The 72,089-nt window shown below is 36.8% G+C and overlaps 2 protein-coding genes and 2 pseudogenes across 2 annotated transcripts in view; 2 read left to right on the forward strand and 2 right to left on the reverse strand.

Moving 5' to 3' along the window:
• The first annotated feature begins 26,902 nt into the window (after positions 1-26,902).
• On the forward strand, positions 26,903-28,322 carry LOC115961351. The gene is made up of 4 exons (XM_031080348.1): positions 26,903-27,017; positions 27,075-27,376; positions 27,479-27,979; positions 28,125-28,322. The coding sequence occupies exons 1-4, from the start codon at positions 26,903-26,905 to the stop codon at positions 28,320-28,322; spliced, it is 1,116 nt and encodes a 371-aa protein (XP_030936208.1).
• A 3,278-nt stretch (positions 28,323-31,600) lies between these two features.
• Positions 31,601-53,274, forward strand: LOC115961352 (annotated as a pseudogene).
• Positions 53,275-60,731: 7,457 nt separating this feature from the next.
• LOC115959099 lies at positions 60,732-64,916 on the reverse strand (annotated as a pseudogene).
• Positions 64,917-68,707: 3,791 nt separating this feature from the next.
• The window catches only part of LOC115962253 (benzyl alcohol O-benzoyltransferase-like), a 3,620-nt gene continuing 238 nt past the window's right edge, over positions 68,708-72,089 (reverse strand). The window contains exons 1-2 of the mRNA XM_031081156.1: positions 71,822-72,089; positions 68,708-69,640 (exon numbers count right to left, since the gene is read on the reverse strand). The exon at positions 71,822-72,089 is cut by the window's right edge and continues 238 nt beyond it. Of these exons, the coding sequence (XP_030937016.1) occupies positions 68,708-69,640; positions 71,822-72,089 (1,201 nt within the window). The remainder of the gene's footprint in view (positions 69,641-71,821) is intronic.

The following is a 72,089-nucleotide window of genomic DNA, read 5'->3' on the forward strand; positions in this document are numbered from 1 at the left end:
GCAGATAATACTCCTGACAATACAAAGAAAATGACAAACAAGGATATCGAAGAGTGCCAAAAATTAACAAGGTAAATTCAGAAGGAAAGAAACAGGATTAGCAAAGCAATAAAATTAGTACTGTGGGGATCCTGGGAAATAAGAAGCAATGTTTCCTTAATACATTATCTGTTTGATTACAGAAAGCTCACTAGGACGTGATACAAGGTTCAATCAAGCTCAAAAATTACAGTCTTGAATGGCTATTTCAGCCTTCAAAACTTGCAAAGTTTGATTCTCGTTGAATCCGAGTATGTGCAATAGTGGCTTTTACAGGATACCGAGAAGCAATCTTTGTTTTTCCCTTAGTATTTTCCTTTCTACACAGATTTTCTGATAGTTTTTCCTAGAGAATTTCTTCTTTCTTGTGTTTATTTCTTTTTTTTTTCGCTGCCTTCTTCACAACCCATCCCCTCCTTTTATAATGGAGTTTTCTGGGCTTCCCAGGGAACCATTGGTTCCCCTGTTTTGCTCTTTTGCAAACAGAGCATGTCCTGTTCCCATCGTCTCGGTAAGTCCCTTTTCCGTTTTTTTCTCATTCTTTCCTTCTCTCAGTTCTAATTCTTTTGAAAGTTTCTGGTTGGCCATCTTCTTTGGGACGTGCTGAGGTATGCCCTTCTCGGCATCCCCATTTCTGGCGTCTTCCACTTTTCCCTTTTCTTTCCTATTTGGGCGGAATCCTGTTCTGCCATTTTTGAAAGTCGTTTGTTATCATTCTTCTTCCCTGTCCTGGTTCCCCGAGGCCTTTTCTGTCTGTGCCATGAGAGGTCGCTCGTGTTTTGCTTTTATTTCTTGTTTTCTTCTTCTGTCTTCTTTCTATCGATCTGTCCCAGTCTTCCTTTTTCTTTGTGTCTGAAGGGATCCGTGCTTATTGATGTTTCCTGAGGATCCTTGCTTCTTATACTTTGCCGTGGTCCTCTTTTTTGGATGCTTCTTTTTTTTCTGGGCTTCAGGATCCTCTGAGCCTTTCTTTTATTCTCTCGTGGGTCTCCCGTATCTATTACTTTGGGCTTAGCTTGAATTTTCCTTTTGGGCTTGACTTGTTCTTTTTTTGGGCTTATTTCACTATGACCCTTTTTTAGACCTCAACATTTAGCCCCCCGAGCTCCTAGGTTGCCTGAAGCCCACGCGTGAGTGATTTAGGTTTCCTAAGATTTTCGTGGTATCCCCTTTTTCTCAACTTCTACTGGATTCCCTTCCTTTTTACTTGGGATCCCGGCCCTTTTCTGCTGCTTTTGGTCACCTCCTTTTTGCGTGTCGCATTCCCTTATAATTATTACTTTTTGCAGCTTCCTCTTTACACGGAACGTGGCAGTTGAATATTTGAGGTAAAACTCCTCTACCCACTTTTCTCGTTTCCCGTTACTTCTCATTAATAACCACTGATTAATCCCTTCTTCAAATTAAATTTTTTGGCAACTGGCGCGTCTTTCCATAAACTGTTTTCCCCAACTGCTATTTGCGCCTTTATTGTAGCCGTTTCATCTTATCACTTTGCTTCTCTGAGTCTTTCACTCTTTGAGTTTCTCTTTCTTTTTCTCTTCTTCTCTGTTACTCTGGTCTTCCTCCTTTTTGCATATTCAATCTCCTTTCTTCTCATAGTACGTGTTGTTCCGATAGCTTCTTCTTCTTCTCGAAAGATGAGAGAGCGTACTCCCAGTCCTTCTGAGGGTGAAGGTTCTTCTGGTTCTGCTCCGAGTGATTCTCACGAGGTTACCGAACATCCAGCCTTCCCTTTACGGGATCCTTGGTATTCTCCCAGTTTATTTTTCCCTCATATATCTCATGGTGAGGCTCCTCCATCCCCTCATGTTTGGATGTTTTCTGGCCAAGCGGGTTTCGCTGGTTCCGCCCAGGTTCCTGACCCTAGAGAGATTTTCGATCTCTAGATTAGACAAGGAATCCGAGAGGCGGTTCCTATTTTCTTTGATTTTGTTCCGAGAAAGATTTAGGGCTGGCCTATATAGGTAGACAAGGACTGTCTGATGCTGAGTTTGTGGGTCGCTTGGAGCGCGCCGGTATCCTAAAGGCAGTGGCTATTTCCAGAAGCCTTGAGGGCTTCAGAGACGCCAAAGGGCTCAGGCATCTGGTACGTCGTTGGTGCCCTTCCCTTCATACTTTTTTCTTTTTTGCTGGTGAATTGACGATCACCTTGGAAGATGTGGTTAATAACTTCCTCCTCCCGGTGTTTGGTGAAGAGAGCCCCTTTGATATTAACCTTTCTGATGAGGATCTCGTGGTAGAAGATAAATTGTTTGGTCATTTTGGTGGTCGCGCTGCCTCTTCTGGTGGTAAGCCGGCTAGGATGGGGAGATGGGTGATGACCCTTTCTCGTGAGAAGGATAAGGAAGTGAGGTGGGCCGGTTTTCTGGCTTTTTGGCTTAGTAAGTTTTTGTTTAGTGAGTTCCCTGGGTACGGAGTTAAGTCTTCGTTTTTTTCGTTGGCAATCAAGTTGGCTCGAGGTACCCAGTATCCTCTGGCCCCTCTGTTTTTGGGTCATGTTTATTCTCAATTGGACCAGCTTCATGGAGATGAGACTGAGGGTGATTCTTGTTATGTGATCACTTCATCTCTTCACTGTGCTATTCTTCAGATTTTCATGTGGGACCGTTCTGCAGCTACTTTGGCCAAGTGCAGGAATTTGAAATTTGTGAAGGACAAGTTCCAAGGATCCCCCGACATAGTGAAGGGTCTTTGTGGCAATTCTACCGATACCTTTCCCATCATTTTTCATTGGATTAGCTTGAAAGGTGGTGGCCTCAATCTTGTGGAGTTATTTGACCAAGCAGGGAGCTTACATTGGAGATCCCCTCGTGAGTTTGGTCCTGGCTTTGCGTGTGATTCTGTGTTGTCTTCTTTTTTATCTTCTACAGGTAATACCTTTGACTTGTGCCGTGGTGATGAGGGCAGTCTGGCTTATCTTGCCTGCATTAGCCCCTCCTGGCTTCCTGTGCCTTCTTCAAGTGGCCCAAAATATACTCATTATTCAGCACACCGAGTGCTCCGACAATTTGGTTTTGACCAGGACATTCCTCCAGTCTTTAAGGACGTGGTGCCATCCCTTCCTTCCTTGGATCATTTCCTGAGGCTGCAGGCCTTTTCTTATTGGTCACGGAGGAGCCCCCAATTTGCAGTGCCTAACTCCCAGAGAGGAGTCTTTGCTTCTAGTGGCTATACCAGTTATTGGAGAAGAGTACAAAAGTCTTTTGTTGACTATGTTGGCTCTGGTACAGTTCGGGAAGCCCCGAATCCTAGCATTGTTTCTGCTCCGACATCTAATAGACGTTTATCCCTTCCTACTGCGGGGATTGTTTCTGCTGCTACAAGCAGCAAGACTGGGTTCACAGAGTGGCATGCCTCCAGGGGAGGTTGGGTGGCTTACGGACAGGACTTTCCTGAGACTTGGCTGGGTGATAGACCATCATTGGCGCTTCCTCTGGAGTGCCCATCAAGAAAGATGCAATGGAGACAATAAGTGCTGCCACTGTTCCGAGTAAAGGTAAAGATGTCAAGCCGAAGAAAATAAAAGCTGTTGATGTTAGTGAAAGTACAGGGGGTGTGGAGATAGGTTCTGAGACGAAAAGAAGAAAAACTGTGAAATCTCAAGCACACTTGGCATCTCAGGAAGGCAAGGATGTCAGGGAACCTTTGGTTTCAAGGACCCGGAAGAAGACCAAGGTAGAGTCTTCTTTTTCCCAGGTTCCTGTGACTGCTTCAGTCCATGGTTCTATAGGATCCTCTGGTTTGGTATCCCAGCCTCCTTTAGGACCCTCTGGGTGTACTCGTAGTAAGTAAAAGACTTCCAGAGAATCTGTAGAGAGAGAGAGAAGGGCAAGACTTCTTTCCTTCTTCTCTTTTTTTTTTTTTTTTTGCTTGTTCACCTTGGTGCACTTATTTCTATTTTGCTGACGAGTGGTAATTTCCTTTGCAGTCCAAGCGCAAGTCTGATCACAAGAAGGGTAAAAGCCAATCTTCTGGTGACGACGTGGTATGTGTGTGCCCCCCCTTTTTTTTTTGTTCTCTCCCTTTTGTTCTGACATTGTGTTGTTAGCATTTCCCGTTGTTGTTTTTTTTTTTTACTTGGCGCTGCCTTTTCCTCTTCTTCTTCCTTTAGGTGGAGGTATCCCCTCCTATGACTGGCAAGGCTCTGGGAGAGGAAACTATCACAGCTCTTTCTGTTGTTTTTCCTGCTGTGGGGGAGGAGTCCCCTACTGGTGGTCCAGCTGAGGAAACCGGGCAACCCATGCAAGATTCCCAGGATTCTCAGGATCCCAAAGCCTCTAGGATCCCTTCATCTCAAAGTCCCCATCTTGAACGTACTCCTAGTCCTATCAGGACTGTGTTTCCTCAATCCTTGTCAGATAAAGGCGCTTTAGGAGACACTCCTTTATCCAAACAAACAGGTAAGCCTTGTTTCCTTGAAATAGCGTTATATCTTTATTTTCTTTTCCAGTTTTTTGAGTTCCTCCTTTTCTTTCTCCTTTTAGGTCAAACCAATGAGAAATCCGCTCCCAGTGTTGCCTATTCTTTAGAATCAGAAAGCTCAGAAGGTGAGTGCAAGCTGCTCCCATTGTGTTTCCTTTTCTTTTCTTTTTTCTTTCGCCCTTCTCTTTCCTTTTCTTTTATGGCGAAGCCCCCTGCATCTATTCCTTCCTTTAGCCATTTTGCCGTTGGTCCTTCACCTTTTCTTCAACTTGCCTTATGTTCTTTCCCAGAATCCTCGGGGAAGTCAGGGGATCAGGAAGAAGAGGCTCTGTCCCAAGAAGCCGGAACTGGTTTGTCCTTCTTCTTTTTTTTTTTTTTTTTTTTTTTTTTTTTTTTAAGAATAAATCTGTTCTTCCTTTTCTTTTTTTTTGAATATTGATACAGGCTTTGCAGGTTCTAAGCCTGTTATCCCTGAAGGAATTGTGAGATCTGTTCAAGTTGCTGACCTTCATCCAGAGCGAAAGGCTGCAAGTCCTCCTGTCTCTGCAAGTGGTGACACAGTGATGGGGGATGCCTCGAAAGTGGCTGCCTCAGATCTTGATTCAAGGCTTTCCTCCTTCCTGGCTCGCTTTGATCTCTTGGAATTTAACAGTCTTCTTGCCAGCCACTTCCATGTTTTTGGGTCTTCTTATGGCAACTTCCTGCGCTTCTTGTTCCTATGGAAGGCCTGCCGCTGCTAGAGAGTCTGCTCAAGAGTCACGGGGATTTCACCAGTGGCTTCAGGGGAGGCATTTTTCTAGGCAATATTTTGATGGAGTTGCTATGTGCTGTGCTGTGCTGGTTTCCCTGAGGAATTCCTCTGTAGATTCTTTGTCTGAAAAAAAGCTTCTGGAGTGGAGAGGGGTGGTGCAAGACCTTCTGGAGGCCAAATTCAATTTGTCTTTTCTGCTGGATCACTTGCGTCTGCTGGCTCATATGCTGTTTCAGAGGCAATCATTCAAGAGTATAGACACTGAGATAGCTGCTGCTAAGGAAGCTTTGGCTCATGCTCACAAGGTTTTACAAGACTTGAAGGTCAAGCGGTAGAGGATCCTTTCTACTTTGACCGTGCCTGTTATTTCTCCGGATGCCTCGCTGTTGGCCGGCCTCATTCCTTAGCTTATTTTAGATTTATATAAACAATTTGGGGTTGTATAAGTTTTTTTTTTTTTTTTAACATTGCTTTCCTCTTTGTTTCCTTTTTGTTTTGTTTCAAAACTGCTTCTCATTTCTTAGCATGTGAATCTGCCTTTTTCTTTGATATATTGTCTTTTCTTTCCTATGACTTTTTTTTTTTCTTTCCTGAGTCCTGGACCATGATTTCCACAGGCTTCACTATAAGTTCTGGTCCAAGTACCCGGTAATCTATTATGCAAGTATTGAACTGGGTACACTGGTATCTTTTCCTATACATATTTTTGAGATACGGTCCCAGTTCATGAACTTTGACAGGTTCCCCTCTTGCCAAGTGCTAGGCTAGGTATCCTGAATACTTTACTTTTATCTGTGATCCTAGACCTATGCACTTGGAACTGTCTGTGGGATATCTGAAGTTATCTGTGAGGTGGATCCTGGGCCATATGTAGAAGGGTATTACATACTTTTTTTTTTTGACTCAGGTATCCTTCCTTAAATCTATCCAAACTTGGTCTTTGCAATATTTAAAGAAAGACTTAAATGTTGAAGAAATAGGAACTTCATTAAAACATGGTCATTTTTAAGGAACAAAAAAAAAAATTTAGTGCAGTATTGACCACAAAGTGTCAATCTATCACGTGTTCCTGAACAAAATCATCTTAGACCAGAATTCATGATAAAGGCTGAAAAAATAAAAAGATAAAAATAAAAAAGAACTTAGCAGATAGTGAAGCTGGTAAAAGGACCCTGAGGTACCGGGATCCCCTTGTCCTTATGCATAGTATCGCTTCAGCCATTTCCCGTTTATGGGTTCTATCAGGACTGTCCCGTCTTCTTTGGTAAGGTAATAATACCCACTCTCATAAGCTGCATTGATGATGTAGGGTCCTTCCCATTTTGGGGTGAACTTGGAAGGCCCTGGCAGGTTCCTCCTCACGTGCTCCGCCATCCTTACTACCAATTGCCCTTTAGTGAACACTCTTGGGCGTACTGCTTGTGCATATGCTCTGGTCATTCTTTGTTGGTATCTCTGGCTCCTTTTCTTAGTCAGCTCTCTTTCTTCTTCTACTCCTTCCAGATCTGCTAGCCTCTTTTCATTGCTTGCGTCCTCACTCTCTCCTTGATTTTCCTCCAGAACTACCCTTGGTGTAGGAATGACTAACTCCACAGGGCTGATGGCTTTTGTTCCATAGACCAAGGAGAATGGGGAGAATCCTATGGCTATCTTTACAGAGCTTCTACATGCCCAAAGCACATCTGCCAGATGGTCACTCCATTTCCCTCCATACTCATGCTTCATTTTCTTAAGGATTTTCAATATTACCCTATTAGTAGCTTCAGCTTGGCCGTTTCCTTGTGGGTAGTATGGGGTAGATCTTCCATGCTTGATGTGGTATGCTTCAGTTAATCCCTTCATATCTTTGTTTATGAATGGGGTTCCATTGTCACTGATCAATCTTCTGGGGATCTCGAACCTTGTAATGATGTGGTCTCGAATGAAATTTGCTACAGCTGCTCCAGTAGCTTTTTTCAAAGGGATGGCCTCTACCCATTTTGTAAAGTACTCCGTTGCTGCCAAGATCCATATATAACCGTTGGATGGAGGGTTTATAGGCCCTATGAGATCAAGCCCCCAAGTATGAAAAGGCCATGGCGTCGTCATATCCTGTAGGACATTTGGGTGAGTGTGAATTGCATCTCCCAGGACTTGGCAAGCATGACATGTTTTGACCAGCTCCTCAGAGTCTCTTTTCATCGTTGGCCAGTAATATCCTAACAACAGTAACTGCTTGTACAACCTTCTCTTCCCTGGGTGACTTCCACAATCTCCAGAGTGCACCTCTCTGACTACTTCTCTAGCTTCCTTTGGTCCCAGGCACCTGAGGGGATCCCCATGGTATCCCTTTTTGAATAAAATGTTGTTCAGCAAGAAATACTTGCACGCTAGCTTTTTGAGCTTGTGGGCCAGTTTCCTGTCGGTTGGCAGGATCCCCTGAGCCAGGTATCCTATGAAAGGAACCCGCCAATCTTCTGTAATAAACACCGCGTAGCTTTCTTCTTTATCAATTGCCAAACGACATTCCTGGCATTTCCCCTGTATGATCGCTGCTTCCTTGTCCATATCTGGCCAGTAATACCCCATGCATTGCATCCTTCTGTATAGACTGACCTTTTCTGCAACTCCACATGCTTGGGCGTGTAATTCTTCTAGTTTCGACTTTCCTTCCTTCTTGGCGATACATTTGGACAATATTCCTCCTGGCAGTCTTCTATACAATTCTTCTTCTATCTGAGTGTAATCCATTAGTTCTTTGATGTTCCCTCTAGGGCCTACTTCTTTCATCTTTTCTTTGACTTCATCCCTCCAGTCCCACTGTTTGGACTCTCCAGGGTACATTCCTTGGAGGATCCTTACAATAGAATGTTCCTGCCTTCCTATTTTTTTCAGCGTATCCCTCCCATTAAATGGTATTTGGGATCCTAGGGTGGCGAGCGCATCAGCAAACCTGTTTTCACTTCTTTGAGTGTACTCTATGTTGAAGGTTTGAAATTCCATCTCCAGCCTTTGTGCCCAAGTCCTGTAGGCTGCTAAGCTTTGTTCCCGTAATGCAAAGTCACCTTTCACTTGGGAGACTACAAGATTGGAATCTCACAACACTCTCATATGTTTCACTCCTATGCTGAGTGCTATAGTCAACCCAGTTAAGTATGTCTCATATTCAGCTGCATTATTAGAGCATGAGAAACCAAGCTTGAAAGACAGGGGCATGATATGCCCATTTTCACAGCTTAGTACAATTCCTACCCCATTTGAAGTTGTTGTAGCCGACCCGTCAAACCTCATGGTCCATTTCTTCCCTAGGATCTCCATCATTGCTACCTCGCCAGGGATTTCTTCGCTCAGTGGGCCTTCCTCCTTTTCTGGGAATTGAGCTAGCAAATCTGCTATGGCCTGGCTCTTAACAGCCTTGGGAGTTCTTATACCTATATCATATTGTGAGAGCAACACTAGCCATTGTGCTATCCTTCCTGTGAGAAGGGGCTGGTGCAGGAGTGCTTTTATGGGGTGTGACTTGGTTACCAAGAGGATTTGGTGAGCTGAGAAGTACCTTTTCAACCTTTGGGATGCATAAATGATCACTAGGCAGGCTTTCTCTATTCTAGGGTACCTGGTCTCGGTATCCTTGAGTGTTCTGCTTACATAATATACGGGTTGCTCATTTCCTTGGTCATCTTCTTGTGTCAGCAAAGCTCTTATTGCCTGAGAGTTTGATGCTAAGTATAGTAACAGAGGTCGCCCACGTACTGGTGCCTGGAGGGTGGGCAGATGATTCATGATGCCTTGAATTCTTTGAAAAGCTTCCTGCTGTTCTGTCCCCCAGGTAAATTCATTCCCCTTTTTCAATAGTTTGGATAGGCCTGCTGTAGCTGAGGCTAAACCAGGCACAAATCTCCTAATATAGGAGACCCTTCCTAGGAAGCTTTTGAGTTCCCTAACAGTAGTTGGTCTTCTCATCGTGGCGATAGCTGTGGCCTTGGCTGGATCCACGCTTATGCCTTTGTGATGTACCAAGAACCCAAGGAACTTTCCAGCAGACACTCTAAAGGCGCACTTCATGGGGTTCATACGTAACTTGTACTTCCTGCATCTTTCAAAGACTTGCTCAAGTACTTAGAAATGTCCTGTTCTGGTTTTTGACTTGACCACAATATCATCTACATAATCTTCCATCTCCTCATGCATCATGTCATGGAAAATGGCTGTCATGGTCCGCTGATATGTAGCCCCCGCATTTTTGAGGCCAAAGGGCATTATAGTGTAGTAAAAGTTCCCAATCGGAGTTCTGAATGCCGTCTTCTCTGCATCTTTGGCTGCCATGCGGATTTGGTTGTATCCACTGTACCCATCCATAAATGAGAACATTGAGTTTCCTGCTGCTGAATCTACAAGGAGGTCGATATTAGGCAAGGGGAACTCATCTTTAGGACATGCCTTGTTCAAGTTGCGAAAGTCTACACAGCAACGGATCTGACCATTTTTCTTCTTTACAGGTACAATGTTGGAAAGCCATTTTGGGTGTTGGATGGGTTTGATAAAACCAGCTGTTAGCAATTTCTTGACCTCTTGAACTATTTGAGCTTCTACCTCAGTGTGGAAGACCCTAGCTGGTTGGACTATTGGCCTCATCCCTGGGTCCACATTAAGAGAATGGACTACCAACCCTGGGTCTAGACCAGGCATCTCATCATAGGTCCATGCAAACACATCTCTGTATTTTTGAAACAAGGTTACTAGTTGTTCTCTTTCTTGAGCCACCAATTGACTGCTAATGAAGACAGGTTTTCGGGATCCTGGTTCTGTCCCCAAATCTATTTCCTTTAATTCTTCCTCAGGCTGAATCTGGGCCTCCTTAGCTGGTTCTTCTGGGATTTCTTCTTGGGCCATCATGCAGCTTGGTGGTCCGGGATCTTCCTGCACAATGCATTCGGGTCCCGCGCACCTTCACAAACGATAGATTAGCCTTCCCCCAGGTTCCCGCACCACCACACATTCTCGGGATCCTGAAGAGCTGGGCTCCCTCTTTTGTCTTTTTCTTTCTAGAAGGTTCCTCAGGTCACGGGTGCCCCTCCCTCCTTCTTCTTCTTCTAGGATAGGTGCCCTTGGGGTCCCCGGGGCGGGGTTCTCATCATCTGGCTCCAACTCATCATAAAACATCGTTTCTGCAAAGTTGACTTCTCCCTGGCTGAAAGGATTATGGTTGGCAGGGATCCTTATGGGCCTTCCATTCAGTCTCCCTTTAATGCATTGATGGAATGTGGATGGAATAAGGCGATGTTTATGTAGCCACGGGTGTCCCAGCAACACGTGATAAGAAACTTCTGCATTAATCACATGAAACCTTGTCAGAGCTACTATTGGCCCCACCCTTAAGGCTAGCTGCACGTATCCTTCTGTTGATTCCACCGATCCTCCAAATCCTGTTATTTCCATGGGAGCCCCCAGGATCCTTCTGTCAACTAAGCCAACAGCTTCCAGGGTACTCAAGGCTATGAGATTGAGTGATGCCCCCGTATCCACCAGTGCTCTTCTGACTTGAACTCCGTTTATGGTGGCCATTAGATAAAGGGGTCTACAGTGGTCTGGGTGCTCAATCTCCATGTCTTCATCAGTGAAGGTTATTGCATTGGTTGTCTCCAGGAAAGCTCGACTAGCATGTGACTCAGCTGTAAAGCATTCCATCCTTGAATCTGCTGCTATGCTCATGAGAGACTCTGTGGCCACTCTTCTTGCTTCTGGTCCGAATCCTAATTGATTGAATAGTGACCTACACTTAGGATTCTTCTGGAGGGTCCTGACTGTGCTCGGGTGGAAGGATCCTTCAGATTCTCCTGCTTCTGCCGGGTTCCCATGTATTACTACTGCTACCACCCCTTTTCCTTTGTGGTTAGGCAAAGGGTTCCTCTGCACTTCTGGCTCCTTCTGAGTGAGCTCCAGGGTTCCTTCTCTCAACTTTTTGTGGAAGAGTCTGCGAAGGGTCCAGTAATCCTTGGTGGAGTGCTTGACATAATTATGGATTCTACAAAATAAAGGGTTCTTCCTTTCTTCTTTAGTTGGTGGCCTGGACACAGTGAATGGCCTAACAACCCCATCTCCAATCCATTTGTCTAGGACATGGCTTAACTCCTCAGCTGTACATGGGATCACTGGTGGTTCCTCGAACATCTTCCCATCTGATCTCTTTCTTTTCTCTCCTACTGATGCTGTCATAGTTTGGGATGCGGGCAGCCTTTTTGTCCTCATGGTTTGTGCCGTCCTTCTGGTCCTCTGTAACAGGTCAGCAAACTGCGTGATACATAGATTTTCAAGGTTGAGCCTATAATCAAAAAACATGTTGGCTATATAGGTTTTCACGAGCTCCTTTTCTTCATGGTCCCCATAGCAGTCTAGGGACACATCTTCAAATCTTTTAATGAATTGAACAGAATCTTCTCCAGGTCTCTGCCTCACCATTTGCAGATTCTAGAAAGTAATTTTGTCTTCACTAGGGTAATATTTGGCGCAGAATTTTTCCATCATCTCATCCTAGGTTTTGATGGACCCGGGTCTCAACGTGGTGTACCAAGTGTATGCCCTATCCACTAAGGATTTGGCGAATTCCCTCAGACATAATTCTGTCTCCTGCATAGGGGCCCATAGTGTGGACAAACCTACTCACATGTTCCTCGACACTTCCGTTCCTCTCATCGAAAGGATGGAACTTTGGGGGTTCGTACCCCTTAGGGTATGGTTTGCCAAGAAGTTTTGGAGGGAACGGGGGATCCCGAGAGAATTGCTTGGGGATCCCTGAGAGTTTTTCCCTTTCTTGCTCCAGGAGGGCATTGACGTCTGCCAGTGTCAAGTACTGAGGGTTAGCTCTTCCTCCCACTGCTGACCCTCCTTCTGGCTGCGTCCCATCTTGGTGGCCAGTAGGGGGAACATTGTCTCTGATTTCCTGTGTCCTGCCCTCTTTGAGAAGACGAACTTCTTGCTCCAGATCCTTCAACATTGCTGTCATCCTGGCCATGAGGTCTGGTTCCTGCCTTGCGTGTCTTTGTTCTAACACGACCTCCTGTTCTACCAAGGGTATCCCACCTCCTTGCCTGGAAGCTACCTCGTTTTCTCCTACGGGCTCAGAGGCCGTAGGTGGCACATTAATTCCTTTGCTATTTCTTTGTCTTGGAGGCATTCTCTGTGAAGGGATTGCTTTTTCCTTCTTCTTTGCCCAATCCCCAGCGAAGTCGCCAAAATTTAAGAGTGCCTTTTTCGTGACACTCAGGCCCAAGGATCCCGGGCCTAAATGTAAAGGAGGATTTGGTGGACCGGGCCTTAACTCACCGCAGCTAACGAGCTGTTTAAGAATCAAGTGGATGCAGAGAATACTCCTGACAATATAAAGAAAATGACAAACAAGGATATAGAAGAGTGCCAAAAATTAACAAGGTAAATTTAGAAGGAAAGAAACAGGATTAGCAAAGCAATAAAATTAGTGCTGTGGGGATCCTGGGAAATATGAAGCAATGTTTCCTTAATACATTATCTGTTTGATTATAGAAAGCTCACTAGGACGTGATACAAGGTTCAATCAAGCTCAAAAATTGCAGTCTTGAATGGCTATTTCAGCCTTCAAAACTTGCAAAGTTTGATTCTCGTTGAATCCGAATATGTGCAATAGTGGCTTTTACAGGATACCGGGAAGCAATCTTTGTTTTTCCCTTAGTATTTCCTTTCTGCACAGATTTTCTAATAGTTTTTCCTAGAGAATTTCTTCTTTCTTGTGTTTCTTTCTCTTTTTTTTTCGCTGCCTTCTTCACAACCCATCCCCTCCTTTTATAATGGAGTTTTCTGGGCTTCCCGGGGAACCGTTGGTTCCCCTGTTTTGCTCTTTTGCAAACAGAGCATGTCCTGTCACCATCGTCTCGGTAAATCCCATTTCCGTTTTTTTCTCATTCAAGCTCAAAAATTGCAGTCTTGAATGGTTATTTCAGCCTTCAAAACTTGCAAAGTTTGATTCTCGTTGAATCCGAATATGTGCAATAGTGGCTTTTACAGGATACCGGGAAGCAATCTTTGTTTTTCCCTTAGTATTTTCCTTTCTGCACAGATTTTCTGATAGTTTTTCCTAGAGAATTTCTTCTTTCTTGTGTTTCTTTCTATTTTTTTTTCGCTGCCTTCTTCACAACCCATCCCCTCCTTTTATAATGGAGTTTTCTGGGCTTCCCGGGGAACCGTTGGTTCCCCTGTTTTGCTCTTTTGCAAACAGAGCATGTCCTGTCCCCATCATCTCGGTAAATCCCTTTTCCGTTTTTTTCTCATTCTTTCCTTCTCTCAGTTCTGATTCTTTTGAAAGCTTCTGGTTGGCCATCTTCTTTGGGACGTGCTGAGGTATACCCTTCTCGGCATCCCCATTTCTGGCGTCTTCCACTTTTCCCTTTTCTTTCCTATTTGGGCGGAATCCTGTTCTGCTATTTTTGAAAGTCGTTTGTTATCATTCTTCTTCCCTGTCCTGGTTCCCCGAGGCCTTTTCTATCTGTGCCATGAGAGGTCGCTCGCTTTTTGCTTTTATTTCTTGTTTTCTTCTTTTGTCTTCTTTCTATCGATCTATCCCAGTCTTCCTTTTTCTTTGTGCCTGAAGGGATCCGTGCTTATTAATGTTTCCCGAGGATCCTTACTTCTTATACTTTGCCATGGTCCTCTTTTTTGGATGCTTCTTTTTTTTTCTGGGCTTCAGGATCCTCTGGGCCTTTCTTTTATTCTCTCGTGGGTCTCCCGTATCTATTACTTTAGACTTAGCTTGAATTTTCCTTTTGGGCTTGACTTGTTCTTTTTTTGGACTTATTTCACTATGACCCTTTTTTAGACCTTAACACACTCACCTACCCCTCTCACTTTTCCACTATTATATAATAAGGACGTAATAGTCAATTTATATAAATTACATTTTTCATTCTCCCCTTTTTCTCTCCAATCAAACAAAAAAGTTTTCCACCCTCCCACTTTTCCACCCCTCCAACCAAACACACATAAGGGAAAACCAAAACTTTTTTATCCTCCCACTAATTTTCCATCCTCTCACTTTTCCACTCCAACCAAACGAACCCTAAAAGGTAGATGGTTAGAAAGAGGGAAAAAAAAGGTAGGTGAAATTATATAAATGACTCAAAATTTATACGTGCGTGTTTCACAATATGTCCAAAATTTTTAATTTTTTAATTATTAAAATTCAAAGTCATGAATCAAATTCAATTTGAATCCTCTGTCCATCTCCACCATTGTGGGCAATAACGTAGCAAAGAAAATGAGAAACCTATTGATACAACTTTATATTTCACCCATATAATTAATTTGGACTTTGTAGCAATCATTTTCTCACACTTTCTTTCTCTCTAAAATCTAAATGGAAATTTCTTCATTATCATCTTTGTTCAATAATCCCCCTCAAAAAAAAAAAAAAAAAAAATCTTTGAATAATTACCGAATTGATTTATGTACAAACTCCTTAAAATAAAGAATTTAATTAATGATTTCTTATTTTTCTCTACTACATTATTGTCCATAACTTTGGAAATGAATAAAGACTTCAAATTAAAACAAGTTAGCATTGAATTGAATTAACTGCAAGAGCTTTAAATGATTCAAATCTTTATATGGTTATTATATACTAATAAATTAACTCAGGGGGTTGGCCAAGTTGGTTGGGCTCTTGATCTCAAAGTGCTTGTACTAGGTTCGACTAGGTGTGCTCCCTAGTTCGAGTCTTGCTACCTGTACTTTAAAAAGAATTTCCTGGGCCAATGCTTTACCCCTTCGTGGGCCCACCTGGCACGAACAATATAATGATTAGTCGCCGGTTGAAAGCCTTGAAGAAACACTGTGGGAAACCAAAAAAATATACTAATAAATTAATAACTTTTCAAGAATATAAATTGTATAAGTGATACGGGTCATTTACCAAAAAGAGAAAAAAGTGTATTACCTAGCATGCATTCTAGTTTGGATTTGCACTTGTCCTTTATTAGCACAATGGCAGTCTTGATCAAATGTCTCTCTCTCATAGCTTCTCCTCCTAGATGAAATTTCTTTTCTTCCTATAAAGATTATTGGAACCCGTCGCTCTCATATTGTCTTATAAGAATGCAAACGCACAATGCTTTCACATCTTTTTATTTCTTTTTGCTAGCTCACAGTGGGGCTCTAATTGACAAATTGGTGGGTATAATTCCTTTCGATAAAGGTCATAATGGTGGAGGCATTTTCATGTGTATACATAGACACTTTAATCAATCACTAAGGAATCAAATTTGACATATTCAAAAATTGCTATATTGAGTGTGTTCATAACAATTTTTGTTTTTTTTTTTTTTTTCCCTTCTCAAAAATAATCCTTCTCATTTAGCACATGAAGATGTTATCCTATGATTAAAACCTCTTTTTCTTTTTCTTTCTTTCAAATTTCTATTTTTTAGTCATGCTTTGGTGGTTTATCTTCCTTTGTTTTGGTTTTATTCAATTATAAGCTTTCAATGAAGTGGTGAGGAAGAGAAAAAATTGAAAAATCATGAGCTAGGTTTGAGGCTTACACTGCTTGCACATATAAAGTTTTTCAAAGAAAAAAGAGAGTATTACAGCGACCCATTGATTTATAGGAGGTGATTGATTCAAATTCAAGAATTTGGTGAACCACCAATCTCACCTAAAAAAAATTCATGTTTTTTAGCTACTTCTTTTAGATAATATTTTATTAAATAAACTAATTATTTTATTAAACAATTCAAGAATTCAAAACACATACGAAGGCCTGCAATTATATTGGTATTGGTTAAACTGCGCCACAAGCTTTGTTTATTATTTTCAACCTTGCAAAGGAAATGAGATTTTAACATAAAGGCACACCATATATAAATTTCACTAAAAAATCATAAATCTTAACTTTAAGTTTTAAAATACAGTGCGTACAAATACCTTACCCTTTTTTTAATGAAAAATAGAGAGAATCAAGCTAGAGATTTGATAATCAACAAATTTAAAAGTATATATATCATGTTACAGTCATTTAATTAGTTGTTATTTCTTAAACACAGCGGAATGCAATGTAAATTAATCGTGACATAATTAATGTATATTCTTATATTTTAGAAAATTAAAATTAAATCATAAAATTCATGCTCTCCATTTTAACATAAATTGAGAATCATTTTTTAAATGAAAAAAATTGAGAAGATCTGTGTTGAATCAACAAGAAAAAAGTGTATTATATATTAGAATGCATTTGATGCAACTGGACAAATACGGACAATCATGTGTTTGGAAAGTCCCAAAAAAAAAAAAAAAAAATTGCTCCTTTATTTCTACCATACTCTCAGGAAAGTAAGAAAAATCAATAAAACACATCCAAACACACTTTAATTTCTTGGAAGATGACGATGTCGAAAATCGTCAGTAAGTTACACAGTCCTCACATGCTCGAGACAACACCTGCGAAACAAAAACGAAGAAAACCTTAGGAGAGTACCGGTGTGGTATCGGCCAAAGACCCTCTGAAGGTTAAGTTAGAGAACTTTCACAACTCTAGGATGCCAGAGTCGGGGGAATTATGCGTACTTTGTTTTGTGAGGGTCTTGGGGTTTTTATAGTAGCATGGGGTTGATATTCGTTCCTTGGTTTAGAAGATCTTTCCTTGTGGGAGAGATCCTCTTTAATTCGCGTATCTTACAGGATCTTTTCCTTAGGGTTAAGCGTGGGGCACAAGATAGTTCCTTATATGCTTATGCGTGGAGGCCAAGCCATGTCAGCTTCGTCAAAGGTTCGCTTGTCCTCTTCAACTTCCCTCCGTTAACTCCATATCCCGTCAATATATTCTAGTCGTCTTGTTCAGGTGTTTGTTGTCTTCAAGGTGCAACTGTCAGCTTTGAGGTGGAACCGTTGACTTTTATTCTATCGTTGTTAGGCCGTGAACGTGCAAGCAAGGCTGACGAGTTCATTAGGACTGTCACTTTTGCCTAATATGGATGACTTCATCAAAACCACAAAATTACCCTTATCAGATGACAAAGTGCAGTAATTGTTGCGTGAATCTTCACAGTTACTAAAAAAATATGAATATAAATCCAGATTCAGTGGCTCCTCCGCATATATAGCTAGCTTTGTTTGAAGATAGAAACATTGATTGGTGTTAGAGAATTATAATTCCCAGAAATGAATCCCATTTTCTGTTTCCATCAGAGGGTACCGTTGTTGGTTCAGTGGTATCTGTGGAAACACTTGCTCCTTTCACCAAACAGTCCAAGCCAGCCTATAAAAATTGTATTACATCAGGCACCCAATTTCAATTTTAACATAATATCCCAGGTACCCACTGGTGTAGGTCCAAGAAACTGAGATGAAAAACCACTGGTGTTGATTGTGGGGTTATATTGAAGTACATAATCGTGATAGCACTAAATATTAATTAGTATATATAGCAACCATAAATTGCTGGCCTTGCACAACATTTATATAGGGTGAATAACTTTTTTTTTTCCTCGTACCTTAACGAATGTAACTCTCTTTCGGTAAGCTTTTATAGGATCTTAAGCCCCTTCTTTCTAAAAAAACTTCCCCAGAATCATTTGGCAAAATAATATAGTTTTCATGATAGATGACATGTAAGATTAAGATTAACATTTAATTCCCAATGATAAATTTGTGCTGCTTTCTATGTCATTTTTGCCTTTTCCATCTTGGACATTTCACATTATAAGGATACAAAAACCAATTTATCAGATCGACTAGAGTTATTGTGCCCTACGTGACTATTATAAGACAGTTTTATTTGATCATTGGAATATATTAAAGGTGTAATTTGCAATTAGTCTTTTTTCTTTTTCTTTTTGTGCCTCCTTATCTCACTAATCTGAAAGCTCGTTCACGAGGTATTTATTAATTCACATATATTACACCAAACCAAAAACGAGTGAGTCTACCACCGCGCACCCTTAATGTAGTGGTGATTCCACAAGTATAAGTGCTTGTGGAGTGCGGAGAAAAGGGTCGGGGTTTAAGTCTTCACAAGAGAGTTTTACATACATATACAATTAGATTAGGCTAAAGTAGAAATTCTATCATATATTGATAGGCCAAGAATGTATTGACCCCTTCTAATGAATTAACCAATTAATTAGCCAAGTTAATTGATTAATTCAATTAGCATGCAATAAGCGTGATAGTACAAACAAATCACCAACTAAGTTAAAGTGCAGCGAAAAAAAAATTGACACGGTAATTTATTTATGAATGGGAAAAATCTACACAGCAAAAACCCCACAGGGTGATTTTAAGGTCACCACTCACGAGAATTCACTATTATCACAACAAGTGGTTACAAGTAAAGGAATCTCAATACCTTATACCAACCTACAGTTGAACCCTTACCCTAGTACTCAATTGGACTTATTCTATAGTGACAATCTTTCTTTTCAATGCACGGCTCCTAGTACGTGACTAACCAATTTGATGCGCGGATCCCAATACGTGGCTTACTCACCAACTTGAGAAAGATGTTGGCTGTAAAGTTCTTTAGTTCATTAACATGATGAAAATCATGAAGCTTCTTGGTTACAAAACCGTACGGTGTACAAACACAGCAACTTCTTGAATAGAAAGATAAACTAGGGCATATGTATCCGGTTCACAATATGCTTGTGAAAAACTTTTACATTGAGTTGCATCAGCTGTGACTGTCCTTAAAAAAATCCTTATATATGTTTAGGATTGTGAGAAAGAAAGCCCAAACATTTATTCATAGATTGGAGTGAAATCAGATCTGAAAAACTGATTTTCATAAACCTCGACAGATAACTTATCTATCGAGCAGTTGTCGAGCATCGGGCTTAAACAGCCTTTTAAACCTCGATAGATACTAGCTGTCAAGTTTTAAAATTTAGCACTTCTTCACTTGTTTCTTAGACAGACTTGCATGGCTTTAACACTTGAACTTGAAACCTTGTTTCTTGAAGCACTAAACACATACTAGGTCTACCCAATTACAAGTAAAGTACGTTTTGTCAAAGGATTAACCAATTCTATATTGACATATGTTCCTAACAATGATTCACATATGTCCTAACAATCTTTCCTTTGGCAATCCATGACAAAATCACAACAAACAAATGAACATATGAGAGAAGTCATAAATCACTCAACTTATACTCACTTATTGAATACAATAAAATCTATCTTAACACAAACTCTTGAAAAACTTTGCAAGAAGAGAGTTTATGGCAAGAACACTTTGACAACCTGTATTTCTGAAACACTTTAAACAAAACTCATCACGGCATCTTAGTGTAAAACAGAAATAATAGATTGCATATAATATATAAGAATCATGTGCATAAATAAAGAAAAGAAACAACACATGTAAAGATAGGTAAAAGAACTGTAATAACAACCTCATCATATATATAACATCATAAGTACAAGATTTGCTATCACAATGTAAGAACAATGTATCTCTAAAAGAAGAAAAGAAAAAAAAAATACATAAGTCCTCACTACATCCCTAAAAAAATATAGACACTCCTCTTAACAAAAATCTCCTATACTAACTCTCCCCCTATGTATATGACTACTCTCATATCAAAACTACTCCCCCTTTTTGTCACGAGTGACAAAGGATAAGTAAATCAAGTAGACATCTCATCATCACTGGGCAAGCTAGCATCCTCATCCTCATTATCATCATCGTTGTCAGAGTCATTGTCATTGTCCTCGTCTTCAAATGCCTCTGGAGTCTGGAGAAGGAAGGAGAGGGAGACACCACGAAGCCACCAAGACGAGCCTACCGCAATACGGTCGACATGGGTGTTCACTTGTTATAACTCATCACTGAGTGTGTCAAGCATCCATGCGCTACAGCTACGCCATGACCACCTCGAGGGTCACACCACCCGTCGATGAAGAAGGTGCGGATGTGGAAGGAGCGGAAGAAGCTAGAGGAGCTATTATCTCTATCTGTGGCCGCTTCGATCGAAGCTGGGCCTCACTCTATCTGACGGTAGCCGCATCTATGGCACACATGATCGAGAAATGAGGAGATGTGGGATAAGAGACAAAAAAATGGTGAAGGATCCGCGTGATAGCGGAAAGAAAAATGAGCTTATCACGGGTCGCTGTATCCCTATAGACATCTATGAGGGATATAATGAAGTGAGAGGGAAAATCAATAGTTAGTCCCTCAAAAAGGGATAACAAAAATCAAGCATGAGGCTCTATGATGGTATAGTGAGATAATGGATGGAGAACAAATGTCATCACCATGTTAAGGAATCTCAGACCTTTTGTAAAGTCCGAGCAAAGGGTGTTTTGACGGTCACTCTAAGATGAAGGTGTCTCACAAAATAAAGACGAAAGTTCATCTTTGGTCACAGTCCTTAAACGATCGCAGCTAAGGTAGTTAGGATGCACTACCCTAGGAACTTGTAGTGCCTCGGATACAATATCTGGAGTAACTACGATGCGTATTCCTCAAATGCGAGTGATAAAATGAGGTACTAAAATATCGAATTCGTGCATATTGGAGTAAAATTCCTGTATGATCACAGAGGGACAAGTGACCGGGATGCCACACATTGACTCTCAACCCTAACTGTAGATGACAGTGGGAAGGTCAATATCGGAAAAATCCGATAGAACGACTTGGCGTTCTGAATGAATGTCGCATCGTGAAAAGTTCTCCGAGAAGTCCGACTTGGCCTTCTCATCACGGAACTGGACATGGGAGGGGTAGAATCAGAGGAAGATGCCCTAGAACGAAGAGGGTTTTGGGACGGAGTAGATTTTCGTTTAGGTGCCATAGAGCAACTAACCGAAAGAAAGAGAGAGAGAAAGAAACACATAGAAAAGCACCAACACAGATCAATATCAAAATAAAGATAAATGAAGGTATGTATGCATGAAAAATGCATGAACATGTAACATGCAAACTTAAAAACATCATGGATTTAGCCCAATCCAAACCTACCAGCACACTTCATTGCAACAAAGCAAACATGCATCTAAAATGCATGAAGCATTGTTATAATGTAGATGTGATGCAATGCATGATGTTTTAAAATCATTTAAACAAAAACCCGTCCCAAAAATTTCACAAAAACTTCAAAATTTTTGAAAAACCCCAAAGTTTATAAAAAAAAATCCCAAAATTTAAGTCAGAAACGTGAAATGCATGAAAAAGTGAAAGAAAGAAGATCTTACCAGAAGAAGAAAGATCTATCTAGGCCGAAAACCCTGGGAATGAAGTTTGGAGTGAGAGAGAGGTGATAAGGAAGAGGAAGAGACGTTTTTTGTTAAGAGAGATCGGGGAGAAATGAAGAAAACATTGCGCAGACCCTATTTATAGGAATTTCAGTTTCTCGATGGATCGAGAGGTATCAAGATCTGTCGAGAATTAAAACGTGAGAAATAGCTATCTTAGAGATATCGAGGATCTGTCGAGAAGTGTCCACGGCAAAATGGGCTCGGTGGATCGAGAAGCTATCACGCATCTATCGAGCATCCGAAAACTTCCTCAATGGATCGAGTAGTTGTCGAGAAGCTATTGAGATTGAATCTTAAGAATCCCAATGGATCGAGATTGCGATAACAACTATCGAGAAATAGATAGTCTAGCTGTCGAAAGGTATCGAGAAGCTGTCGAGATTGCTTAAAAACAGTTTTTCAAAGAAGAGAAAAACACAGACATGAATGCAATCAAACATGCTACTCAACCAAAGATCTAACCAACATTTTAAGCTCTCAAAATCATTTTTTATCAAGAAAAATGTTAAGGATTTAGATCCAAAACACACACACACACACACACACACACACACACACACACACACACACACACTAAACAAGTCTAACTTATTTTATATTTCAAAAACAAGTTAAGACAATTTAGTGAGAATACATTAACACATGTATTCCTTGTGATGGTCAAATCACATTGTATTTGCACATGTATCAAGAGTAGCAAAGAGTATTGCGTGTTGTGTGTGAAAAACATCGCAAGGTTGCATAAGAGTCTACATGTTATGATGATTTGAGATAAAAGAAAATCACTTTAACTCACACATAATCATAACTGTTTGATGGGGACTATCATTTTCGAAGTACATCATATAACTCCCACATCTCCTAGAATACATGTTTGTAATCATATATAAAGCATTTTGATTCTATTTGCTTTTTATTTTTCTTTTAAGCAAACCATACATGGGCATATAAGAGAAAGAAACGAAATACCCAATGATGTTAAGCTTTTGACATTACACTTTTGCTATGCCGAAGTATACAGATGTCATTTCATGATTAGTGGGCAACAGTGGTGAGATGGTTTTTTATGCCTTTCTCTTAGGATTTTCTAGTCCTTCCCGTCAAAAAGAGTGATATGAGTGTTAAGTACAAGAGATTACTTAATCTTACTCATCACAAACATGAGCCACAAAGCTCACTTGCTTAGTTGTGCATAGAGATACTCATCTAAGCTACAAAAGATACGAAATTTAAAAAACTTTGTTATAATGGTCATCCAAAGTACATAAGTACCAATGTACACAAACACACACTGTTTTTGTATTTTTCTGATTTTTCAAAAAAAAAAAAATTTTATGAAAAAAAAATAAAGCAAAACTGAAAAATAAACAAGCAAAAACATGTTAAACAAAACAAAACATAAAACTAGACTGACTCAAAACAAGAAAGCAAAACACACAAATAATGCAAACTCAAAAATAAGAAGGGGGGGAGAGAGAAAAAATGACTAAATCACTTGGAGCATTTTTTCCTTCCACACCTTGGAAGAATCTTTTCGTTTTGCAAACCTTTGATTCAGTGGTGAGGGGGAAGAATTGAAACCATTCAAGTTCGAAAGGAACATGAGGATTTTGATTAGATCTCCAAGAGGAGCAAAGAAGGATGGAAATTGATTCTGGTTTCCCAATGAGATCATATTGTTGGTCTGTTGAATGGCTAACCACTTGTAGCAATTAGGTCGAGTATATTCAGTTGCTCCACAGTGATGACAGAGATGCTGCTTCTTTTGTTTAGGCTTTTGAGTGTTTCCCTTCTTAGCCCTAGGGTTTTTAATCTTTCTTATCAAGCTTAAGGGTGCTCTTAAGATAGATTTACCCTTGTCTATGTTCTCACTAGCTAACACATTTTTCACATCATTGTTCTTAGATTCAACATTATTAATAGGAAAAACAAAAACAGTAGTACTAGCAGAAGCAATACTAGAAGAAGAGAAATCATACCCTAAACCGATTTGATCAGAAGCAGATTTCTGAAGACTGGGCATCTCATCAAGCTTTGCACTTGAAGTCCTTTCCAACTGAGGCCTAACTTGGAACAGCTCTGCCTCAAGTTTCTTGGTCTTCTCAGCCAGGAAGTTGTTCTCGAATCGTAGTGCTTCAATGGTTTGATTGGCTTCATCAAACTTCGTGGAGATTTCTTCTCATCCAAACTCCACTTCACTGAGCTTCTTGGTGGCCAACCTATACAACTTCTTATGTTTTTCTGAGACCTTGTATAATTTTTCATATGCTGTGTGAATGTCATCCTGTTCATCCATCTTCTCAAATTTAGACTCCACCAAGTCATCTTCTTCGTCCACATCTTCAATAATCCCCTCAGTAGGATTTACAGGAACAGTGAAGGCATTTAGGATTCTGTCATCCTTATTGTCAGAATCATCTTCAGGCTTGATGTCGCTCAAAGTAGCAGCAAATGTCATGCTTTTCCCAATGGTCTTGAGATATGTAGGGCACTCTTGTTTTATGTCACCGAAGCCTTGACACCCAAAACATTTTGGTCCTGAGGGAACAGTGTACTGACCGCCATCCCTAGCATCCTTCTTTCCTTTGTTCAGGTTTTTGAACTGAGACGAGTTGGACTACTTGCGGTCTTTGTCAAATCCTTTAGCATTGACATTCTTCATAAACTTTTTGAATTACTATGTGATATAGGATTTCATCTTAGAATCTTCATTGTATGAAGACTCATCATTGTCACTGCTCTTGGCTTTTAATACCATGCTTTTTCCCTTACTTGATTTCCCTATCCTTGTTAAACCCAACTCATAGGTCTGCATATTGCTAACTAGTTCTGTCAAAGGAATTTTGTCAATGTCCTTTGATTCCTCAATTGCGATGATCTTGGCATGAAATCTCTCTGGTAGAGATCTAAGCACCTTTCTAACAATCTTGGGTTCGAGAATGGTTTCCTCAAGATTAAAGGCCGAGTTCACACTACACTCACATATGACAAAACCATTTCAAATGCAAGAAAACAAACTTTAAAATCAACTCAAATCACCACATGAAACAACAAAACCCATACGATTACTCTAGGAAATCAACCCTAAAATACCCATAGTAATACTAGACAACCAAATCACCGCTTCAAAGCAAAATTCCCCCATATGGGTTGAAAATTTCAAATTTTAATAAAACTACCCAAATTCTCGCAACCCTTTAATATTCCATCATTAACCAAACCCACCAAGTATATCCATAAACATCATCAAATAACAAAACCCAAGGACTTTAATGGAAGGAATTGGGAGAACTTATATATATATATATATATATATATATATATTACCTCATCTATTGAACTAGCCATTCCTAGAGGGTAGGAAGAAGCCTCTAGAACTCTTATTGGTGGCCAATGTGTGAAGGAAAGCCTTCCATGGGCTGCCCATGAGAAAAAAATTAAAAGAAATAGGATAAGATTCACGTGAGGGTGAGGGAGGAGGGGACTTTCAGCTGTGAGGAAGAAGAGGAAAAGAACAAGAGAAAGAAGAAACAATAGAAAAACATAAGGAGAGTGAGAGAATCATATGGGGGTGTTGGTGGGGAACTTTGTGGACCACTCTTGTTTGGGGTGTTACACAGTCCTTTTCCTGTTTGCACTTTTTTCTGTTTTATTTTCAATTTCATAATTGATAACAACATTACATATTTTACAATCATTTTGATAATAAAAATGATCTAACCAGTTGCTTGCTTCATTTTTTTTTTTTTTTGGGTGCAATTTTACGCATCCTACATACAAAAATTAAGTAGGTAAGTTCACGTTTAACATCTGAAAACTGAAGCATGGCATTTCGGTTGAATTTGGTTTATTTCAATCCTTTCAGTCTATTTGGTCCAATCTAGTCCATTTTTGTCCATTTACTTAAGAATGAGAAAAGGCAAATTTGGGTTAAGAGTACCTATTCTAAATCTAAATTTATTAAAATATATATATATATATAGATTTATATTTTTTTCAAATAGTAGCAAGGCTCTAATTTTTTTTTTTTTTTTTTTTTTATAGGGAAAATTGCACTTTACCCACTTGTGGTTTGACTCATTTTAACAATGTCCACACATGGTTTAAAAGTTGTCATTTTACCCACTTGAGGTGGCCTCTGTTAGACCCCTGTTACCCATCTCTGCCATTTCCGTTAGAAAATCTCATTTACTATATAAGCCAAAATTAGAACCCTAAAAAAGGACCGAGCTGTCTCCGTCTCTCTACCTTTGAACCCCCAAAAATCCCCAAACCCATAATCCCTTTATCTCTTTACTTTGATTGCCAAAGTGAAATCCCCGAACACTTGCAAGCAAGGAGGAGGTGTGCTGAAGCTTGGGTTTTCCTCTATATCTGGTATGAAATGACTTTCAAGGGTTTACCATTGTTGTGTTTATTTTTTTTTCAATGTGTAACTATTGATGAAGGTGATTTGGATTAAAGTTTTTCTGTCATAAAATTAGTGGTTTACCATTGTTGGGTTTACCATTGGTGTGTTTGTTCTTTTATAGTTGACATTGATGACTATGGTCCCTAGGAATATTTTGGTTAGATGCATCTTTAGGTTGTCTGTAGTCCCATGGAGAAAAATTGTTTAGTTGGTTGTGTTTCTTGTCTCTGACCCTACGTTACTTAGTGTTTGGTGTGCAACTAAAATTATTTTGCTTTTGTCATTGATGTTCTCTATGCATGTATTGGTTATGTATTTAATTATTGTTGTTTGTGCATGTGTTTTAACTCCTGCAGATTGCCGAAATTCATTTTGATTTTACTATTCACCATAGTGGGAATTTTGAGTGGAACCCTGGTTTAGAGTATGTAGGTGGTGAGGTATCTACAATGGCTAATGTTGATCTAGATCTACTAAGTCATTTTGAGATACAAGACATTTGTGCTGAGACTAGGGGACCCATTAACAGTAGGATTTATTATTTAATACCTAGTGGTGACTTAGAGCAAGAGTTGAGGTTAATTACTTCAGATGATGATGTGACCTGCATGTGTGAACTACAAGCTGAATGGCCAACAAATGAAATCACACTTTATGTAGAACCTGAAGTTGAACCAATTGCTATTGAAGAACCTATAGTTGAACCAGAGCAACCAATTGCAGTAGACCAGACATGGGAAATGAATGATGAAGATGATGATACTGATTGTGAGGAGGTGACCAATACTGTTAGATCATCTGTGGTTGACCAAAATGATGTTAGTGAAGAACTTGTTGAGGGTTTAAGGGATGGCAGTGTTGGTGGAGTTGTGCATGTGGATAACCATGCTACCCATGGACAAACTGTTGGTAGTGAAGATGTTGATATGGATAAACCTAATTGACTAGATGAAGGGTATGAAGGACTAGAGTATCTTGATGACATATTTGGTGCTCAGAACAATGAGGTGCCCAATATGAGAGAGCATCAAAGAGATACTGAAAATTTAAATGAGGGAGATGGTGTGAGAGAGCCAGTTACAGATAATGGGAAGAGAGCAGAAGCTATTGCCAGTGATCAAGCTACTGCCAGTGATTAAGCTGCTACCAGTGATCAAGCTGATGATAATAATGATTGGGCTGAAAAAGCTCTTAATGATGATGACACTAGGAGCATAAACAGTGTAGAGGATGAAGATGAAAGGGTGAGATGTCCAAAGTTTAATGAGAAGACTGGCATGAGTAACCCAAAGTTATGCAAGGGTATGAAGTTCCCAAATAGGAAGGTGTTTAGGGCTACCTTGAGGGAATATGTAGTGAAAAAGCCTGTGGGCATTAAGTTCAAGCTTAATGAAAAGACCAAAGTTTCTGTCCACTACAAGTATGAATGTGGTTGGAAGATATATGCATCACAGATTACAGGGGAGTTAACCTTCCAGATAAAGGCCATGGTTTCAACTTGTACATGTGGGAGGACATTCAAGCATAGCCAAGTCACTTCTACATATGTGGCTAGGAAATACTTGAATGATTTCAACAAAAACCCTGTTTAGGCAGTTTCTGGTGTGAAGCATCGAGTTTTGCAGGATGTGTATGTGGACTTGAGCATAAATCAAGTGTACAGAGCTAAGAGGAAAGTTAGAGAATTCATACTCGGTGATGAGAGGTTGCAGTATGGGAAGCTTAGGGACTATGCAGAGATGATAAGAGTAACTGATGTGGGGAGTAAGGTGATTCTGCAAACTGAGATTACTGAGCCTAACACACAACCTAAGTTCAAGAGGATGTATGTGAGATACAATGCACAGAAAGTTGGATTCTTGGGAGGGTGTAGGCCACTTGTAGGATTAGATGGTTGCCATTTGAAGGGCAAGTTTGGTGGCCATATATTATTAGCAACTGCAAGTGATGTGAATGACAATATTTTCCCTGTTGCATTAGGTGTAGTTGAGCAAGAAAACAAGGATTCTTTGGTGTGGTTTTTACAAACATTTGCAGATGATATTAGGAGGCCAAATAAGCTGAATCTGGTGTTCATTTCAGATAGGCAGAAGGTAATACAATTCACTTGCTTTTTGAGACTGCTGTTTGTTTTTAATCATTACATTTTTGCTTTTTGAAAGTTTTGTTTTTATTCTTAGGCAGATGGTGTTCATTTTGGTTTTTTGGATGTTTTTTTATTGTATTTATGATAACCAGGGATTGATACCTACCATGGAGCTTTTGTTCCCAACAGTTGAACATAGATTTTGTGTGAAACATATTTACAACAATTTTAAGTTAAACTTCAAGGGTTTAGAATTGAAGGCTGCATTATGGAGGTGTGCTGCAGCAACAACAGTTAGAGAGTTTGAGAAGAGAATGCAAGATATGAAGGAATTGGACAATGAAGCATGAGAGTATCTAGCAGACATCCAACCAACCCAATGGACCAAGTCACATTTCACTGCAAGGGCCATCTCTGATTGTTATGTGAACAATCTTAGTGAGTCATTTAATTCTATGATACTAAAAGTTAGGGATAAGCCTATCATTGCCATGCTAGAGTGGATTAGGGTCAGGTTGATGACTAGAATGTACAGTAAGAGGATTGGGATTGAAAAATTCACTAGTGACATATGTCTAAACATAGTGCAGAAGCTTGAGTAGTTGAAAGTTGATTCTAAGTCATTTTCTGCTATTCCATCAGGTTGCTATATATATGAGGTGGATAATGAGTATGAGAGGCATGTGGTTAACCTTACAAGAAAGTGTTGTACTTGTAGAGTTTGGGATTTGACAAGAATCTCATGTAAACATTGTGTTGCAGCAATTTATAAGAACCTGGAGAGGCCTGAGGTTTATGTGCATGCATGCTTTAGAAAGGATGCCTATGTGACTGCATATAAGGAGATGATTACCCTACTGCCTAGCCAAGATGAATAGGTTGAAACCAACCAACCTGCCCCTGTTTCTCCAATTGTGTACAAGCCTCCAGGCAGGCCACCGATGAAAAGGAAGAAAGATGCAGATAAGCCAAACAACCCATACAAAGTTTCTAGGTCATATAGACCTATAAAATGTGGGTTTTGCCATCAGGTGGGGCATAATTCAAGAAGGTGTAAGGCTGGAATAACTGGTGAGACACCATGGCAAAGGAGGCAGAGACTTGAGAGGTAAAAAAAATTTGTAAGTAAAGCAAGAATGTGTTCACTATGACAATATATTACAAATCTATTTTTGATACAAGACAATTCTTTTTGTAGGGACAAGAGGGACAAGGAACAAGCAGCTAGCCAGCCAACCAGCCAGTCAGCCAGTCAGCCAACTAGGCAACCACCAAGGAGGTTTGCAAGGCAGCCACCCTAATTTGCCAATCAGGTAGCCAACCAGGCAGGCAAGCAGGCAACCAACCAGCCAACTAGCCAGTCAGGCAGCCAACCAACCAGCCACCTAGGCAACCGCCAATGAGGTTTGCAAGGCAACCAATGAGCAAACAAGGCAATAAACAAGATTAGCAAACAAGAGGGCCAACCAGGCAACCACTATTCAAGTAAGGCAGCCACCTAGATCTGCAAACAAGGCAGCCAACCAGCAAGTAAGGCACCCACCTGGACTAGTAAACAATGCAACCAAGTAGACAACTAGTCAACCAACAAGTGGGGTAGCCAGCCATTCAACAAGAAAGCCAACCACCCATCAAACGAAGTCAACCAGTCAACCATCCATAAAAGCAGCCATTGAGGCAGCCAACAAGCAAACCATACACACAGCCAATTGAAACATCTGCTTCAACTTCAAGCAGACCACCAGCATCTGCAGTAGATTCAAATAGACCACCACCAAGTAAAGCACCCACAGCTCAATGGTTCTCATGCAGCCAGCCTATCTCTCATACTCCTAAGGAAACATGAGACACAAGAAAACTTCTATCTTAGTTATATATACAAACACAAATACAAACACCACCCTTTATACTTACATAAAACATTGGATTAGATCTTGATATGGAGTTTCTATGTATTTTGCAGCCACAAAGGGGGTTGGTACCACCAAGGGTAGTTGGGAGCAATCATTTGTTCTCATATGGGAGAGGATGTGGATTAAGAGCTGAGACATCTAGTGCAATGTTCTCAACAGGCACAGGCAGAGGTAAAGGCAAGGACAAGGGCAAGGTCTTTGGGAAATGAAGATTAGAGAATGTGCAAGCAGAAACTTTACTTTACTTTTTTTTTTGTTATTGTGCATGTCTGATGGTGGCATGTTACCACTTTTTTTGTTTTTTTGTTATTGTGCAGAACTTTATATTGTAAAGTTATTTTGTTATTGTCTTAGTGGGGACATAACCACCTATTATGTAGATAAAATTTGGCAGTGTTTAGCCGTTAATGTTAGGTGGAGTCCACTTGTTTTGAACAATACTTATTATATATGTATGGAATAGTCTTACTTTAAAACATACTTCTTTATACTTCTTCAATTGATGTAAACAGAATCTTATGGGATGCATGTCCTTGCCTACCCAATTGATGTACAACATACACAATCTTTATAAAGAAGAATAGATTGCATACCCTATTCAAATTACAAGAACACATTACATAAAGAACATATTACAAGGCAACATTATACATTACATAAACAAGGCAACATTACACATTATATAAACAAGACAGCATACTCTATTCAAATTACAAGATCACATTACATAAAGAACACATTACATAAACAAGGTAGTATTACATAAAGAAGAACAAATTACATAAAGAAGAACAAATTACATAAAGAAGACCACATCACATAAAGAACACATCGCATAAAGAACAAACCGCATACTCTATTCAAATAATCAACAACATTACATAGTGCCAAATACATGGAATACACTTATCAAAAGTGGTAGTACCCAAAATTATACAATAACTACAACAACTTGCCTTCAAGGCAAACACAATGGCTTTGTTCTAAATTCTCCCATCTTACCAGAAATCACATAAAAAATTGCAAAAAACCCCCATGACAAAACAAGTGCAAATTTGTACTTCTGTAACTTCTCTTTAGCTATCCTCTCTCTCACCCTAGCTTTTTCTTCCCTTTGCTTGGTTTTGTTTTCCCTCTCAATAGCTGCTGTTTCCTTATCACAAGCCTCATTTTCCTTTTCCTCTGCAACTCTTGCTTGATTCTTGTACATACTGAATCTTGCAAGGACAATGGGTGCAACTTCAGATCCACGCTTACATATTTTGCCATCCAACCACCTAAAGTATTTATAAGTAGGTTCATCATCCTACAAACAAAATCAAATTAGGGTTATTCATAAAGCCAACAAAACCCGAAATCCAACAAAACCAGAAAATAAAAAAGGAAAGAAATATGAAAATCAACTATTACTCACCACATCATAGTAGCTGCACCCATAAAACCTTCTCCCAAAATTGTTCAAGGTCAGAGCAGTCCGTAGCCAACAACTGACAGCAGAGCATGAATGGTGACTAGAACCCGAGTAATAACTTGAAGAAGACATATTTAGATTTCACTTTGGCAATCGGAGTACAAAGGGATCTTGATATAGCGGAAATGGGTTTGGGGGTTCGAAGGTAGAGAGACGGAGAGAGCTTGGTCCTTTTTTAGGGTTCTAATTGGGTTCTAATTTTGGTTTATATAGTAAATGAGATTTTCTAACGGAAAGGGCAGAGATGGGTAACGGGGGTCTAACGGAGGCCACTTCAGGTGGGTAAAGTGATAACTTTTAAACCACGGGTGAGCATTGTTAAAACGGGCCAAACCATAGGTGGGTAAAGTGCAATTTCCTTTTTTTTTTTTTTTTTTTTTTTTTTTTTTTTTTTTGCATTTTATACACTGGAAGGAAAGCATGTGACATATATGTCAAGAATATAAGGCACTTCTATTTTTTTTTTCGTATTCATATATCATTTTTAATGTCAAAATTATATAGAAAATGTAGATATAATTTCTGCTGAATTAACCCTATAAAAAAGATAAATCCACCACACCTTAGTCATGTTACCTGCCGATTAACACAATTAAAAAAGCATGTGTGTTTGTACAATTATTAGGAACATTTCTTGTAGTCAGTGATAATACCTTTTTTTTTTTTTTTTTTTTTTTTTTTTTTTAAGATAGTTACAATATGCTGATAATTCCGTAACTCAAATTCTTTTCCTCCAAGACTCCAAGTATTTTATGAATAGGAAGGTGCCAATTCAACTAATGATAATACTTTGGATGTCTTAGTCTTGTTATTGTAATTTCACATATACATCTAACCCAAATAACAAGGTGGAATGCATATGATAATGATACTATAACTCTTAATGGTATTTTATTATTTTATCAAACATTGAAATGGGTGATACTAGGCATACTAATGCATCAAATCATTAAGATAAAAACCAAAAAACCACTAATCTGTAGAAATTAAGAAAAAAATTGAGCACATGTTACCTAAATAAGCAATAATGGGCAATTAAGCATTTCTCCTGAGCCAGGAACATCATAAAGGAGCTCATCCATACACAAAAATGGAGGATGAATTGCATGTCCAAATTGCTCTAGTGAAACAGTAGCATCAGCCTTAATGAACACCTTCACCTGTACATTCTACCAAAAGCTTTCCACCAAGCCCTTCCCTAAGTCTACCTGCAAAAGGGTAGTTGAATATAAGTGTTTATGCCAGTGCTTCTCTAATGACCTTCACTGGATCTCTCCCTTGCATTGAGGGATTATATTTGTAGAATTGTATAATTGGGATTTGAAATTGATGGCTGTCTCAATCATCCAAGTCTGAAAGTTGTTTAAATTCATGAGGAGTGGGCTTGGTTGGAGCTACCATTTCTGGTTCACACCTTCTCACTGTGAACACTAGAGAAGTGAATGATGGAGCCATGATTTCCTTAGATGATCAGAGCTTACAACAACTTTAAATAGAGGAAAGTTTGATTATTGTAATTGGAGCACAGGGAAATTGTTGGAGAGATAAACACTTTGGAGAGCTTCTTTGAGTAGTTAATATAACATATAGAGACACATTTTAACCCAAAAGGCTTAAGCCCAATGGGTATGTGCTCAATTATGTTATATTAATCACTTATTCTTTTCATCATGATTCAATGTGAGACTTTACTCACTCGTGCATACCCAACAATCTCCCATTCACATGTGAGTTTCTACCTCTCTGTGGTCCATGAACAAACAAGTCCTACTCACTCCCCCTTGCCTAATGGGCCTTTCCCTTCACTAGGTCATCATCCATGAGCTTCCACGTGTCAATCCCGCACGTCTTTTATCCTCCATGAGAACCTCACACTTCATTGTTGTCTAGCATCATTGGCAATAATACTCATTTGTTGGGCTTTTGAAAGATCGTTTGTGTGAGCTTTATGGGCTTGCTTGGTGCAATCTACCATGCCCGCTCTAACTACGAAAGGGACCCACCCTGCTCTATTTGCGAAAGGGCTTCAAGTACGCAGCACACCCCGCTCTCGCTCCAACTGCAAAAGGAACCTCGTTAACCTTGCCTCCTTTGTCTCACACTACCATGGACTCTAATATTACTTGTTGGGGAGATAAACACCTTGGAAAACTTCTTTGAATATTTAATATAACATATAAAGACACACTTTTACCCAAAAGGCCTAACCCAATAGGTATGTGTTCAATTATGTGATATGAACTACTTATTTTTCTCATCATTATTCGATATGGGACTTCATTTACACATGTATACCCAACAATTGGCCTTTTAGACTTGATTTAATAATTATATATGTCAATAACTCAATATACTTATCAAAGGGCGAGGGGGGAATGTGCATGTCTCTATTAACCTCTCAAATTGCATGTTGTGAACGCAATCTAGTCACATAGGTCATTTGCAAAGAATAACAAAGTGATTGATTACGTTTGAGACTTTAACATAATTAACAAATTGGGGTCCCGCCGAATCTAACTTTTCAATAATTAAACATCCAATTAACTTGAAATCCAAACCCTTCACTAAATCCCTATTCAAATCCAATGGTTCACAAATCATTTAGGCACGAGTTTCCTTTTTGTGGAGGTTAAAAGGGCAGTTTGGTTAAATTAATCAAAACCTACTAACCCCAATTATTGTGGTAAAGTCGTAGTTCCTTCAACATATCAGGGCCATAATTGTCATTTCAAATGTCAGCTATATATATATATATATTTTTTTTTTTGGCAGATCAAAGGTCAGCTATATTTGATAATGTAAAAAACTCCGGCGGGGTTGGAAGAAAATGAATATTCGAATATCCAAATAGAGCTTTCTCAAAAAAAAAAAAAAAAAAAGAATATCCAAATAGAATTATTCCATGCGTGCACCGTATATTCCCCTGACACGCACACCAGGTCTAACAAGTGCCACGTAGGAATATGGATTTGATGACGTGGGAATATTAATGGAGGATGTTTGTACTTTGTAGAATATTCGAATTTTATTCGGAAAAAATCTAATGTCATAACAAAAAGGTATAATTTATGTTACAACTCGTCACATGATGAGTTGTGGTTGGTGAAGGGGTGATGGTGGATCTATGTGAAGATACTCCTCCACCAATAACAACTCACTATGTGATGAGTTGTGGCACTAAAACTGCTCTTTTATTCAAAGTCATTTTCATCTTACGTAGTTGGAAGCCGGTGGAATGCCACATAGACCTTGAATTCTGACATGTAATAAATATAATAAAAAGACAAAATTGTGACGAGGTTTGAAAGGTTGAAGTGATTGTGTGAAACAAAATTAATTAATTGGTTTCCACATGGTTTGGTCACATGGGTTAGCTTGCTTTTTACATAATTTAGAAAATAGGGTGGCCTAAATTAATGGGCAGATGTTTCCTAAACGTAGCATGCCCTTGGAGTTTACATTTGGTTTTTGTAGCAGACAAGGTCTGTCACTTAGGGTCAGCTATATGTTTCATGTTTTAGGCAAAAAATAGTAGAGTAGAAAGTCAGGCCATAGTCAGCCAGAGCATAAATGCTCTTTTAAGGTGGAAATTTCAGGTACAAGATTTCCTCTATGAGCCTGAGGTGCTACTAGTGTCCCTTACCCACTTGGTAGCACGTATGGGCTAAGCTCATGCAAAAGGTTCGAAAGGAACCGACCCATACCCTCCAAATCACACTTCCTCAATTTTCCCCAAAAATCACTTGGTTTGGGCCATGCTTAAAAGAATAAAATATAATTTAGTATATGAATCAGGCCCATAACGAGGTCAAGCTTGATTGAGTCGAGCTTGTAGAGAATATGTTGCGAAAATAAGTATCAATATTAGCCCTCCGAGCACGCATGGTGCTTGCGGCATATATGTGAGTAGTTGATGATTCTTATTACTTGTAAATGTTGCGAGTTCGAGTATTAGTTTACCCAAATGCTTTATTTTTTGTTGACATGACATGGGTCAAAGAAGCCCATATGTTGAAATGTTGTCGGTTGTAGAGCCTGCTTTAAGAAAAATCACTGTTTGAAGAAAAAGCTTGTATGTGTTGAAATATTGTGGTGATGAAGCCTGTGAAACTATGAGTATTTGTTTGGATTCAGCGTTTGTTGCATTTTGCGTTTGCTTTTTTTTTTTTTTGCAACACGCGTTTTAAGGAGGACAAATTTCACTGTTCATGCTACTGTTCATGAACAGTAGCAGTATATATTTGACTTTTCAGCCCCTTTTCATCACACCCGTATATATTTGACTTGTAAATGTTGCGAGTTCGAGTATTAGTTTACCCAAATGCTTTATTTTTTGTTGACATGACATGGGTCAAAGAAGCCCATATGTTGAAATGTTGTCGGTTGTAGAGCCTGCTTTAAGAAAAATCACTGTTTGAAGAAAAAGCTTGTATGTGTTGAAATATTGTGGTGATGAAGCCTGTGAAACTATGAGTATTTGTTTGGATTCAGCGTTTGTTGCATTTTGCGTTTGCTTTTTTTTTTTTTTGCAACACGCGTTTTAAGGAGGACAAATTTCACTGTTCATGCTACTGTTCATGAACAGTAGCAGTATATATTTGACTTTTCAGCCCCTTTTCATCATACCCGTAGGTCTCATGGCACTATTCATACATTTAAAAATTATTTTGCTATAGTGTTTTCAATTTTCAGTTTTTAACAAAAATAAGTTGTATTCAAACGGACCCTAAGACTCAAGTTGTAACCGGATGAAATTGTTTCTGGAACTTCGACTCTTTGAGCTTTAAGTCCAACTATTTGATCAATAGCCTTTATAGCCACACATATAAGAATAATAATATTCTTTTATAATATTATTATTTCTTCTTCGGCCTTCTTGTAACCTGAACGTGGCATAGACCATAGATGTTTGATGAGTGCTAAACTTTATATGACTTGGCTGCCAAAGAAATGATCTTGGCAATGTTTGTGCATAGGGATGTGGGCTGATTTAGTTTAAAGCCCATGGGTCATGACAAATAATCAAGGCCTTAAGCTTAAGCCTTAACCCGTGTGTCATGTTGAACAATAATATATAGTAGGTCCCTTTTGGTAATTGCCTTAGTGTCTTGCCAAAGGGAGCGAGACGCAGCCACTTTTTTCTTCTTTTCAATGACTTTGGCTTTCACGCCATTTGTTGCTTGGCTTGGCGATATATGTGGGGACTTTAAATTTTTTTTTTTTTTCTTTTTTCAGAGGTTACATCTTATGCGATGCATGTTTTTAATTTTTAAATAACATTATATATATTTTTATATATTTTTTATTCATATATATTTTTAAAAAATTAAAAATGGGTTACATACGTACCAAACTAAAAATCGTTGTGCATCATTTTTATTTTCTTTTGCTTCGGGCATTTCACGCCACTTTCTTCTTTCTTTAATTTTTGCTTTAGCCATCACACAATATTACTTCTAATTTCAAAGAAATTTTGCTTTGGGTATGAGACTCCAGGGCTGCTCTTTTCTTTTGCTTCTAATTTCCATTCGCACTTGCATTCTTCGAAACAAGATCCCCGGTTTTAACAACTTGTGTTATCAAAACCCAAGAAGGATGATGAGGCGGTGGTAGCTAAACAAAGAATATCTTGTAAGTGAGGAGCAAGGGCGTTCCACTGAAAGGAATTTGAGAAAGCTTGGCATCGTACGCCGTCCACAAGTCAGGATCTAGGCGGGACAAAGTGCCGTTGCTGAAGAAGAGAGGGAACCCAATGGTATGAAGCAAGGAACTTTGCCAACGACAACCAACGAAGGTCCGCGGCAGCCCGCTACCCATGGCCATGAGCTTGTTGGTACCAATGGTGGTGAAGCAGTGCCTATGACACTGAGAAAATAACCTTCATTGCCAAAGAGCAAGGTTTTGTTGTAGGAAGACTACTGAACATGGCAATAAATTGCCGAATCTGTTTTTGTTTTTGTTTTTTTGTTTTTTGTTTTTTTTTGTTTTTTTTTTTTTTTTAAGCATATTAGATAAAGGCAAATGCAATGCTGACCTTGGTAAGACTATTTGTTCTTTGTCACTATCTCTTGGCTGGGCTTGCTAATATGTTAACAAAATTTTCAATTAAATTTGTAGAGTGGCTTTTCTTTGGAAAAATGATAGTCTCTTTGCGTCGATTTATGAGGTTGAACCATTGTTCTAATTGAAGCTAAAAGCTCACGTCGAAGCCGATTCCCATTAATTTTGATAGTCGCAAGGCATGGAAGTTAGTTTGCAATGCGGCTATACTTAACTTTGAGTTGGCCATAATTTTGGAAGTAGAATAATTGTAATTTTGACTTGGGTCTGTTGGGTTAAAATGAATTGACCCTTTGCAATTAATTAATTAATCATCCAAGTTAATTAATTATATCAAATTTCATGCAATAGCGTGGCAACACAAAAAATCACAAAATTATCTAAATGCAGCGGAAAATAAATTTGATACAGGTGATTTGTTTACGAATGGAGAAATCCACCGACACCACTTCTAAGAATCCATTATTATCAATTATAAGTGGTTACAAGTATAAGAAATCTTACCAAACCCTTTGGCCTATCCCGAAATACCAACTTATAGTTGAACCCTTACCCCAATACCCAATTGGACTTGTATTGTAGCGGCAATCTTTCAGTTCAATGCACGAATCCCAGTATGTGACTAACTAATGATGCACGGATCCTAGTACATGACTAACTCCAACAACTTGAAGAGGTTGTTGGCTGCAAAATTTTTCAGTTTATTAACAATGAAGATCAGGAAGCTCCTTGGTCACAAAACCCTTGGCGTAAAGACGCAGTACCTTCTTTAGAGAGAATAATGAATTAGGGCACTTTCTTTATGCGCAACAGCTTTAAAATAATCATTATATATATTTAGGGTTGTGAGAAAAGAAATCCTATACAAATATTTCAGCATAGGTCGAAAATCAGATTTGTAATTTCTGATTTTGTAAGTCTCGACAGAAACAACTTGTGTCGAGCTTCAACTTTAAATCTCGATAGAAGTATTTCTATCGAGATTGCTATTGAGCTTTATGAACAGCTCTTCTTCACTTGTTTCTTGGTTAGATCTTCATGACTTTAATACTTGACTTGAACAACATGTTTATTGAAGTCTTAAATCCATCCTAGATCTATCCAATTATAAGTAAAGTGCATTTTGTTAAAGAATTAGCTAATTACATAAAACATGTCTCTAATAGAGTCTATAGGAGAAGATGATGATGAATGAGAGGTTATCTTGAACCTCTATACAAATTGGATCACATTGGGGATGCTTCAATATTTGAGTTGCTTGATTACTGGTCAATTTGATGAGCTTGTGTTTGCCAAGATTTGCTTCGATGAAGCTGTAATCATGAGCGATAAGCAATATTGCTAGCCGCCTTAGGATAGTGCATTTGAGATGAAATGGAGCAAATATATCACTTGCCGATGTAGTATAGAGATAAGGCATAGCCACTATGTGGGTTGGCAACTCCCTGTATCATGTAACAAATGCAAGTAGAAGTTAGGGTCACAAGTTGTTACTTTGTGCTTGTTGTATTGATGAGGAAAGTGTTGGCGAAGCCGAGATCAGTGATTCCATATAATGTGTATCTTTTTTATCATGGTATTGCCCATCCATAATAGCCCTTGTGTCTTAGGCCTTGATAGGGCAAAATAGACCATGATAGCATGAGAAGAAACCTTGTAAGATGGTCGTTGTGTTCGCCAAAAGAAATGGATAGTGCAATTTATTATCGAATGAGAGGCTCCTCAACGATGTGTGGCTATAAGAAATGTTGTTCAATGAAACGTTGTTGTGCCGAGATGCTTTTGCTTTTGGCTATGCCACAACCAATTTTCTTTTTACATCATTGTTAACATATTGAAAATGGTACACATACAACAGCTCTATTTGTTTGAGAACAAAGCCGCAATTTTTTGGGCAAGTCAAAGTCTACTGTGGCAAGACAAAACTTGCTATCACCCTTTCTTGTCATGCTAATAGGACTTGCTGGGTGTGATGCTTCTTTGTTTTACATAGAATAAATGTACTTTGGGAATTACGCCATTGTCAAGTGGAGAGTTGTAACTCACTTGGTAAGTCACATATCTTTTTCGTTTTCTTTTCTTGATTGCATATAATAGTATATTAAGCGCATTGTAATATGGTTTCTTGTAGGATGACTTTGGCTTAGGCAATTGTGGTGCCTTCGCTGGGAATTTCATCCATGAGGCCAATCTCATTGCCAATGCATCATTTTTTAAGGTTGAAGATACTGCAGACAGCAACATAGAGCTACAATAGATGGAACCACGACCGTCGTTAGTAACATTGAACCCTTTTTGGTTCATTTCTTGCTAGCTTTGGACATTTGATGAACTTGTCGTCTTGCTGTCTATGCACAAGACCCAGTTGCTTTAACTTTCTTTATTGAGAGACAACATCCGAAGTTGATACAAATTGAGTACCCATAGCTCATCTTAAGAGGATTGTAAGGTTTCCTTAGTCAAGTTTAAGGAGAATAATAGAAATGACAATGGAGCTTCCCCTTTTCTTTAGCTAGAGAGAAACTGCGATAATAAATGTATATAGCACTTGGGTTGTTTCCTTGGCTAAGGAGTGGCTGTTTGAATGAAGGAGTGCTGCCAAGAACTAAATTAAGGATGAGTCGATTGTAGAGTTTATTCTCTACTACCTTTGCTGCATTGTCGATACATGGTTCAAGTGAGGCTTAAAAGTTCAACTTGCATATCTTGGCAACCAAATTGTTGGGAAGAGACAGAAACTTGTAGACACAAATTCATAGAGAGAAATTGCAGACGAGTGTTTTGAATGAGAAGGCTTCAGATATTGTTGCGAGTCTTGATCTTCTTTGAATCTTCCCTTTCTTTTTTACTGTTTTCCTTTTGTATTTGTTGGAATCTTTGAGAATTTGAGATGGTTGTAATGTGCAATGGGGGCTGCTACCGTGGAAACACTTTCATTTGTATTTAGCTTTTGTGGACAACCTACTTATGTGTAGAGTACCTTCTATGTACTAGTATTTGTTGAAACTTTGAGCTTGTGCTGTCATGGTTAGTAGATACAATTTGTATGTTGTACAAAGAAACACATATATGATGTTTCAACATGTAATCTTGAATTTTGGAATGAAAAGAATGATTTGTACCTTGAGAATGAGTTTGTACATTTCTTTAATAGGTTTTGAGCATGTTTTTGCTTATGGTTGAGTAGCATAGCTTTGATAGATTGTACACATGCATTTAGTCTCTTAAGAATGACTTATGCTTGATTGGATATGTTGTGAATATGGCTTTGCCTTTGCAAGGGCAAGTTAGTAGACATGTTGCTTGGTTGTCATGCTTTTGCAAATAGGTTTTGGCTAAGCACATGTCTCACTGTTTGTGCACCATTTTCAGTGCACTATTGATGAGCAGATTTGGCTTCACAGACAACAGCTCATATATATTGAAGCTTGGCTCGTGAGTTAGTTCCTCCTCCATCCATAAAGTCCTTCTTGGATGGTTTCTGCAAGGTTGGAGTGGATTTTTCGCATATCTTAGTGTCCTTGGCATGTTGACAAGCTGAAAATGGACCACTTCTTACTTTACATCATGATGCTCCTTTTGTGTTAACAAGATATCATTTGATGCCTTTTGGAATGACAAGTTGGTGTTGATAGCATCATCTTCTGTTGATTTCACATCTTTAGAGACATAATCCCTCTTGTTTCAGCTACTTGACTTCCCAGTGGAGTCGCCAAAAATGTCAAGGACGTTTTACGACAAGGGCCAAAATTGCAAGATTAGCCCATATCTCCCCTTGGGTTCTTTAGAAGTGTTTATTTATAGAAAATCAAGCCCTAAATTCCAATATTTAATAAATAAAGGCTAATGATGCTTTAATAAAAGAGAAATCAAAATGCCATAACCGAAATACAAGAAAATGTGGAAAAAGTACACAAGGTTCGAAACTTCGACCCACAGTCAACGTGAAGAGGAAATTGAAAGAGGCTGTGAGAAAAAGAGGAAAGGTTCCCCCATACCCATATTTCTACCCCTAAACTTCAGAATTGTGAGAATGTTAACTGGCTGAATGGGCTTTTGATCTCAAGTTTCAGCTCTATGGGGAAAACGTAGTTGGTTCATTTTGAATATGATTGGGGCCTTTTGTATTGAGTTTGGGGTGTTCTAAGTGACTGGTTTTTGGTTAATAGAAGAGGCTTTGAACCCCAAGGTTTGAATTAAAGAGGTTATGGTCAGATTTGTTTTAATTGGGTAAGAGGGTTGTCTTGCTTTTTGCATAATTTGGGAAATGGAGTGGCCTAAATTCATGGGTTGATGTTTTCTAAACATGGCAGGCCCTTGGAGTTCGCATTTTAGTTATTACAGCAGACAAGGCCAGCCATTTAGGGTCAGCTATATGTTTCATGTTTTAGGCAAAAAATGGTAGAGCAGAAAAGTCGGGCCACAGTCAGCTAGAGCATAAAGGCTCTTTCAAGGTGGAAATTTCAGGTACAAGACCTCCTCCATGAGCTTGAGGTACTACTAGTGTCCCTTACCCACTTGGTAGCATGCATGGGCTGGGCTCATGCAAAAGGTCCGAAAGGAACCGATCCACACCCTCCAAACCACACTTCCTCCATTTCTCTCATAAATCACATGGGCTTGGGCCATACTTAAAAGAATAAAATATGATTTAGTATATAAATTGGGCCCATAATGAGGTCAGACTTGATTGGGTCGGGCTTGTAAAGAACGTGTCGCGAAAATGAGTATCAGCAGCATGTATAGGGTCTTAAAGCCCCTTCTTTCTAAAAAACTTCCTTAGAATCATTTGACAAACTAATATAGTTTTCATGCTAGATGATATGTAAGATTAAGATCAACATTTAAATTCCCAATGATAAGAATTTTGTTATTAATTAATTTTGTGCTGTATGTCATTTTTGCCTTTTCCATCTTGGACATTTTAAATTATAAGGAAGCAAAAACCAATTTATCAGATCGACTAGAGTTATTGTGCACTATGTGACTATTATAATTGTTACTTCTAATAGAATTATAATTACTCTGAATATAATTGAAGCCTCATAAAGTGCTGTCTTTCATGTATTCAGTTTGATTTTGGAAATTATGCTATTTTTTTTCTTTCTGGTATAATTCTCTCTTAGCAAAAAATTGATTTCTTAAATCGCTAGGTGATTTTTTTTTTTGTTTATTCGCTAGGTGATTTTTCTTTACGGTTTAAATGACCAAAAAATTCCATTTTGAGTTTGTTGTCAAACCCAGTGTTGGAACAACTAAAAGAGATTGCCAAAACCCAAAGGGTGGACTTGTTGGGTTTAATTAGTTTTAGTTGGGCCCAGGAATGTGGATTGTCCTGATTTTATTTGGGCCTGGCAGATTGGGTTAGAGTTAATTTCCGTGAGTGGGCTGTGTTTGGACTGGGGTTCTGAAACTGTGGGCTCATGTAATGGGTCGGGCTAGACCAGCTGAAACAATAGAATCGGCCCATCAATTTTTTTAAAGTCGAGTATCGTGTAAAACAATAGAATAGGCCCATCATTAACGTTTTGAAAGAGATTCAAATATGCGTCAAAATTTTCTACACCATTCTCTTTTTATTATTCTACATATAATTATACGACTAATACGGGATTGTTTTTGTTTATACTATAAGTTCTTAAGTTTTCTATGTCCAAAAAAAAAAAAAAAAGTTCTTAAGTTTTCCCGAATCTTAATAATTTTTTGATTTATGACTAACCTTGTTCTTTCCATAAACTACTTAAGTTGTTGCCCTTCCAATGAAGAAGGAGAGTTTAAAGGAGTTTCACTGTAAAAATAGTCCAGATTATAACTAGGATAGTTACCAAAAATAAACAAAAATAAATAAGAGAGACAAAAAGATTATCACTGACATTATTTTATTTCACTTTTCAGCTGATTGGAGAAAAGATGGAGAAGACCCTTTTGCAGTTAAGAATTTTGAAAGCAACAATGACCATTGGATGGGCTTCACATAGGACTAATGGACTATATTGCTCATCACAGTAATTCTCAGGTCTCTTTTTAGAAAAAAATATTTTTTATTATTTAAATTTTCTATCTAATTTTTATTTACAGAAATATCTAATCTTTATGCATTCTATCATTAAAAATAAAAATTATGAACAAAGAGATCTTTTAAATAGACAGGTGTTCGTTTATTTATAACTCGGAATTTCATGGAGTAAATAAGATATCTTTTTGAATTCGTTTGTTGGACGTTTAATGTGAGGTTTTCTATTTATTCTATGGGAAATTTGGTAAGAAGTAAAGTCCTACTCTACATGCTGCCAAAGTAAGATGAATTGTGAAGTTCCGAAACCAGTTTGTAATTGCTTTGGACTAGTCTGCTATAATTCATTGTACATTTTAGTTTAGCCAGATATTGAAGCCTAATGTTGCTTATGTTTTAATGAAATGGTGGAACAACTGGCAGACTAAGTGTGAAAGTTGTTGTGTAACTTTGTGTGACGATTGAATGATGAGTGATAGCATTGAAGAGAGAGAGAGAGTAGATACAAAGGTTTATGTGATTCGGTTTAACGGACTACGTACAGTGACAAAGTTCTTGATGGCTACATATTATATTAAGCACTTCTCTTACAATAAACCCAATTTAAGGTTTATATACTAGAGAATATATTTTTAATCCTAGGCTAATAATAGACTTATAGACTAACTTAAGGTTAATATGCTTGTTTTACAAGTACATGGGCCTATAATTGGTATGAGCCACTTGGATCGTAATATGTCTAACACTAAGTAACATAACTTTTCTTTTTCCAAGTTTCAACTTGATTCATTGCTTCTGTTACCATGTTGCTTTCATCATTCACTTCTATTTCACGTAAATGCTATAATTAAAAGAAGGTTTTTATTATTTTTTTTTTATGGGAATAATTAAAAGAATGTTAAGAGCATCATATATAGGTATCTTAGCTAATCATGTTCTGGAGTCATATAAAATGCCAAGTATTCAAGTTGATTTTGGAAATTATGCTATTTTGTTTCTTCCGTAAAATTGTTTTTTTTTTTTTTTTTTTTTGTTTTTTTTTTGGGAATTAATAATATTATAGATGGTTGACTCTTGGAATTATATTGTTTACGTCTTTGTTTATTTCGTTCTCAATAATACCTTCACTCTTTTTATATTTTTGTTTTTTCTTCAGCTTCCTTTGTATAATTTTGCACCTAAATCCCTTCATAATTGAGTACTTTGAGATAGAATACTTCTTTTGCGTATGCAGTTTCTTCAATGAGTTTTCAGCATTGACGTCATCGTGAAACCCCTTCCACCTGCCATGCCCTACCATGTTCCCCGCAACTTGAACTTCTTTACACACATTTTGTTGGAATAAAGGATAGATATTACCTGATTTTTCCTTGAAAATGACATGGACCAAGTCATTGTTTTGAGATAAATCGTGTCGTCTACGGTATATCTGATGTAGTTAGAAAAATAATTTTTGCACGTTGTTCCAAGTATACAATAGTCCAACCACATTTGTTGATTATCTTTGCGAATCTATCTTTTCCGAGAAAATTTAGGAAAGGTAAAATATTTTTGTGAATAGAAAGAAGCAATAGATGGTAAGTGTTTAGAACAATAATAAAAATTGTTTTTGAAAGTTTGTAGCTTTGTAATTCAAAAATAATGTGTTTTTGAAACTTTTATTTCTTTCCATATATATAGAGCCAGACATATAACTTGTCCTTAGCCAAAGAATCATAAGGGTTTGATATCAATTAAATGGTCATAAAGTTATTAAAATCAATATATGATCAATAGGTTTATATATATATTATATAAACCGGTAATCAAAAGTCTTTGCCAAATGTATATACGTTGAGAATAAAATAATTGTGTCATAAAGCAATTGAAAACAAATCAATAGCTCATAATTAACGTGGCTGATTTTTAGATATCAATTAATGTTTTCCTTTGAAACTTTGACTGTATACAATAATTACAACCAAGAATGAAAAACAAGTTGTAATGCTATAAACCATCAACGGTAAATTATATAAATATGTAGTAGTATAATTTTTTTGATACTTTCCATCTATAACGTTACTATTAAATATATTAAAAGAAACATTTTTTTTTTTTTTTGATGAAATTAAAAGAAACATTTTAGAGCAAAAGTTTATAAAGAAAAGTATACTAAAAGCTAGCAATATATGGTATTAAAAAATCACATTAATTTTCAGAAATTTTCCTAACTAAAACCCTTGACAATAGTTATTCAAATTTTAAATTATATTTGAATTTCAAAAATTTGCAATCAACTTATCTGACATTAAGGGATAATTGATTTTCTCAATTCACATAAATAAGTATTAATAAAAATATCCAACACATTTTCGCATGGTTAACCTGTCATGGCCTACAAGGTGTTCTTTTTTTTTTTTTTTTCATATATCATTTATTATATAGAATGCAGATCGATCTATTTCTTAAAACAATATGCTGAATTAAGTATTAGCAAAGAATATAAATCTTTTATACCACTTTTTGTGTTCCAGATTATATTCCACCACTCAACAACTTTAATAATAGAAGAGGTTTGATGATCAAGCTCTGAGTCTTGTCCAAATCGTCAAATATTCCTGATGTGTGCATGTCACCTGTGGTGGGTTCCTTGTGGCCACTAACCATTTGAAAACTCCTATTCTTTTTTTTTTTTTTGCAATCTGATTGTAATTTTTTTATTATCTCGTATAGCTGGCCACCATTCACAAGCTTTAGTATTACTATTTAAATGATATTTGAGAAAGGTATTACTTGTTTTTGCATGACTTGTTGCAATGCTAGTGTCACCCAAAAAAAAAGAAAAAATCACAATTTTAGTTATAACTCATCACATGACAAGTTGCGTGCGATAGAGAAAAAACAATAGATCCATAAAAGTCCACATCTCCATATCTTCACGTGACAAGTTACGGTAAAAATTGTGATTTTTATTTTTTGACACCACCATTTTTCCGTACTTATACACACAAAAATGAAGTCATATTTTTTCTTGTTTTTATGTGTTTCAAGTACTAGGTTTTTATTTATTTATTTATGCAAGTGTCAAAGTACTGGGTTTGTAATACTAAATATTGTGATAATATTTTACCTATTTTGAGGGAAATTTCTATTCTATATCTCGTCATCTGTTGCTATAAATTCCTGTCCAAGTTAAGTCATAACACACACTACAACCTGTAAGCTTGCCCATCCACCTCTCTAGTGTTCAAAGTACGAAGGTGCAAACCAGAACTGGTTGCTCCTGCAATGCTCACACCCCATGAATTCAAACAACTTTCCGATCTTGATGACCGAGAGGGTCTTCAAATTTAAATCCCAACCATACATTTCTATAAATATGATCCCTCAATTATGCAAGAGATCAGAGACCCATTGAAAATCATCGGAGAAACACTTGCACAAACACTAGTGTTTTACTACCCATTTGCTGGTAGGCTTAGGGAAAGACCTAACCAAGAGCTTGTAGTAGAATGTACGGGTGAGGGTGTCATGTTTATTGAGAACAATATTGAAGTTACGCTTGAACAGTACTTTGGTGACGTACTCAAGGACGGACCCAAGATTTTTAGTTGGGGACCCGGAGATAAGCAAAAAAAAAAAAAAAAAATTCAAATACGTATCTATATATTATTAATGAACTATCAACCAAGACAAATACCAAAAAATCATTGTTTCTTAATATATTAAGATACAATCATCTACTAACAAAAAAAAAAAAAAAAGACATGAAACACTATTATTTCTTTATATAATCATCTATGAAAAGGGAACTCGACGCTCTTTCAAATTTTCAAAATCATCTACAATTGAATCCAAACTAAATGTCGAAGCTATATCATTTTCAATGTATAACATCAAAGAGTCTGTCAAAAAATTGTTTTCCATTTTGTTTCGAAGGTTAGTTTTGACAACTTTCATAGCTGAAAATGCTCGTTCTGTAGTAGCAGTAGAAACTGGAAGAGTAAGCACAAGTCTCACTATTCTATAAACAAGTTTGTAGTGTTCTGAATTTCTAGTTCTCACTAACCATTGAGACAACTCAGATAAACTTTTCAATTTTTTGAACACTGGATCCTGGACTACATTATACTCAAAATGATAAAGCTCCTTCTCCAACACTTGTTTGTCATAATCTGTGAAATCTTGTGGATAGAAATTCTTTACCAAAAACAAAGATCACTACTTCTGAAAGATTCTAATGCCTTTCGAGGTTCTAAAGCTGAGCTAAGTCTAAGTAACTCCATTGCATCTTCATTAAACCGATAATTTAGTTCCTGTAGTTAAGAATTTATTGTAGCATAAAAAATATTTACTCGATAATGATGCTCAATTGTAACGTTATCTTGTTGATTACAAGCTCGACCTTGCCTCACAACATAACGAGCATTCATATCCAGAACATCAATGCAATGCTTCTCACAAAATGATATCACGGTGATGAGTAAGCCATCCCACCCACCATCTCTAAATTTTTGGATAAGTGCTTTAGTAGATGAAACTAAATGCATGACATTTAAAACGTCTTGAGATTGGCTTTGTAAAGCTTGACAAAGTTGATCAGTTATCTCTATAGTTTCCTTCTCAAGATGCAAGATGAAGAAAAATTCAAATGAAGTTAAACCCTCATAAGCCGACTCTGCTTCTGCCCGTTGTTCTCCATCAATTGCATCATCAATTACATTTTGTAAAACTTCAACAGTTGAAGTAAACATCCTTAATAAGCTAGAAACTGATCTAAAATGTGAACTCCAACGTGTTTTTACAAGTCGTTGTAAAGTGTCAATTTGATTAAGTTCACTTCCAGTCTCAAGCTCTTATCAATCAAACATGCTATTTCATTAGCATTGGCAACTTTCAATTGCTCATTGCGCTTGCATGAAGCATTAACAATTTTGATTAGAAAAAAGAATGTAAGAAAAAAATGACTAATGGGAACAACTTGTTTTGATGCTTTTACTAATGCCAATTGTAAGCGATGTGCAAAACAATGGATGTAGTAAGCATATGGGCAATTATTCAAAATCAAAGCTTGTAATCCATTCCACATACTTCGCATGTTACTTGCTCCATCATATCCTTGCCCTCGAATATTTTGTATATCTAAGCAATGTTGAGATAACAAAGAATATATCTCCTTCTTTAGAGTGAAAGCCGTAGTGTCAACAACATGAATAAGCCCAAAAAAATTTTCTTTCACAAAGCCTTCTACATCAACATATCTAAAAACCACAACTATTTGCTCTTTCATGGACTCATCACGAGCTTCATCAACCATTATGCAAAACTTTGCATCACCAATTTCTTCCCGGATGGCCTTCTTCACTTTGACTGAGTAAATATGTAGAATTTCCTTTTGAATCCTAGGTGATGTGTAGGTTGCATTTTTGGGAGCTTTTTCTATTATTTTAGCAATCTTCTCATTCCAAAAAGTCACAATACCCAATGATTCTAAAAAGTTCCCACGATTAAATGAACTAAAACTTTCATCTCGACCTCTAAAAGCTATAGCTTGAAAGGCAAGATATCGGACAATAAAAACTGTGGCCTTCAGTTGCAATCGATTATTTGCAATTTGTTCAATAGTGAAACGATCAACTACCCTTTGTAAATGCTGCCATTGGTTCATCAAATCCTTACACAATTGCTAGGCAACTCTATGAATTGAGTTAGGATCTTTCCCTATATGACCTTGAAAATAACAATCTTTGCCCCCAACCTTTTTCCAATTTCTAAATCCACCAACAATAAATATATTTTGTCCCACAACCCCATTTGAATTATAAAAGACAAAGCATGGTAGACAATAAGCTGCATCTATCGTAGGAGAATATTCAAGCCATGTTGAATAATTTCCATACCAAGAAGCTTGAAAGTTATGATTGTGCTTTCCACTTTTTTTGAATGTCATTAGAGGAGGTTGGTGCAGACCTTTTATAATGTAAGCCCGTCAAATTTCATTACGTTGATTAACATGATATTCCAATATTTGTTTGCGTGTTCCGGGATCATAATCCAAGGAATCAAGGTCAATTCTTTGAAATTGTGTTTGAGAGATTGGAACTTCGACATTGGAACATCAACATTTTCTAGAATTGGAATAGCAACATTAGTTGTTGGCAATTCCACATTAATTTCGGAAGAATTTGAAGTTGAACCATTTCTTTTGAAAAAATCAAGCATTGTAGTTGATTTTTTCATGATCTACAAATAAAATAAAAATCATATAAGAATCACCGTTATTTTCTTAAATTTGTGTGACAATTTTCTATATTATATGATTTGTTTTTTTTTCTTTTTGTCTTTGGCCTGCCTTTTAGCCTTTATTTATGTGTTTGTGTCTTTGTGTTGTCTCCATCTTTCTAATTCTGACCCACTAACCCAATGAATTCCACTACCGACACTGCTAACAAAAACTTTTCTTAACTTTACCTTTTTTTTTTTTTTTTTTTTTGTCACTTGTCCGTTGCCCAACTCCACTTGTCCCTATTATGCCCAACTACCAGTCAACAAAGAAAAAACTATCTCTACAAACTCTACTCTCTTATCTATATAATGCAAGAGAGTGAGTCACAAACATAGACTTACAGAATGACAGTCACAAAGCCAAAAAGCCCCTAAAAAAACACAGATTCTCATATCACAACTCACAAGCATAGTTTCTCAGATTCTCAGTAAAAACACAAACATGAACAAGGCACAACACAAGCATAGTTTCTGTGAATCTCAGATTCTCAGATCACAAGCACAGATTCTCAGTTTCTGTGATAAGAGTAAATACCTGTGAGCGTGATGAGTCTCCGTGGGCGACGGCAGCAACAAGTGGGTCTCGTGTGGCGGCGTGGGTTTTGCCGGCGTGGGTACAAGATGATTAGATGAACTGATGAAGATGGGTCTCTGCTCCGGTCTTGCAAGCTTCACGGGCCATGGCGTCACTAAGACGGCTCTCTATCTCTCTGTCTCTCTCCGTCATGGCGACACTGACACGGGCTCCTCTCTGATCAAGATGGGTCTCTCTGTCTCGCCTCTCACAATCTCACTCTCCTTCCTTTCTTTCCTTCTTTTTCCTTTGTTTTTTGCTTTCTCCGTTTGGTTTTGGACTGCTAAGACTTGAGAGCTAAGTTTTTTTTTTTTTTTTTTTTTACATGGGTCATGGGCTCCTGGTCGGATGATTTTTGGGAGGAGCCTAAGCAAAAAACTCAGGGGGGCCCAAGCCCTTTTTATTTGTTTTTGGAAAATTTTACTTGCTAAGTCAGTAAAACTCTCCATTCTCCATTCTCCCTTAGCCTTCTACCTGGGTCCGTCCCTAGACGTACTCCACTCTCCATTTCGAGAAAAGACTCTCACTTATTTAAAATTGCTGAATCAGTAATTAATTTCTATTTAAATTTTTTATTTCTGGCTCAGCAATTTTAAACTGGTGAGAGTCTTTTAGTGGAATGCTGGACTACGTTATTTATCCATTATGAGAACCTTATAATTTCTCTTCCGTTCCCATGCTTGGAGGAGCTCCTCTTTTATGTTCCCGGCTCTGGTGGCATCCTTCATCGCCCATTATTGCTTATTCAGGTTCATATACTGCTCTAAATTGATGAATCATTGGTAGATTAAAGTAAGAAAATAAATTAACGTTTTGCATTTTTTAAGGCATGAAAAACTCTTGAAGCTTTTATAATGAGAAACGTAACTTATACGTAAATATGAATCATGGGATGGAAAATTATTGGTACCTTGTTGTAGTTGGAAAATACTAACCTTTACAAGTAATAAATATGATGGATTGATGTCAAATAATATAACAAATGAAGGTGAATTATTTTAATGTAATTGGGGACAAATCTAAAGGTTACGTGGCAAATTTATGAGTAATTCGACTTTGACAATATTTTTATAATAATTTCACAACAAATTTTAAATGATAAATTGTTATGAGTAATTCGACTTTGACAATATTTTTATAATAATTTCACAACAAATTTTAAATGATAAATTGTTATTGTTAAGTAAAAAAATGACATTAGAGGTGGGCCAAGATTAGAACCAATAATAATTTATCAATTAAGATTTTTTGTGAAATTATTATAAAAATATTATGATATAGCATTACTCAAACAAAATATATATATATATATATATATATATATATATCCCTATAGCATCACTCTCTATTATTACTTAAACCAATTATCATGTTGCTTGGTGGATATGGCAGGTGACACGTCCTAAGTGTGGTGGTTTCATCTTTGCTGTTCGCCTAAACCACACCATGAGTATCGTCGCCGGATTGGTGCATGTGCCCCCTCCACCTTACCCGTGTGGCAGAGACATCTCCTTCAAGCAAGGGATCCAACTCAAGTGACATGCACGCACCACGAGTACGATGACATGGCCTCCACCGTTGTTGTCCCAGTCCCACTCAATGAAGAAATGGCCCATCGTACCATTTTCTTCGGCCCCACGGAGTTCTCCACCCTTCGGAGATTTGTGCCACATTACCTGAAACAATGCTCCACCTTTGAGTTGCTCACCGCATGTCTCTGGCGTTGTTGTAACATAGCTCGCCAGACAAACCCTCAAGATGAGGTTCATGTGTTGTGCATTGTCAATTTACATGACAAATTATATCCTCCTTTACCCAATGGTTATTACGGTAACGCTTTTGCGTTCTTTATGGCACTCACAACAGCGGGGAAGCTTTGTAAGAATCCATTGGGTTACGCTGTGGAATTGCTAAAAAATGCAAAGGACAACATAACAGATGAGTACTAGCGATCGGTGACTGATCTAATGATGATTAGGGGTGTGCAGAAAACCCACCGACCCGCCAAACCCGACCCAACCCAACCCAACCCATCGGGTTGGATCGGTTTTTAAGGCTTGGTGGGTTGGGTTGGGTTACAAAAAAAATTTTTATGGCGGGTTGGGTTGGGTTTGGGTCATAAAATTACAAACCCGCGAAACCCAACCCGACCCACACATATTTAATATATATTTAAAATATATTTTTATATTTAATAATTTTTTTATAAATCAATTGTAGGGCACTTATATATATATAAATATATATATATATTATATTTAATAATTTAAAAAAAAAAACAGTTGTAGAACAGCATTTCCTCAGTTCCTCCTACTAATACTAATTTAATATATATATAAAATATATTATATAATTAATAAATTTTTTTAAATAGCCAGTTTTTCCTATCCTATATAAAAGCCAATTAGTTCACACAAATCCTAATAAAATACTATTGTTGTTTAGTCATTAGTGTTGTTTGCCTTTAAGGAGTTGCATTGATACTAATCTTTAGGTTTTTTTAATATTTTAAATTTTTTTTTCTACTCAATTTAATAATAATAAAAAAAAAAATTCAAACCCATGGGTTCAACCCGACCTAACCCGACCCATGTGGGTTGGGTTGGACTTATGTGATGGGTTAGGTTGGGTTGGGTTTTTTTTGACCCACCATGGTGGGTTGGGTCAAAAAATCCCCTCAACCCGACCCAACCCGACCCATGCACACCCCTAATGATGATTAAGGGTCGACCCCATGTCTATGGAGTGGGGTCGTACGTTGTGACAAATGTGACACGTGTCGGATTTGGAGAGGTGGACTTTGGGTGGGGTAAACCAGTTTTTTGGTGGGCCCGCCAAGGGTGAGGTGGAGGCCATGCCCGGAATGTGTGACTTCTATATTCCTAGTAAGAATAGTAAAGGAGAGAATGGGATAGCAGTGCCATTTTCCTTTCTAGTCCAAGCCATGGAAAGATTTGAAAAGCAGTTGGATATATTGCTTGTTGAAGGACCAACCAGTCACTTATAAGAATTCCATTCTACTCTAGCTTTTGAACCAAATTTACTAAGAGTAGATATCTTAATTTGTGTATGCCTTAAGTTTGAATTTTATATCCATTAGTTTTTATTTTTTAAAGGTATTGAGTTACTTTCATCCTAAAATGGATTAATTCCATAAACTTATCATGAGGTTTTGATTAATGTCAACTAGGTACAAAACATTTAAAAAATGAACAATTTGGTCCCTAAACCCAACTTACTCCCTAAATACTGTTAGGTCGATTAGTTATTTTTTCTCTTCTCTCTTAGTGACCAAATTGGATTTAGGGATCGAATTGGTTAATTTTCGTCTTGGACTTGTTTGATATGAGCCCAAACCTAAGGGTAAGTTAATGGAATTTATCCTAAATTTAAAATTTTTATTAGTCTTTACTTTTTATTAATAAAGGTTAGAACAATTTAAAGTCTTCATAACTTGTGTGGAAAGACACCTGTTAGCGAAAGACGTTTACCAATTAATGTTTTGTGATGAGCTAGAGTATAAGAGCATTTCCATCATGAATTCTAAAAATTTTAGCATTTAACACTTCAAAAACCTACTTTATTTATTATACCACCCCACTTTAAGATACATCAAACATCAAACCTTCTATATTTTTTACCATTTCATTTAAATAATATAAACTACTCAATAAAATAATAATAAAACAACTACCCAACAAACTAGAGCAACCAGCCAACCACCTCCTCCACCACCCCTACCACCATTGTAGCAACCACCATTGTAACAACCACAACCCACCATAGCCACCACCACCACAAGTCACAGCACCACCGTGGCAACCACAACCCCCTGCAGGAAGAACAGAAAAAGAAACAGAAAAAGAAAAAAACCAAAGTATAACCACAACCATCCACCAAAATCACAAACAACCACCACCCAACCACCACAAATACAACCAGCAAACCCACCAGCAGACCTATCATGCCGAACCAAAACCCATAGGAACCAAAACCAGATTGGTGAACCAAAACCTATCACAAACACACACAAACCTAGGATCGGTGACCCATGACCCATGACCCATGACCCATGCCAAACCAAAACCACGACCACAAACCACAGGAGAAAAAAAAAAAGAAAAAAAAGAAAAAAAGAAGAAGAAGAAACCTCCATCGCCGAACCTCCACCATGACCATTGGACCGTCAAACCCACGACCCATGCCCATCAGACCACAATCGCCGACCACGAATCATCACCGCCACCACCCACGACCATCGAATCATCCAATCGGACCCAAACCCATCAGACCACGACCCTGACCATCGAACCACGCCGAACCACAAGACAGGGAAGAGAGAAGTGATAAGAAAGAGAAAGAAAAATAATAAGAAGAAAAGAAAGTGGCCCCACCTGAATTAAAAAAATAATTTAATTTTTACAATTGGTGAACAGTGCGGTCTCAAATTTGAGATTGCACTGTTCATCAATGCCAAAAATTATAACATTTAAAACTCTTGATAAAGCTGGTTTTTTAGAGTTTGGTGTGTCAAATGCCAAATATGACACCCTTAATGGGAATGCTCTAAGATAGGTAGTGTGGCAATTGAATGAAGATAAGCAATATGCATGTTGTGAGATGAGTGTGAGAAGCTAAATGCGATGACTGGATTGAAAATATAGGCAATATGCATGTATTTGATGTTATGTATTACTACATATATATATATATATATGTGTGTGTGTGTGTGTGTGTGTGTGTGTGTGTGTGTTGATGCCCATTTTTGCGAATCCATATCCAAAAGCCCATGAGGAAGAAAGCCCAATAAAAATCAAGGCCCAAAGACCCACCAAGAAGACCGAAGAGCAAGAAAGGTCTAGAGAAAGAAGTGCAAGGGAAAGTGATCTACAACAAAACATGGATCTGCAGCAAAATACAGATTTGCCACAGAATACAATTCTTCGGCAGAATGGCTTTGGCAGATCAAGACAAATTGGGCCTAAGACTCTTTTGATCTAGTCAACATTATTTGGTCCACAAAGGCCCAAATCCTTTTGTATAAAAGGATAGGTGTGAAAACTATATGAAAAAGCACGATGAAAAGAAACAAAGAACAGCAGGAAGTGTCAACAGTTGGAATCATGTGAAGGAAAGAAAAGCCAAACCGAAGGAAATGACAAACACAGCAAGAAATGCGTGAAGAAATAAGACAAAAACACGCAGCAGAATGAAACAGAACTAATCTGCAATGGCAGATATGGTGTGAGAATGAAAGAAGACAAAAGCAAAAAATAGTGAAGCAAGCACAGAAGGGTCGGAGCACCACCAACCTGTACCCAGCCAATACAAGGAAGGTGGGCCCACGGTCAAGGGGATTCAGAGGGTGTGATTCGGTGGTGGGGGGAAAAGAGAGCCTATATTTGGTTTCTTACTATGACTTCTTTTGGGAATATACCTTGCTGGGATGGTATCTTACCCAAAAGAAGTAAGAGATGGTTGGGACCATCTGATGCATGCCATAGAGTTAGGTAGTGAGGTAGCCCAATCCTTATTGGTTAGTCACCTAGAGATAAAGGTATGCAACAAGAACAAACAAAATGAAATTTTGTCATAAAATGAGTAATGGTGTAGTTGACATATTCTGAGTAGAGATAGTGGCCGGGCAACCAATGAGTTGGTGGGTAGTCCTAAAGGGATGCCCACAACAAGCCAAAAATAGTTGGTGAAACCCTAGGGGTAAAAGGGAGAAATCCCATTGAATTAGCTCATTATAAAAGGAAGAGGCAACCATGGCAGAAAGGGGAGAGATCGGATGGGGGGAGGCATCTAAGGGAGGCACTTAGAAAGAGAGAGTCACCCAAAGAGAAGGACCTAAGAAAAGAAAATACCAAATGGAAGACAACCCACGACAAGAGAGTAGTAAGAAATTAAAAGTAAAAAAGGAACGGAGTGAAAGAAAGAAAGTGGTAAAAAGAAGAGAGAAAATACGGCAGGAATAGAGACATGCATCAATAGACCATCTTTTCCCTCCCTCTTAGCAAACCCACTCTTTGAAGTCTCCAAAAGTAATAGCTAGTAGCCATTTAGGCCTATTCTCCAAAATGCACAACTTTGATGGCAAAAGCCTATGACAAGGTTGTTCAAGTTGGGGTTTGAGTTCCTTCTTGGTTTACTTATTCTATGGGAAGATTCAATATTTGATTTTGATTGCAAATATATTTGATTTCCCTCATTATAATTTATATCTGCTGTATTTAGTCATCTTGTCGTAGCACATTTTTATCACGTTTGCTGCGTCAGTTGTCTTGCTGTGGTATCTTTACTTGCTGTGTTAGTTATTCTGCTATAGCACATTTTTATTATATTTACCATGTTAGCTATTATACTAGCTAAACCTTTTCTGTTGAAACTTTTTTCTTTATTTGTTATTATGTGTTTTAATTTTAACACAAACTAATCATTATCCTGCCATAAGTATATATACACATATATTTTGTTTCTCATTTTCTGCAAATATATTTTATAGATGTATATGTGAATACGTATAAGTATATTTACCAATATGTGTATGTATATATTTGAGAATATGCTAATCCATGTAAGCTAACATTTGCTTAATTGGTATTTTCTTTGAGTTTTAGATTTGTTTATATGCAGGAAGTAGAAAAGTATTTTTGCAGTAAAAAATGAAGAGTAGTCATTCACATTGCAAAAGGTTTTACTGCACGACAGAAGGCTTTAATGCACAGCAGACAGCTTTAATGCACAGCAGACAGCTTTACTGCACAACAGAAAGCTTTATTGCACAACAGAAAGTTTTATTGCACCGCAGAAAGCTTTACTGCATAGCAGACGGTTTTATTACACAGCAGGAAGTTTTATCGCATAGCTGAAAAGTCAGTCTTGTGGCAGAAACTAGAGAAAAGTTCCTTCTGTGGCAGAAGCTGGAGAAAAGTTCCTTCTACGGCGAAAACAGATGATAAGCCCACTTTGCAGCGTCTTCCCTTGGACTTGGACTCAACGTTTGCGCACAAACTGACAGCGGCAAAATGGTACTTTGAAGCCCATTCTGCAGAGTGCCAGGCCCGACTTCCTTCTTAGAAAAAGAAACGTAAAAAGAACCCTTTACAATAAACTGCATGCATATGTGAATACTTTATTTTCGATTTTTTGCTTAACTAAATCATATTCTTGAGGTGCGGTTATCTAACCATGTTTTTCAATTGAATTTCATGTTGATGAATGTATGAACGTAGAACGAAGTTAACACACTTGGGAGTTGGGATCACAAGAGAACAGAAGTTAGAAAAAAAAATGTTTTGAACTTTAAATCAAGTTTAGACTGCTTTGTGAGTAGATACTGGGATGCAGTGGCGGCTCCAGAAATTTTTTCCAGGGTGTTCCTATTTCACTTTGAAAAAATTTTAGGTCATTTCAGTCTATTTCGGGTGTTTCAAGACATTTCGGTAAATATCGACCGAAATTCAAGATTTGGCCGGCATGAAGTTTGTGCTTTAAAAAAATTTGCATTCTGTACACCAAAAAACCTCAAAAGGAAAAAAAAAAAAATGAAAAGAAAAGAAATGAACAAAGGTATCTGTACAATAAACTATAAATTCATTTGAAATATTAATAAAATTATTAATTATTGTTGTTTAGTTGTTTTATTAATTTATTTTTCTTTTATAAACTATAATTTGTTATATTGTTATTTCATTAATTATAAAATTATTAATTGTTGTTTAGCCTAACATAATTAAATTTGTTTGTCTTTTATAATGTATTGGTTAATTAAATTATTAATTGTTAGGATCATGAGTCAGTTGCCAATCAGAAAATTTCACAATCACAAATCATAATAACATTTCACTAAAAGACAACATCTCACCAACTGACCAACACCAACACACACCAACCAACAAATAAGAATCATAAGATAAAGCCAAATTCAAAAAGTCAAAAAATAGGCAAAATATTAATAAAGTTAAAGCTTCACTACTTCAGCCAATCACAGTTCAGATAAAGTTACTCTTAAAGAATAAAGAGACAGAGACAGAGACTCATTCATTTCATTTCAGAGAGAGAGAGAGAGAGAGAGAAATACCTTGAGGGAGCACCGGAGTAGCCGAGTAGGAAGGCCTGAAGAGTGAAGGTTGAGGCTGAGGCAGTGACCATTGAGTGATCTACGAGCGATGTGCGAGCGATCTCCGATGAGTGATCTTCGATAAGCGATGATGTGCTCTGGACTGCGACTGGACCGATCTCCGATGAGGGGTGACGATGTGCTCTGGAGTTTGGACTGTGATTGGACCGATCTAACTTCTAAGGGGAGGCGTTGCTTTGTTGTTCTGTTTTTAGGTTTGCTTTAGCTTTAGTGATTTCTGATGTACTGATTTACTGATTTTAGGTTTCTGATTTAGTGATTTGCTCTGTATTGGTTTTTTTTTTTTTTTTAATTTTTTTAGATTTTAGTTGAATTTTTTTTGGGTTTTTTTTTTTTTTGAAAGTAGAACAAATATATATATTTTTTAATTTGAGGGGGTTCCTCTTTTTTCTTTTTTTTTTTCTTTTTTTTAAGGGTAAACAAATAAAAAAATTTTAATTATTATATATAAATTTTTTTTTTCAAGTCAGGGTGTTCCTTGGAACACCTTGAGCATAACGTAGCGCCGCCACTACTGGGATGATTGTCATGTGATAAGGATATACTGCACCACCAGATCACAAGGGATACCATAAAATTTGGGGAGTATTGTGCAATATCAATGCTAGAAAGTTTTTACTCTGCCTTTAAACCTGTGCTTACTGGCAGAATATAGTAATGGCAAAGAATATGATAGCCTTCTTGTAATGATCTAAGGTCAAAAAGTGCAGAAATTAAGAGGGCTTGTAACAAGAACAACGAGGGTGTTTTAATACAGCAGAACTCTATTTCAGAAATATATATATAAAGCAGAACTCAAACTATAATTACAACTTAGCGGTTTTAGTTTGGTCCCAATACACTTTAATTCTATAAACATTTTATTTGCTTCATTTTGAGTTTGTAAGATTTGGATTAAAATAAAATCGTTAAAAGGTTTTTGAAGTTTGGATGAACCCTAACAATTTCATTTAATCTGAATTTTAGAGAATCAAATGTTTTATTTATTTATTTATATATATTTTTTATAGCAATACAAGTCCTAGTAAAACATGACAAATCAATCATAACTTTCATCCGCGAAATTTTTAGCCAAAAAGTCCTATTTTTGAAATATTTGAGTAAGTGGCCCTATTTTGCAACTTGACTTTGCCAAAATGGAGTTCTCCTTGCAACTCGATTTTTCTAAAATAGAGTTATATTGGGGTGGCTGTTGTTGATGTGCTATCTTAAAAAAACTTGCGAAGTAAAACTTGACTTTATCAAAGTTGAGTTTATGTTATTTATTTTTTTTTTTATAGAGAGAAAATTGATTATTTATTAAAATCGAGTAATGTGAAAAAATTTTCAAGTTGAAATCGACTATAGGAAAATGAAGTTTTGTTTAAAATTGTTAATTAAAACCTTCAAAAGAACTCAATTTCAGTAGAATCAATTTCCATTGGTGCTTTTTTTTTTTTTTTTTTCCAAAAAGAAAAAAAAGGCTACACAATCCTTGTTTTCCCTGTTTTATTTTCAATTTCATAACTGATAAGTACATTACAATACAACATTATATATTTTACAATCATTTTAATAATAAAAATTATCTAATAAGTTACTTGCTTCATATTTTTTGGGGGTTCAATTTTACACGTCCTACAAAAATTCATTAGGTAAGTTCAAGTTTAATATCTGAAAATTGAAGCATGGTATTTCGGTCTAATTCGGTCCAATTTGGTTTATTTCAGTCCTTTCGGTCTATTCAGTCCAATTAATTCAGTCCATTTCATCCGTCCATTTACTTAAGCAAGAGAAAAGGAAAATTAGGGTTGAGAGTATCTATTCTAAATATGAATTTATTAAAAAAAAATATATAGATTTCAATCTTTTTCGAATAGTAGGAAACACTCTAATTTTTTGTTTTTTGTTTTTTATTTTATTTTTGCATTTTATTAATTGGAAGGAAAGCATGTGACAAATATGTCAGGAATATAAGGTACTTCTATTTTTTTTTCCTATTCATATATCATTTTTGATGTCAAAATTATTTGGAAAAAGTAGATATTATTTCTGCTGAATTATCCCTATATATGTCAAACACAACAGATTCTATTACTAACAATAACATGTAGATGATATACATTACATTTACCACCCTATTTTATCATCACGTTTCAATGATTTTGCAAAAGTAGCAAAGAGCCGGCAAAAGATGAAAACTAGACTCCGTGTATATTTTGCATGTATGTAGTACTCGTAAAACATAAAACTAGACTCCATGCATATATATCATGTCTTCCATATATATATATATATATATATATATATGTATATGTGTGCGCGCGCGCACGTAATAGTCACATGGAAGAAATTATAAATTTGGACATCGGACCGCCATCTGATTGGTCTTGTAAGATACTATTCAGCTCCTGCACAAATCTTTCCATTGCTAGGTTTGGTAAGCACATAGGCACCATAATCCCATCCTCTCCTTTACTATTCATCGCTTCAATGTAAAATAAAGTAGCACTAGTACTTGGGCTTTCAAAAATGTTGGCTACTCCACCATAGATTGCCTTTCTCCACCCATAATCTACGTGTCTGTTTGGCATGATTAATTTTGCCAATTTATTTTACTATTCAACTTATTTTTGCTATTATTTATCGGTCTCACTGTACTTTTTGGTACTATTCATGGGTACTATTTCAGCTAACTTTTATTTACGGTATTTTAAGTAAAAAAATTTCAGTTTTAGCGAAATAAATAAATCCCAAGCAAATCCTACGCCTCTAAACCCCACACGTGCTGTGTTTGACACAATGAAGGATTGCACAATGGAGGTCGGCCTTTACTCACCACCAGGTCTATAAATGATCGAATGTACTCATCAGTGCCATTAGCTTTTGCCTTTCAAACTAGTTCCAATGCGTACTCTAAAGGGTTCTCACAAAGCTCCCTAGCTATTGTTACTGCTAGTGAGATTGCATATGCATTGCCATAATACCCTTTTGGTAATGGAGGGTTCAATATGGCTCGAACATTATTCATAAATATCAATCGCACTTGGTCTTCTGGGTCTGGTGAGAGTGCTACGTACAGTCGCCACAAGAACGTAGTTAGTACCTCAAATGTGGAATATTTACCCAAGTGGTGAGGTATGTTTTTACGAATAGCAGACACTTGGGTTGATCCAAAGAAGAAAGAGCAACAGGCTAGTTCATGAAGAGAGTTGATGATCAAGCTCTGAGGCTTAACCAATTCATCAAATTCGTGATGTGTGCATGTCACCTGTGGTGGGTTCCTAGCGTTGAGAAGTTCCCTTTGCCACACAGGTGGGATTGAAGGTGCACATACTCCTTGTGCCATCTCACCCATGGCATTCATGCATGAATTGAGCTATGCTGGGAGGATCACTCATGAGATGGTTGAGGCGTAGGGCAAAGATAAATCCGCCACACCTTAGTCGTGTCACCTGCGGATTAACACATTTAAAACCAATTAAAAAAGCATGTGTGTTTGTACAATTATTAGGAACATTTCTTGTAGCTAATGATAATATATATATTTTTTTGAGATAGTTACAATATGTTGCTCACCTCACAGTTCGAACCCTTTCCTTTCAAGATCCTAAGCATTTTGAGATGTGCCAATTTAGCTAATAATAATACTTTGGATGTATTAGACTTGTTATTATAATTCCACATATATGACTAACCCAATTAAATGACAAGGTGGAATGCATATGCTAATGATACTATAACTATTAAGAGTAACGCTAGAGATATCAATTTTTTTACAAATTGCTAATATGGTAAGTAGTTATTGATAAATGAAAAAGTGATGTTAATGGTGGATCTAAATAAAAACCAATAAAAAGTTGACAACATCAACATTTTATAAAAATGTTGTAAAATAGTTTGTGACCGTAATATTACTCAACTCTTAGTTAATATATCCCACATTATAAAAATTGTAATAACTCTTTGAACATATGACAAGTCACTATTATAAAAAATGGTATAATACTATAGTAAGAAACAGCACCAGGCCTCTAGTTTTTGTTTTATGATAAGGGACTCTATTTAAATGAAAGAGAAGTCTTTGGACACCACAAACAAAAGTTTTCTATATCAAAAAAATTAAAGCAGGATATATTTTATGGGGTGGGGAGAGAATTATTTTATATATGGGTTGCATCATGCATGTAACAAATGTCTCCTAGTTATTAGCATAAATCACACAATGTTGTTGATATTGTATCATGCCGGCTGGTACCGTTCCAAATACTAATTAATACTGAAATATACCAAATATATGTAATGGACTAATGGGTTGTATGGACAGTTCGATCGGAAATTAACAATCGAATCAATCAGACTAATAAAAAACTCAAAAAAAATCCTCAAAGTCATCGACCCATCCTATAGAACCTACTCCCATACATAAGATGAGTATGATATATAAATATATATATATATATATATATCTTAATGATATATATATATATATATATAAAAATGCCAATTCCATTGTGCACGTCAATGTCATTTGTCTTTATTATAGATGTGTTTCTATTAGTTGATGTAAAACTCGAAGCCAACCAATGTGCAGATGCGTTGACTAAAGTTAGAAGTTAACTCATTATCATCTTTTGTTGTCTTTTATAACCCACCGCCTATGGTGGGGAGTATTTTGACTTTTGATAAAGTAAATATGCATTGTAATAGACTTGTTAATTCCTAGTGTATGAAGTAATTTTGTTTTACCCAAAAAAAAAAAAGTTTTGAATTTAAAATAAATATTTGTTAAAAAACCTATAAAAAGTTATAGTTGCTAAATAAGTTTTAAATTTTAAAAACGTTATTTTAATCTTTCAAAATACCTAACCAAACTGAATTTTTGTCAACTTATCATTTTTATATCTTTTTCTTTGTTTTGTGTGCCTAAGATGTTTTGTCACTTTTGCATCTATTGAGCCTTAATACTTGTTTAACCAACAATCTGTGCCGCTTTGCTTTAATATTTTTTTGGCATATTAGGTGAGATATGAGTTTATAATTTTAAGGACTCTTATACATGTTTAACTGTTTAAATTTAACTATTAAACATATTAATAAATAAATTATTATATACACATAACGATAATAATATCAATAATAAATAAATAATTATAGAACTATTTATCAAACACCTTTAAGGGTATTTTATTATTTTATCAAAAACATTGAAATGAGTGAGATTAGGCATACTAATACCTCAAATCATTTCAATTGATTTAAGAGAAAAACCACTAATCTGCAGAAATTAAGAACAAATTAAGCGTATGTTACCTGGATAAGCAATAATGGGCAATTAAGCATTTCTCCTGAGCCAGGAACATCATAAAGGAGCTCATCCATACATGGAAATGGAGGATGAATTGCATATTTAAACTGGTCTAGTGAAACATCAGCATCAGCCTCAATGAACATGACACCTTCACCTGTACATTCTACCATAAGCTTTGCACCAGCCCCTTCCCTAAGTCTACAAGCAAAAGGGTAGTAGAATACAAGTGTTTGCAGTGGCAGCTCCAGTTCCAGAGTGGTCATTGAAACTTAAATTATACGATATTTAATAAAAAAGATAGTTATATCTCATTATCAATGCTCCAAGCTTATCTCTTTCAAAATTTTAGTTAAATAAAATTTTTCTTGAATTTTTCTTTTTGTTTGGAAAGGCCCAATATATTGTTAAAAGGATCAAAATTTGACTACAAACTTAGTTGTAGCCTAAAACTATAACTTTCACTAAACAAATTAATATGATTACATATTTTGAAAATCTAACTGTTGAATTATATGTTTTTTATATTCTTAAAACACATGTCAAGTTTCATGTCAATTGGATATAATTTACTATTTAATCCATAAACTTATTTCTTGCATATAATTTTAGATCACAAAAACTCTCAAATTAAACATTTGATTGATGACATAAGCTATTTATCTTTAATCTTTTTGAAGTTTTACAAGCATGGAAGATATAAGAAAAAAAAAATTGTAATATAATTCTGGAATTGTTAAAATTCATATCTAATGAAAAAATATTGAGGGGAGTTGTAGCCTTAATCTACAATCAAGTTTGTTGCTAAATTTTATCCAAAATTTAATTATATTGGACCTAAAAATTTTAGGATGGTTACACATTTTTTTTAAGGTAAAATAATTAAATCATAAATTTTTAAATTTGATATAAAATAATAACTTTTTTTTTCCAGGCCAGGGTGGTCCGGTGACCACCCTGACCACCCTGACTCTAACTTGCAGTCGCTAATGAGTGTTTGTGACAGTGCTTCTCTAATGACCTTCACTGTATCTCTTCCTTGCATTAAGGGATTATATTTGTACAATTGTATAATTGGGATTTCGAATCGAAGGCTGTCTCGATCATCCAAGTCTGAAAGCTGTTTGAATTCATGAGGAGTGGGCTTAGCTGGAGATACCAGTTCTGGTTCACACCTTCTCACTGTGAACACCAGAGAAGTGAATGATGGAGCCATGATTGCCATAGATGCTCAGAGCTTACAGCAACTTTCAAGGGAGGAAAGTTTGATTATTGTAAATGGAGAACATAGGGAAATTTGGTAGTTTTGTTTCATTTTTTCATTATTTTAATACTAAAGGCCAGCAAGAGTTGTGTTTGAATCCTTCCAAACCCCCATGTGAGCCAGCTATAGAAATTGGATTAGACCCTGTCAGTATTCCTCTCTTTCTCTATCTCTTCTCTCTTGTTATTTCTGTGTGTTTGCCTTCTCATTTACTCAACCTAACTCTCAGCCACAGCCTATATTCTTGGGCTTTGATTTTAAACCGGCGTACAAAACAATGTTTTACTTTCTCACTCTTCTAGGCTCCTAGCTTTAGTTTATATTTTATTTTTAAAATTTCATGGGAGAATGGGTAAAATACCAGGGCCTTGGGTTTCTTTACAAAAGTTTAGCGGGAGACAACAGCTGTTTGGTAGAGTAGTTTAAGAATTGTTGTTTGGAATTTTTTGAAATACGTGTAGATAAAAAAGTGTGTAATGTTATTTAAAATGTGAAAATGTGAGTTTGAACTCACTCACCAAATAGGCATAATTTTTTTTTTTATTACTTTCATAGGGAAACCAGAAATGTCTATAATTTTTTTGTTTTCAATTAATTTCATGGGAAATGTCTGTTAACTTTTATATTAGGGTGCTTTAAGTGATTGATTTTTGGTTAATAGAAGAGGTTTTAAACTCCAAGGTCTTAATTAAAGAGGTTATGGTCAGATTTGCTTTAATTAGGCAAGAGGGTTGGCTTGCTTTTTTCATAATTTGGGAAATGGAGTGGCATAAATTCATGGACTGATGTTTCCTAAACATGGCAGGTCCTTGGAGTCTGCATTTGGTTGTTGCAGCAGACAAGGCCAGCCACTTAGGGTCAACTATATGTTTCATGTTTTAGCCAAAAAATGATAGAGCAGAAAAGTCGGGACACAGTTAGCCAGAGCATAAAAACTCTTTTAAGGTGGAAATTTTGGGTACAAGATCTCCTCCATGAGCCTGAGGTGCTACCAGTGTCCCTTACCCACTTGGTAGCACGCATGGGCTAGGCTCATGTAAAAGGTCTGAAAGGAACCAATCCATACCCTCCAAACCACACTTCCTCCATTTCTCCCATAAATCACATGGGCTTGGGCCATGTTTAAAAGAATAAAATATAATTTAGTATATAAATCGGGCCCATAATGCGGTCAGGCTTGATTGAGTCGGGTTTGTAGAAAATGTGTCTCGAAAATGAGTATAAACAACATGTATAGGGTCTTAAAGCCCCTTCTTTCTAAAAAAAACTTCCTTAGAATCATTTGACAAAACTAATATAGTTTTCATGCTCGATGATATGTAAGATTAAGATCAACCTTTAAAATTCCAATGATAATAATTTTATTATTAATTAATTTTGTGCTGCTTTCTATGTCATTTTTGCCTTTTCCATCTTGGACATTTCACATTATAAGGAAGCCAAAACCAATTTATCAGATCGACTAGAGTTATTGAAGCCTCATAAAGTGCTGTCTTTCATGTATTCAGTTTGATTTTGGAAATTATGCAATTTTGTTTCTTTCTGGTATAATTCTCTCTTAGCAATTTTTTTTTCCCTTAAATCGCTAGGTGATTTTTCTTTATGGTTTAAATGACCAAAAAATTCCATTTTGAGTTTATTGTCAAACTAAGTGTTGGAACAACTAAAAGAGATTGCCAAAGCCCAAATGGTGGACTTGTTGGGTTTAATTAGTTTTAGATGGGCCCAGGTCTTTATTGAATGTGGATTGGGCCAAAATGACTCATTAGCATTAATTTTTGAAATATTTAGCAACAGAGCACTGTTTCGGAAATAATTAGGGAAATACCACTTTTTCTGGTACTCGAGCTTGGTGAGCTCGAGTACCATGTTTTTTTAATCCACCATCACCCCATATTCAAGGAGCCCTATAGTGACGTTTTCAGGCCCTATAGCGGCGTTTTCCTGCAAAATTTTTTTGTAAGTCCCCATAACAGGTTCAAGGGGCCCTATAGTGGCGTTTTTTCAAGCCCTATAGTGACGTTTTCGGGCCCTATAGCGGCGTTTTTTTTTGAGAAGATGTTTGACCAATGAAAAGATGGTACTCGAGCTCACCATTCTCGAGTACCGGAAAAAGTGGTATTTCCCTAATTATTTCCGAAACAGTGCTCTGTTGCTAAATATTTCAAAAATTAATGCTAATGGGCCATTTTGGCCTGTGGATTGTCCTGATTTTATTTGGGCCTGGAAATTGGGTTATAGTTAATTTCCGTGAGTGGGCTGTGTTTGGACTGGGGTTCTGAAACTGTGGGCTCATGTAATGGGTCGGGCTAGACAAGCTGAAACAATAGAACGGCCCATCAATTTTTTTAAAGTCGAGTATCGTGTAAAACAATAGAATAGGCCCATCATTAACGTTTTAAAAGAGATTCATATATGTGTCAAAATTTTCTACACCATTCTCTTTTTATTATTCTACATATAATTATACGGCAAATGCGGGATTGTTTTTGTTTATACTATAAGTTCTTAAGTTTTCCCGAGTCTTAATAATTTTTTGATTTATGACTAATCTTGTTCTTTCCATAAACTACTTAAGTTGTTGCCCTTCCAATGAAGAAGGAGAGTTTAAAGGAGTTTCACTGTAAAAATAGTCCAGATTATAACTAGGATAGTTACCAAAAACAAACAAAAACAAATAAGAGAGAAAAAGATTATCACTAACATTGTTTTGTTTCACTTTCAACTGGTTGGAGAAAAGATGGAGCAGACCCTTTTGCAGTTAAGAATTTTGAAAGCAACAATGACTATTGGATGGGCTTCACATAGGACTAATGGACTATATAGTATATATTGCTCATCACAGTAATCCTCAGGCTCTCTCTTTTCTTTTCTTTTTTTAATAATTTATAATTTTTAATTTTTATCTAATTTTTATTTTCAGAAATATCTAATCTTTATGCATTCTATCATTAAAAATAAAAATTATGAAAAAAGAGATCTTTTAAATAGACTAGTGTTCGTTTATATATAACTCGGAATTTCATGAAATAAATGAGATATCTTCTTTAATTCGTTTGTTGGATGTTTAATGAGTGAGGTTTTTCTATTTATTCTATGGGAAATTGTGAAGTACCGAAACCAGTTTGTAATTGCTTTGAGCTAGTCTACTATAATTCATTGAACATTTTAGTTTAGCCAGTAAGGAATGTCCTTGAACAAACTATATTTTTCAATCTCCAATGTCTTGTTTCTGGTCTTTTTTTTCCCTCCTTATTTGCTCTCTGTTTTTTTGTTTTTGGTGCCAATATTGAAGCCTAATGTTGCTTATGTTTTAATGAAATGGTGGAACAACCAGTGAAAGTTGTAATGATTGAATAATGAGCGGTAGCATTGAAGAGAGCACATACAAATGTTTACGTGATTCGGTTTAACGGTCTACGTATAGTGAGAAAGTTCTTAACGACTACATATTATATTAGACACTTGTGTTATAATGAACTCAATGTAAAATTTATATACTAGAGAATACATTATTAATCCTAAGCTAACCATAGTGTCATAGACTAACCTAAGGTTAATATGCTTGTTCTACAAGTACATGGGCCTACAATTGGTATAAGCCACTTGGATCATAATATGTCTAACACTAAGTAACATAACTTTTCTTTTTCCAAGTTTCAACTTATTGATTCATTTTTCTCCGTTTAACTTTATAATAATTTGATTTTGATGAACTTTTTTTTTTCATATATATATATAAGTCACATGGAAGAAATTATAAATTTGGACATCGGACCGCCATCTGATTGGTCTTGTAAGATATTATTCAGCTCCTGCACAAATCTTTCCATTGCTAGGGTTGGTAAGCACATAGGCACCATAATCCCATCCTCTCCTTTACTATTCATCGCTTCAATGTAAAATGAAGTAGCACTAGTACTCGGGCTTTCAAAAATGTTGGCTACTCCACCATAGATTGCCTTTCCCCACCCACAGTCTACGTCTCTGAACCCCACACGTGCCGTGTTTGACACAACGAAGGATTGCACAATGGTGGTACGAGGTCGGCCTTTACTCACCACCAGGTCTATAAATGATCGAATGTACTCATCATTGACATTAGCTTTTGCCTTTCGAACTAGTTCCAATGCGTACTCTAAAGGGTTCTCACAAAGCTCCCTAGCTGTTGTTACTGCTAGTGAGATTGCATATGCATTGCCATAATACCCTCTTGGTAATGGAGGGTTCAATATGGCTCGCACATTATTCATAAATATCAAGCGCACTTGGTCTTCTGGGTCTGGTGAGAGTGCTATGGTACGGCATCGCCACATGAACGCAGTTAGTACCTCAAATGTGGAATATTTACCCAAGTGGTGAGGTATCCTTTTACGAATAGCACATACTTCGGTTGATCCAAAGAAGAAAGAGCAACAGGCTAGTTCATGAAGAGAGTTGATGATCAAGCTCTGAGGCTTAACCAATTCATCAAATTCGTGATGTGTGCATGTCACCTGTGGCGGGTTCCTAGCGTTGAGAAGTTCCCTTTGCCACACAGGTGGGATTGAAGGTGCACATACTCCTCGTGCCATCTCACCCATGGCATTCATGAATTGAACTATGCTGGGAGCATCACTCATAAGATGGTTGAGGCGTAGGGCAAAGATAAATCCACCACACCTTAGTCGTGTCACCTGAGGATTAACACAATTGAAACCAATTAAAAAAGCATGTGTGTTTTTACAATTATTAGGAACATTTCTTGTAGCTAATGATAATATTTTTTTGAGATAGTTACGATCGTTACTAACCCCGCAGTTCAAACCTTTTTTTTGTAAGATCCTAAGCATTTTGTGTATGGAGAGAAGTCAATTTAGCTAATGATAATACTTTAGATGTCTTAGACTTGTTATTATAATTTCACATGGGTGAGTAACCTAGTTAAATAACAAGGTGGAATGCAGATGCTAATGATATTATAACTGAGAAAAGCTAGAGATACAATCTTTTTTACAAAAAAAAAATTTACAAATTGCTAATGTGGTGAGTGATTATTGATAAATAAAAAAGTGATGTTAATGGTGGGTCTAGATGAAAACTAATAAAAAGTTGGTCATATTAACACTTTATAAAAGTATTGTAAAATAATTTGTAACCGTAACATTACTCCACTCTTAATTAATATATCCGACATTATAAAAATTGTAATAACTCTTTCAACATTCCACAAGTCACTATTATAAAAAATGGTATAATAGTAGTAGAAAACAGCACCAAGCCTCTAGTTTTTGTTTAATGATGTAGGGACTCTATTTTTTTTTTTTTTAATATAGAAAAACCTTTTTTTTTTTTTTTTTTTTTTTTTTTTTTTGTTTGGTGTCCAAAGACTTCTCTTTCATTTAACCACTCACAATCTGCCACATTAAAATTGTGACAAAAAAATTGTGAAATAATTTATAGCCTTACAGCTACTCATTTTATATATGGGTTGCATCATGCATGTAACAAATGTCTCCTAGTTATTAGTATGAATCACACAATGTTGTTGATATTGTATCATGCTGGTTGGTACCGTTCCAAATGCTAATTAATACTGGAATATACCAAATATATGTAATGGGGGTGGATGGACAGTTCGATCGGAAATTAACAATCGAATCAGTCAGACTAATAAAAAACTCAAAAAAAAAAAAAAAATCCTCAAAGTCACCGACGCATCCTATAGATAGAACCTACTCCCATGTGTAAGATGAGCATGATAAATATATCTTAATGATATAAAAAATAAAAAATTGCCAATTCCATAGCGCACGCCGCACGTCAATGCCATTTGTCCTTATTCTTGATGCGCTTCTATTAGCTGTTGGAAACTTGTAAAACTATGTTTTGAATCTAATTTCGTAGGATTAATTTTGTCGATTTATTTTATTATTTAATTTATTTTTATTATTTATGAGTTTTATTTTTATTTTTATATTAATTATGAGTTACATTGTATTATTTTAACTAATTTTTATCTTTATTTATCGTACTTTCAATAAAAAAAATTTAGGTTAAGAAAAATAAATAGATCCCAAATAGATCTTTACAATAAGTATTTGTAAAAAGAATTTAGTAACGTGTGTCCTTAAAATATATATTAATAAACTATTTTTGGAAACTTTTAACAATAAAATGAAAAAATAATTTACTATTCTGACAATTTTTTTAAATTTCCATAAAACTCTCTCAAAATAAATATTTAATGTGTACCTAGCGAGCACATTAATTAACGGGACTAAAATAAGTTGAGTTTTAAAATTGTCATTTTAAATCTCTCAAAACTTTTTGTCAACTTATCATTTTTATTTTTTTTCTTTGTTTTTTGTGCCTAAGATGTTTTGTCGCTTTTACAACTATTGAACCTTAATGCTTGTTTAACCAATAATATGTGCCGCTTTGCTTTAATATTTTTTTGGCATATTAGGTGAGGTATGAGTTTATAATTTTAAAGAATCTCATACATGGTTAACAATTAAACATGTTACAGTAATATATAAATAATTATATACACATAACGATAATAATATCAATAATAAATAAATAGTTATAGAACTATTTATCAAACACCTTTAAGGGTATTTTATTATTTTATCAAAAACATTAAAATGAGTGAGATTAGGCATACTAATACCTCAAATTATTTCAATTGATTTAAGAGAAAAATCACCGCCACTGATAGGCGAGATGGTACCCGGTTTGTAAAGGAACCTATCACTCGGGGGTTCAAGCCCCCGCATTTACCAAGCAAAAAAAAAAAAAAAAAAAAAGATTTAAGAGAAAAACCAGTAAAACACTAATCTGTAGAAATTAAGAACAAATTAAGCATATGTTACCTGGATAAGCAATAATGGGCAATTAAGCATTTCTCCTGAGCCAGGAACATCATAAAGGAGCTCATCTATACACGGAAATGGAGGATGAATTGCATGTCCAAACTGGTCTAGTGAAACATCAGCATCAGCCTCAATGAACATGACACCTTCACCTGTACATTCTACCATAAGCTTTGCACCAGGCCCTTCCCTAAGTCTACCTGCAAAAGGGTAGTAGAATACAAGTGTTTTTGACAGTGCTTCTCTAATGATCTTCACTGTATCTCTC

Source organism: Quercus lobata, chromosome 9 (assembly GCF_001633185.2).
Source record: "Quercus lobata isolate SW786 chromosome 9, ValleyOak3.0 Primary Assembly, whole genome shotgun sequence".
Classification (NCBI taxonomy): Eukaryota; Viridiplantae; Streptophyta; class Magnoliopsida; order Fagales; family Fagaceae; genus Quercus; species Quercus lobata.

Coding starts and splice junctions, on each gene's coding strand:
- LOC115961351 (XM_031080348.1), top strand. CDS start 26,903: ATGAGAGAGCATCAAAGAGATACTGAAAATTTAAATGAGGGAGATGGT. Junction 27,018..27,074: donor CAGTGATCAAGCTACTGCCA/GTGATTAAGCTG, acceptor GGGCTGAAAAAG/CTCTTAATGATGATGACACT. Junction 27,377..27,478: donor CCTTCCAGATAAAGGCCATG/GTTTCAACTTGT, acceptor AACCCTGTTTAG/GCAGTTTCTGGTGTGAAGCA.